At 63.8% G+C, this 60,948-nt stretch overlaps 1 protein-coding gene across 2 annotated transcripts; it reads right to left on the bottom strand.

The window, feature by feature from the left end:
* Positions 1-563: 563 nt before the first annotated feature.
* Positions 564-34,582, bottom strand: PTP4A3 (protein tyrosine phosphatase 4A3). 2 transcript variants are annotated; one of them, XM_060035320.1, is made up of 6 exons: positions 34,526-34,582; positions 6,675-7,607; positions 4,567-4,659; positions 3,220-3,350; positions 2,524-2,598; positions 564-814 (listed from the first exon to the last, which is right to left on the bottom strand). In XM_060035320.1, the coding sequence occupies exons 2-6, from the start codon at positions 6,777-6,779 to the stop codon at positions 697-699; spliced, it is 522 nt and encodes a 173-aa protein (XP_059891303.1). In that variant the 5' UTR covers positions 6,780-7,607; positions 34,526-34,582; the 3' UTR covers positions 564-696. The 2 variants fall into 2 exon arrangements, with proteins under 2 accessions (XP_059891303.1, XP_059891304.1); XM_060035321.1 differs by lacking the exon at positions 34,526-34,582 and adding an exon at positions 10,245-10,340.
* Between the last annotated feature and the right edge of the window lie 26,366 nt (positions 34,583-60,948).

The raw sequence follows: 60,948 nt of genomic DNA, 5'->3' as shown, positions 1-60,948 counted from the left end.
TCTGGGATGGCCCCTGCCCCTAAGCCAGGGAGCGCAAGGACCCGCCGTGGACGCCAGGGGGCGCCCCAGCACAGCCGGCCAGAGGGGCTGCCGGCCCCGTCCTGTTCAGGGGCCTTCCCGGGGCCCCGCCTGCCCACTCGAGGCCGCCTGGCCCCCACCAAACACACACAGCCACAGGGTCCGGTTTTATTGCCTTCGAGTGTCCAGAACATCTGACCGCCCCAGACCAAATAATTTAAGGTGCCTCACCTCAGGGTGAGGGGCTGCAGAGGAGGAGCCGGGCCCAGTGGGTAAAAACTACACCAGCCCCCAAACCAACGGGCCAAAGAGGAGAGCCGCCCAGGGGCAGGGGCAGGGCACTGGCAGGAGAGCCAGGGACACAGGGTGAGGGGGAGATTAGGGGGAATTAAGCCTCAGAGGAACAGAAGGAGCCGAGGGTGCAGACAGAGACACACGGGGCACGGAGGACGAGACAGACGCGGGCATGTAGACAAAAGGAAGGATGGGCCAGACAGTGGTGCGAGCACACACACACACCTGCACGCGCGTGCGGACAGAGACGCAGGGGGACGGTGACAGGAGACAGCAGAGGGCGCGTGGGGCGGGCCGGACCATTGGCGGCGGGTGTGCGAGGCGTCTGGAGAGGAGGGAGGCGGAGCCCCGCTGAGCCCGAGGCCAGGGCGCCGGGGTCCTGAGCTACATGACACAGCACTTGGTCTTGTGCGCGTGCGGGTCCTTGAACCGCAGTCTCTGCTTGGGCCGGTATTTTTCCAGGTAGGTGAGCTGTTTGCTGTTGATCGCTCCACGCCGCTTCCTGGGCAGACGGAACAGGGGGGATCAGGCGGGACCCGGGCTCGGCCACCTGCCCTGCCCCAGGGCCTCGAGGCACCAGAGTCCAGTGGGGCTGGAGCGGGTCCTCGTAGCCAGCAGAGCCCGTCCCGCCTCTAGGCCTTTCCCCGGGCTGCTCCTGCGGCCAGAATCACCCTTCCCCCATCACCTGCAGTCACCGCTGCGGGCCTTCGACTCACCTGGCTATCACCTCCTCCAGGCTGGCTCCCTGACCCCACCCACGAGGTCCCCGTGTCTACTTGGGTACCACCTCACCCCCAGGCCCTGGGACCCCAGAGGCCGCAGGGGTGGAGCCTGAGCATCCCGGCTGGCCGGGGTGGGGGGGGGCGGGAGTACAGGAGGGGGGAGGTGGACCTCAGGTGCCCAGGTGTGAGGGCACCTAGGGCTGCCCACCGGACGCTTCTGGAGGCCATCTGTCCCCACCCGCCCGTGACCTCAGACGTGGCCACAGACTTGCTCTGGCCAAGGAAACGTGAGCGGGGGAGGTGCAAGCCTGTGCTTCTGAGTCACCGGGCTGGGCCCAGCCCCCAGTCACGGGCCTCGGGCCTCAAGCTGGGGAACCACCAACGAGGTGGGTGCAGGAAGGGCTCCGGGGAAGGCCCGGCCCTCGCCCTGGTGCCCCTTGGATCTGCAGAGCTGCACACAGGCTCACGGAGAGAAACAGCGTGTGCCTGTGTGTGCGCGCGTGTGTGAAGGAGTGCCGGGCTCCCGAGGAGGCCTGAGCTCCCACGGGTGCACGCAGGCCTGGCTGTCTGGCTGGTAAACAAGCCTGCCTCTGGGAGAAAGGTGGCTGTGCCCTGGGAGCTGCCACTGGGGGAGCAGCACAAGAACACACACAGGCACAGAGCGTGCGTGTCTCACACACACACACGCGCACGCACACACGCACACGGCGGCTGGGCTGGGGCGGGGGCAGGCCCAGTGCAGGCCCAGGTCCTCCGCCATCCGCCCCACTGTCCCTGCTGATACCCCAAGACCCTGCACCACCAGGGCTCTTTTCCACCACCAGGAGCCCCCCACCCGAGGAGGGGGAGGGGGGGAGACCCCCATGGGGGCTGAGAAGCTGGGGCAGAGGCCCCAGGGGCCAGGGCTTCAGAAGGGCAGCTCTGAAAGACCGCTGTGCGTCAGTCGTCCCTGGGGTGTTGGGGAAGGTGGGCAGGTGCCACAGGAGGTTCCTTTCACAGAGGGGCTGGGCTGGATGGCTTCTGGGGGTCCTTCCTCTCCCAGGTAAGGAGAATGACACCCCTCATCAGGAGTGCTGGAGGCTTAAAGAGCTGTTTGCCGCAACTCCCTACACGGGCCTGCTCGTTACTCAGCGCAGCCCAGCCTGTCTGGACTGCCCCGCGCCCCAGGCTGAGGGAGCCGCAGGCCACGGAGGTGGGACCAGCCAGGCCCTCACTGAAGCCTCTCCTCACTCATACCTCCCAGCCAGGGGAGAAGGCCACACTCAGACACCAGTCATCAGTCAGGGCCAGGCGGCCTGAGCGGTACGTTGGTACCACAAAAGGAGGCTGCACTGGACCGGGGGATGCCTCAGAGGACACCCCGGGGCCAGGGGTCAGGAGTGCCCACTGGCAGGGCACTGGGCCCTGCGGGGCGGGGAGCACAGGATAAGGGCCCCCTCAACCCGGACCCCTGAGCGCTCACCACCGCCCTCCCCCACCGGCCACTCACTGTCGGATGAACTGGATGGCGTCCTCGTACTTCATCCCACTCTCGATGAGGGCCAGAGCCACGAGGACCGGAGCCCTAGAGCGGACGGCAGAACAAAATCACATCCGAGCCTCTACTCCCAAGCCCTCCCCTGACAGGCCACCTACTGAAGACACAGAGCAATGCCTTCCCCCTTGGGGCCTGAGGGCTGCCCAGACTCCCCCAGTGCCCTGCCCTCCCCTGTGGAGGGCACAGGCTCCTCCCGACCCTGCTGTGTGACCTCAGGTGAGCCAGGCAACCTCTCTGTGCCTCAGGCTCCTTGTGTGTAAATATGTTGGCGGGAGGGTTGAAGGAGGGAGAGTAAAGCGCTGGGCTTAGGTCTGGTTGTGGATAAGAGATTGACTCTTGGCTATCAACCCCACTCAGCCAGTCCCTCTGCAAACGGGGATTCCACCGCCTGGGTCCGTCAGTGAAACCCAGGCTATCTGCTGGGGGCTGGGCCTTTGTGCCTGGAGAGGGGCGGGGCTGGCAGCTCCTTCCTGCTCAAGTGCACAGTGCCAACCACAGCAGGAGGGAGCAGGGTCAGACTCTGGGAAGGACTTCCTCCCCGCCCAGGTCTGGGAACTTCCAAGGAAGGAGGTCAGCACCCACATCCGAGAGGGAGCCAGGCCACAGGGTCCCCGGGTTCAAGCCGGCTGCCCCGCCCCGCCAGCTCACCGTCCCAGGCCGGCCACGCAGTGCACAGCCACGCAGCTGCCGGGGTCGTCACAGAACTTGGTCTTCAGCAGGCTCAGCCAGTCCTCCACCACTCTGCCGGGCGGAGGCGCCCCGTCGTCAAACGGCCAGTCCTGCGGAAGGAAGCAGCCCGTGAGGGCCCTCCACACCTGAAGGTGGGGTGAGGGGCACAGGCTGGCCTGCCCACGGGCTCTCGGGAAGCACAGAGGATGTCGGGAGCCCACGAGGTGAGGGCCAGGGCACAGGGCCAGGAAGCTCCCCACTGCGAGGCTCCTCTTCATCCTCTCCGCTCCCTCAGCTGCCCTCTCCTCCAGGAAGCCTCCCCGGAACACCCTGCTCTTTTCTTCAAGGAGCCCCGGGAGCCCTACCCCCCTCCCCATCAGCCCACACTGCGATTCTGGGGTCAAAGCCTGACCCTCACCCAGCCTGAGAGGTTCTGGGTCAGGAGGCCCAAGGGGTCTGGCCCACAAACATGGTGACATGTGCCTGTCTGTGTCCCCAGCCCCCAGCACAGCTGTACAGAGCAGGCCGGGCCCAGTGAGGATGGAAGCACTTAAGTACCAGTGGAGCAGACTTAGTGCCGTTGAGTGCATCCACATGTGCCCACCAAGGCTAGGCCCCCGGGTCACCTAATCCTGTTGCCGGACTCCAGATTCAGCAACCCCTGGAGGAAACCGGTCTGCCTGGCGGCTGTAAGTCTAACTCAGATCCTTCCTGCTGCAGTGAGAGGGGTGTGAAAGGCTGCGGACTCCCTGCGCCACGGGTCGCTTTACCACGTTCACCTGGTGCCTTTCAAGCACCCGCGCTCTACAGGTGAGGAAACTGGGGTCACTCAGCAGGGAAGGGGCAGAGGCGGGACTCAGGCAGGCCCGTCTGACCCTGAGGCTCCGACCCTGCCACCACTCTCACCACGGTCGCCTGGCTCGGCGTCCTCCCCAGAGGGCTGGCCCCAGGGCTCTGGTCGAGGCACCAGGAAACCCGTGGCCCATCCCACAGGGCCTGCCGCCTAGACGCAGGTCCCCAGCACCGGGGACCAAGGAAACAGCCCCCAGGGTCCCTCCCCACTGCCTCGGTAGAGCCTCCCCAGGGGCCCGCCAGGTGCCCCCAGCCCACCCTCCCGGAGGCACCCACTGCCTGGCGACAGGGCCCCGAACGCCAGGCAGGGAGACAGAGGTGCGCCCCTGAGGCAGCCCAGACCCTTAGAGGTGAGGCCCGGGCACGAACACGGCGAGGGGGGCGCAGCAGGGTGCACGCGGAGAGGCCACGCGTGCCTGCTTCCCGGTGCGGCGCCCCAGCCCCCTGCAGCCCCGCCCCGCGCGGCAGCCTCACCACGACGGTGATGCCGTCCTTCTCCAGCGGGGCCTTGTCGTAGGTCACTTCGCACACACGCACCACGGTGGTGGCCCCGTACTTCTTCAGGTCCTGGCAGGGGAAGGAAGGCAGGGCTGAGCCGGGACTGCGGGGCTCAGGGCTGGGGACCCCCTGACTGGGCAGAAAGGTGACACCCAGCGTGAATCACCAGTGGCTCACTGACTTTCAGGCTCAGTGACTTGCCGAGGGTGGGACAGTCTTTCCTGATGCTCCTGGGGCAACTGTCCCTGGGCCCACCCAGCAGCAGGGAGGGTGTCCCCACCGACCCTCCTTGCCATCGTGGCTACCCAGCCAGGAGCCAGCTTCCTAGCACTACCTCCCTCCTCTCGGGTGCTCAGGGCCCCAGATCACATCAGCAATTTCCAGGCAAAGATCCTGGGTCCCCAGGCAGGGACAGGACACCACCAGCCCACACATGAGCCCCTGCACGGTCCCTGCGCTGGGCAGCCCTCCCAGCCAGGGTTGCAGGGACAAGTCCAGTCAAGGGGCACAGCCAGACCCCGAACCGGGGCTTTCAGAGTCTCGGCGGGGCAGGCCTCGGGGCGGGGAGGGCAGGCGCCTGCCCAGATGGCAGCCAGGAGGGAGCCAGGCCCTGCACACCAGCGGGGAAGCCCCGGGCTGCCAGGGAGAAGGTCACAGCCAGGCGTAGGGATATTTATACGCTGGGGCGGAGGGCTCCACTCCACGGGGTCCACGTGCCGGCGCTGCACCCACCCCGACCTGCTCCCAGCAGCTATTTTAGGAGCAGTGAGGAACCAGCTGCTGGACCTTGCTCATCATGCGACGGGGACACTGGACCCAGTGAGGACAGCACAGAGCTATTCTGAGAATGCGGGGAGCAGGGGGCGGTGGTGCAGGGCTCTGAGGCCAAAGGGGTACCTCAGATCCCTCTGTGCCTGCAGCCGAGGGTGCTTCCACCCAGCCCAGGGCTGAGCCCTGACCCTCATCAGACTGAGCGCTGCCCCCGGTCACACACTGAGCCCTGCCTCTAGTGACAGACTGAGCTCTGACCCTGCTCCCACACTGAGTCCTGACCCTCCAACACACACTGAGCCCTAATCCTGGTCACACCCAGCCCTGACCCTAATCACAGGCTATACGGGGGGCAGCCCTCCCCTACAGGGTCCCACCTCAACACCCAGGGTCCAGGTCCCCCAATGGCAGGGGGCCCACTGCCTCTCTCTACGGAGTTGCTGAAGTCCCCTCGTGCCCAGGCCCCTGTTCAACCATGACAAGAGCTCAAGGGAGCTTATCTCATGTTGCAGAGGGGATGGCTGGAGGTCTGAGGCCACAAAGGCCCTGCACACAGCCACAGGCTCTGCAAACAGGAAGGGGCACTACAGAGGCCAGTCTCCCGCAGGGGCCAGGTGGAGAGCCACAGGCTCTGCAGACACACCTGGCCCCATCTGCTGCGGCCACGAGCAGCGCACACCTCAACCTGCTGGCTCCCAGGGTCCGGCGGTCACTCTCTCCCGGGGCCACCTCAGACTCCCGCCCAGCCCCTCCTCACACAGATATCTGTGGCCTGAAGCCCGCAGCCGGCCTGTTCCAACCCAAGGACTCCCCCACCGCCACTCCCCACCCACCACTCCCCCACAGGTGGGCTTCCTGTGGCCTGGGCTGGCCGTGCAGCTGGCCTTCGTGCCCTGCGACCACCTGTGTCCAGGCTGTTGAAGCAGCCAGTCCTCACGTGGGGGACCTTCCCTCCTCCTTCGCTCAGCCTCCGCACAGAGGCCAAACGGCCAGCAAAGGCTCGGGACTGCGCCGGCCACAGGTGACGTCCCGAGGAGGCGAGGCCCGTTTCTCCTCCTGCCTCGGAACCTGCCTCTGTTCGTGCAGCGTGCACTCCCGCTGCCCACCCTGCAGGCCCCATTGGGCCCAGCGGATACCCCCGCAGTCCTCACACCAGCTCTGCGGGAAGGACACCCTCGGGTGCCCCCCGGGGACCCTGTAACCAGGCTGGCAGCTCCGCTCCCACGCGCAGTCCCTGGGCCGACAGCTTTGCGTCTCACCCTGCGGCCCTCGGGAGGCCCCCGGCCGCGCGGCCGGGCGTGCTGGACACTCACCGCGATGAAGCTGCTGAGGGTGGCGTTGGTGGGGTTGTGCGTGATGAGGAAGCGCATGTTCTTGTAGCTGACCTCCACGGGGGCCGGCCGGTTCATCCGCGCCATGGCTGCACCCCGAAGGCGGGGCGGCGCCCGGGACGGGGCTGCAGGCAGGGTCGGGGACGCGGGTGGGAGAAGGCCCCAGCAGCCCCCCAGAACCCAAGGAGAACGAGATCCCTGTGCTTGTCCAAGAGAGAGAAAATGCTTCTTTAAAAACCTGCCCCCCAACACCGCGCACAAATATTGTGCAAATACTTGGGAGGGGGGAGGATGCTGCCCGGATTAACGGGTGGATAATTAAAAAAGAAAACCCAAATCTTTAAAAAACGAAAGGAACGAAAGAGCCCCCGGAAGTAAAACGAACCAGTCCAAGCTCCTGTCTCTCGGAGCTGGATAATTACAAGGGGGCAAAAGCAAAAATAACGACAACCAAAAACAGTCAGCAAAGAAATCTTTAAAAAGCCCAAAGTGAGTCTGGCCGCTGCGGCCGTGGCCAGCGCTGTCCTGTCGCTGGGGACGCCCCGTCTGCATCCGTGGACAGGTCGACGGCCGCCTTCACTCAAAGGCCCCAAACCCCCAAGGACCAAAGGAAGAATGAACTCGAACTGAACCAACGGGGCGGCCTTGGGGTGGGAGCAGGCGGCTGTGACACGGGGCCTCCGTCACGTTACCCCATCGGGGTACGGCGAGTCCTGGAAGGGGGCAGGGGGCTCAGGCGGCAGAGCCGGCCCCGGGCCGGGCGGCGGGGGCCGTGGGCGGGCGAGGGCAATGGTGAGGGCCGGAGGCGTGGGGTCTCAGCAGCAGGCGCGGCAGCAATGCTGGCCGCAGCGGCGCTCAGAGTGGCCCTCTGAGGCTCTCTCCATAAATCCCAGGCTGGTCAGCGGCAGGCAGCGTCTGGGGAGGAGGGGAGAAGAAGAAATGAAAAGGGAAGGGGTCCCCGGGCGCCCCACCTCCCAGGAGGGGTCCCAGCCAGTGCTTCTCCCGGGCCCTGCTACAAGGCCGCGCCGAGCGAGCCACCCTCCCTGGGCCTTGGTTTCCCCATCTGGGAGCACAAGGAAGGACGGCTCCTGCTAGGGCTGACCCAGGGCCCTGAGGTGACAGGACAGCCACCAGGACAGGGCAGAGAGGGACAGAGGGAGGGACACACCCCTCCCCCGGGAGCGTGCTGAACCCCGACACACGGATTTCAGGGCAGTCTGTGGTAACAGAGGCCCAGCCCCCATCCCCTGAGCCCGGGCACCCCAGGATGTCCACCCCCGCCCCGGGACAGTCACCCCCTCCTCTGCAGAACGCCAGCCTCTGTGGCATTTCCAAGCCCACACTGCTCTGGGCCAGCCGGTCCTCCGGGAAAGGGGCTCAGGTGCAGAGGCCCAGGCGCCAGAGCACAGTGGGCTGAGGGTGTGGCAGCCTCACTCACAGCCATGCACCACCTTACGCATCTCTCAAGGGCTCCCCAGGGAAACCTCCGGCTCTGGTCAGCCTCTGCCCTGGGCCACCGTCCACCACTCGCCCACAGGGCTGGCCACGCACCGGAGGTAAACAAGCGGCTCTGCCCTCCAGCAGCTCGGAGAAGCGGGGACAGACCACAGGGGCCAAATGGCCAGGATCGGCCACCAGGTGCTTGCCAAGATGGTAACAGTGCAGGTGGCCAGGAGCGGGGTCCCGCTGTGACAGCGCCTCAAGGAGGGATGCTGCTGGGCCACAGAGACGGCCGTCAAGCACCTCATGCCTGTCTCTCACTCTCTAGGCCCCAAAGGGCCAGGGCCAGGGGCCTCAGCAGGAGCACCCAGCCAGCCTCACTCCCGCACAGACGGGCTGGGAGGACTTGGGCACATCACTGGCCTCAGTTTCCCCATCTGTACAGTGAGGGGCCAAACGAGATGCTGTCAAGGTCCCTCCGGCACAATCCAGTGGTCAGCAGACGCCCCTGGCCACGGGGCTTGGCCCAATCCCACCTGCTCACCCGGCAGGTCCTCCATCCCCCGCGGCAGACAACTCTTACCTCTGCCCCGCCCAGCACCCCGTTCCCCAGCTACCCACCAGGCCGGCTGGGCCCCTGGAACCTCAACCTGGGTGCAGACAGGGCCCGCAGCTGGGACCCAGACGCGGTGGAGGGCCTCCAGCGCCGCTCCCAGGCTCACACTCTGCTCCGTGCCTTGTCTAGGAGGGTTATGCGGGCATCCCCGGGGAGGGGGCAAAAGACAGGGAGAAGGGATCCCGCACCCCCCCAGAGCGAGCTTCGCTCCCAGTACAGGCAAGGAAGGAGCCAGCCGCGGGCGCCCTGAGCAGCACACAAACACCTGCCCCTCCTGGGCCGCGGGCTGTTCCTGTGTGCGTGCGTGTTTACCAGGAAGCCACAGGACTACAGGCCTCTCCAAGGGCCTGACCCGCCACCTCACCGCGCATAGCTGCTGGACACCTGGGGAGACCCCGGGGGCAAGGGCACATGGCCTGGCTCTTCTGCCAGTGTCCCTGGACGGCCCTCAGAGCTGAGGGCCCAGAGCCACACCACACTGCTGCCCACGTGAGCCTCAAGGGTCACCCGTCCGCAGGGGTCGGGGGCCCGGCCCTAGCTAGAACGGGGTCAGGGTCTGGGCCGAGGCTGAACCAAGACCACTGCCCAGGCCGGGTCGGGCTCTAGCCACACACCCCACTTGTCTCCTCCATGTCTAGGGCCCACACCCCCAGGTGAGAGCAAAGCAGTGAAAGCCCCCTTTCCTGCCCCAGGCAGCCAGGCCTGCGGCTCAACCAGGCCTGCGGCCTCCCCCCAGGGAGGGGCCCTCCCTCCTAACCACACCCCCTCGGTGAGGTCACTGAGCAGGCCCCCAGGCAGGGCTGACCCAAGTCCACCAGCCACTGCTCCTGGCCGCCACCCACCATGATGCGGGAGCCCTTCTGGGAGCCCAAGGCCCCTCCCTCTGGCCTTCCTACCACCGGCCCCACGTCACTGCTGGGCTGGGACCCCAGCGGCCTCCACCCGGGCCGGCTCTGAGCCCTCTGCTATTTCCAGGCCCGTTAGGGGAGGCCCCATCCTGGCCCCTGTTTGCAGATGAATAAACCAGCCAGGGAGAGCTGGAGGGCCTTCTCTGGGCCCTGACCAAGCCAGGCCCCGGGAAGTGCTCCCCGCAGGCGTTCTCAATCGCAAGTCCAGGAGGCTCACTCGCGGTGGCACAGCTGGTTGAGAAGCTGGAGCTTGCAGAGGGCTTCAGAGAGCGCCAGCCTCTCTGCACCCCGGACCCTGTATGATCTTGGGGGGAGGCTGGAGGACCACGGCTCAGTGGGGTCCCAGGAGAGCTAAGGAGAGGGGGGGTTATGGGAGCACCGTGGGCGGGGCTGGGACCAGTGGGCTGGCGCCCTGGGCGCAGGCATCCTGTCCCGCGGTGTTCGAGCAGCAGGGCGAGGGGGCGGGGGGGGGGGGGGGGGGGGGGGAAGACGGGCAGGGGAGGCTGGTTCCGAGGGATACGGCCCCCTCCCCGGGGCGGGGCTGGGGTCCTCCCGGCAGGGCCCCCGCCCTAGCGCGCCCCGGCTCACCGGCGCGCAGGCGTCCCGCCTCCACCGCCTCCATTCGCGCGAGGCCGGGCAGGGCCAGGACGCGGTGGGTGAGACCCAGTGCGCGGGGCGCGCCGGCCTCCCCACGGATGCTCCGCGGCCAGGCTGCCGGGGGGCTATTTATAGCGCCCAGGCATCACGTGGGCGGCGTGGCCGGTGACCGGCGAGCGACCCGGCTTGTAGTGGCTCCCACACCTGCCGCCTAAATATAACCACGACCCGGCCCCGCGCAGGGGCAAACAAAGGGGCGGCGGAGGGCCGAGCCGGGAGAGGAAACGCCGCGGAGGAAAGGGAAACGCAAGGGCGGAGGCGCTGCTCGCGCACCCCGCCTTCCTCCCGCCGGGCTCGGCGCCCTCCTGAACCCTCTGGGGCTCCCCATGGCCTTCCTTCTCCAAGGAAGGATTCGCTCTGCGGAGAGGGGGCGGCGCCAGGTCGTGAGGAGCTCAGCATGGAGCCAGGCTCCTGGCGGGACCGCAGCACAGGCCAAGGCCCAGAGGGCGAGCTCCCTACGTTGCAAATGGGAAGGAGGGTGCCTGTGGCCCAGGTGGGTTCCCGAGGGTGACACCCACAGGATGGTGGCCCACCACCTGGTCTGGCCCTGAAGCCCTCCTGCTCCAGCCTCAGACCCGGGGACCCCTCCACTGTGTGCCCCCTTCGTGGCCCTGGCAGCTCCTGCCAGACGCTGCTGTCCCTCACTGAATCCTCACCACATCCCTGGGCGGGCGCTGGCACCCCGCCCCCCCGCCCCCCCCCCCGCGTAGGCAGGTGAGGAAACCGAAGCACCCGGACACACAGGGAGCGGTCTCCACATCCCGGCTCATCCTCCAATGCTCAGTGCAGACGCCCCCTCCCCAGGAGGCCCTCTGTGATGGGAAGCCCTCCCTGGGTCTGGGCCTGCCCCGCCCAGCAGGGTCCTGGCTTCACCTCCTGGAAGCACCATGTCAGGAACACGAATGCTCCCCAGCCTGTGAGCCCCGAGAGTGCAGCCTGGCGCCTCAGTCAACCCTGTACCTGCCCCGGCCCCGGCAGAGGCCCTCGGAAGGGGGTGGAGCAGGGTGGGGAGAGCCCCCAGCACACAGGGTCCCCAGAGGCCTTGCCTCGCTGGGAACCCGGCTCTGAGCCCAGCTCCCAGACAGCCAGCCTGGCCCCTGCAATCATCGGTCAGCACCGCAGGGGCGGGGTGGGAGGAACTGGCCAGGGGCCCAGCCCAGAGCACGGCCCCCTCCCAGGCTCTCCCCACACACATACCCAGAGAGTGTCAGCTATGCCGGGACCCGCACTCTTCCCACCCTCAGCCGGGCAAGCAGGCAGAGGAGGTGAGGATAGGACAGCTGTGTACGGGGCAGGAAGGCCCGCCGGAGCCCCTCCCAGCCTAGCCAGGTGGCCTGCCCACCGGCTCACAGCAAGGGCTCCTCCACCCGGAACCAAGGTGGGCTCGGGCCAGAACTCCCAGTCCAGTGCTCTTAGGTCCCCACTTCCAGCAGCCTCTTCCTAAAGACCAGCTGTGGGAGCTCAGGGCCCCACCACTCTCCCACCTGGACCACTTTCTGAGAGTCTGTCCCCTCAGACACCATGCTGGACACTGCATCCCATGAACAAGACACGTCGGCCACACTGTATTAATAAAACAGCAGCTCAGAGGGTTCGAGGGGCTTTGCCCAAGGAAACAGAAGAACCAAAGCTGGACTGTTTTGCTGGGCCCCAGAGACCCTGCTCATCCTGACCCTGGCCCTCTGGGAGAGAGGAGCCCCGGGCAAGCTGCTTCTGCCGCCCCACACTGCATCCTCGTCCGTGCAAGGTGAGAGGTCCCACCGAGCTCTGTGACACTGCACCCAGGACCCAGAGCCCACCGTGCTGCCGAGGCTGCAAACCTGTCCACCCTCGCCTGGGGCACCTGCTGCAGCTGGCACCGTCCCAAGCCCTTCAGAGAAGTCTATTTTTATCAAGGCAGGAGCCGTTCCTGGAACCCTCCCAGATGAGCCCAAGTCCACAGGCTGCTCGGGGGCCGGGAGGGGAGACCCCACAGGCCGAGTCCATGCTGATCCCCCAAGAAACCTTGCCAGAACCCTCCTGCCTCTGGACCCGTGGCACCGAGGGTCCAGCCCTATCACTGACCAAGCTCCACCGCCTCCTCTCCCACCCACCCCGCCTCCCTGCAGCCACACGCCCTTCGGAGCAGAGAGTCCTGGCCCCAGGGTAGGTGTGTCCTGAAGGAGGAGGGGTTCAGAGGCTGTCCACTCCACCCACCTCCAGCACAGGGCCTGGCACCAGGAGGGCTCCCCACTTGTTGTGGAAGGAACAAGTGACCCAACGTTCTGGGCAGAGGTCCAGATCCGGGAGCCATCCAGAACCCATCACAGGATCCGAGCCCCTGAAGTCCAGAGGAAACTCAAAGGTCACTACGCCATCTGGTCGCCAGCCTGCACACCTCCGGTGACAGGGTGCTCACTGCTCCTGGGCAGCACCTTCCACCCTCGGGCAGCTCCCCGAGTTATGAATCCCTCCCTCCAGGGCCTCCTCAGTGCCCCCTGCTGGGATGGGGACCAGCGGCAGGAAAGTTTTGGGGCCGAACAAGCCAGCACAGCAGGCACTGTGAAGGGCAGAACTGGAGGATCAGGTGGTCAGGGAAGGCTTCCTGGAGGAGCTGGCCGGCGAGGGGAACAGGCATGCTCCTCGTGTCTGGAACCTCATCATCAGGGCTTGACCAGCTGCCCTGACTCCCTGTGTAACCTGGGGCCAATGCTTGCTCTCTCTGGGGCTTGAGGCCTCCTGTATAAATGGTGACACTGCCAGGAAGGGAAGACACCTTCCGATGGGGCCCGCTCCAAGCCGGTCATGGGGCGCCCAGGCCGTGACCTGGAAGCAGAGCTGTTGGGAGCAGGCTTGAGTTTCCACCCGGGGAAGGCACCTGCTCTACCCTCCGGGATCTGGAGATGGGCAAGAGGGCTGTGAACACACTCCCTGGAGCTCCACCACTGCCCTTGGGCGCTGCATGGGCCGCCCTCACCACACCGTGGCTTTGATGGTGCCTCGTGGGGCGTGGTACCCACTTGCCAACCCAAGTGGCCCGCCCGCACGTGCCATCAGCCGCCAGCACTGACCGGGCCGGCCGCAGCTCCAGTGCAGACCCAGGAGCCAGAACTGCCCCTCCGTGGTCAGTCGTGAGTGTGGCCAAGGCCGCTGTGCTCCACCCTGGCTGCCATCAGGCACCCTGGGTCTCCTGAACCCCATGGGCATGCCAAGCCCGCCAGGCCCACGCTAAGCATCCCCGGCCTCGATGGTACCCACCTGGCCGGCACCGACGTGGTGAAGGCTGCCTGCTACCACTCTGCAGGCTGCCCTTGCCCCAGTCCTGGCGAGGGCTTGGGCCTCCCCGCCTTGGCCTCAGCTGGCCTGGCCACACCCTGCTGGGCCTGGACACTCCCCTGAAGGGACCTGGCACGAGAGGAAAGGAGTAGGGCCAGAGGAGGGGGGCTGAGCAGAGGAGTGACAGGAGGACAAGGGCCGATCTGCCTGCAGAGCTCTGGGCTCGTGGGTCTGGGGTTGAACCCAAAGCTGTCTGTGACCACCTGCCCCTCGGAGCCCCGGCTCCTCACCAAAAGGTATGACAAGCCTTGCCTTGCTGGGGTGTCGAGGGGACAAAGGGACAGGCACTGACGGCTGGAAAACGGGGCCTCTGTGGCCACCATGCAGCCGCTCAGACGAGGAAACTGAGGTGCAACAGGGAAAGCAGGACTGCCAGGTGCCCTGCAGGTGCCCCTTCCTCCACCCCGCTGGGGGGAGGTCCCCCGCCTGGGTGTCAGAGACAGCACCCCTCCCTCCCAGACCCAGCTTCCTGCCGGGGGCTTACAGCTGGGGTCACAGATGGCTTGGAAGGTGTGGCTACTGCTGGCCAGGCCGCCTGTGACATCACACGGGGACACACTGGCCGCAGCTCACGCAGGTGTCCAGGTACATGGGGGACTGCACCCCTGGGGCTGCCTCTGCTTGAAGCTCCACTGTGCACCCATCACTGCCCAAGACGCCCCCCTCCCACACTCCCCCCTACCCAGGCCTCAGCACTGGCTCTGGGCCCATTCTGCCACCGGGGTCCTCCCTGCGGCCTCCCCTGCTCCCGGCCCAGAGCTCAGGACTCCCTCCAAGGGGGACAGAGGAGCCAGCATCCGTTCGTTCATTCATTCATTCATCCAACTTACGAATGTTCATTGAGCATCTTCCAGTGCCGGGTGCTGGGCTAAGCTTGGGGGACACAGGGGAAGAGGTCACCGGAACAGGCATAACGCCGGCCCACCCCCAAACGGGACTGCTGACCGCCCTCCACCCACCCCCACCCTGAGAAGCCACCTCCCACGGGCATGCGCGGGCCGGCTAATTACAACACTGCGGCTGCCCCAGGAGGGGGTGGAGGTGCCCCCCATGCAGGCAGCATTACTGAGCCAGGGGTCACCTCGCCCCTGGAGCCAAGCCCCTTGGGTTCCTCGCAGAGACCTCCCTCCACCCTGTGCCTCAGCTTCCCGCGCTGTCACTCACAGGGTTAGAACGGAGCATTTTCGCAGCGCCACCTGTCGCTGGGCTACCCAGGTCCCACCTGGGCCACACCTGCCAGCGGCCCAGCCTCCCCTCCCCTGGCTCCTGCAGGGGGAGCATCGCCCCCATGGAATTCCAGGCACTTGACCGCAAGCCTCTTTCCCTGGGACCACGCCGGGTTCCCCTGCAGCACCCCTCCCCCAGCTCCAGATCAAACACCATCTCCTCCAAGAATCTTTACTGACCAGGTGACCTCCGCGGTTACTCTCTGTTTCTCAGTTTCCTCATCTGCAAAGAGGGAAACGACCGCAACTGCCTGACAAGGGCTGGCACGGAGCACCACCACAGCCCGGCCGTCAGCACTGCCTGCGGTACCCTCACCCCGGAGCGCAGACGCTGCCCCCTCCTCCAGTCTCAGCATGGCCACCCGCCTCCGCCTCCTCCAAGGCTGGACGCAGAGCCCTTGACCCCGTCCCCCATGTCAGGGCCTTGCCTCCCCGGGTCCCTCCCCCGTGCTGCTATGCCCCTTCCACCCCAGCACCCCCAGGCAGCTCAGGACCCCACCTGAGACCCAAACTCGGGACACAGAGCTGTCCTCAAAGGAGGCCCGCCCACCCTGCCCCCCATCAGGGGAGGGGAATCGCAGGGACCTCCAGCCCCCCACCCCTCCCTTCTCTCTCTTCCACCTCCATCCAACCAGCTGGCCCACCCTCCCCACCAGGGTGGGTAGCAAGAGACACGTGTGTTCTTATCTCAGAGGAAGGCTCAACACAGGTTTGATGAGGTCTCCAGCCCCAGACTAGACCCGGGGTCAAGGCCCCATGTCATTCCCCCACCCCCACCCCCACCCCCAGTGAGTGGTCGCCACAGCGAGGCCTGGCCTGGGGCTGGAGATGGTATGGTGGCGCCCACCCTGCTGCTGGCCACACAGCATCTATGGCTCCCTATAGCCGAGGAAACTAAGTGCTGAATTTTCAGCCCCGCCCCTCTACCCTCAGTAGGGGGAGGGAAGGAGGGCGCTATAGGATTCATGCCTCCAATCTCCCTTTTCTTTCTGGGACCCAAAATGCCCCCAGACACTCCTCACCCACAAGACCGGGTGAAGGTGCCCTCCTCCTCCAGGAAGCCCTCGGTGCCCTCCAGGCCTGGGTTTTCATTCCTATGTGTACCCACCCAGCATCCGTGTGGGCACTGGGGGTCAGGGGTAAGTGAACCCTCACGACCCTACCCTCAGGGCAGGGTGGGGGGCGGTGGGGGGACACACAACCAGGCGGTGGATTGAGGTCGACAGAAAGGACATTGACTGGGGGGTAAGGGGGTAGACGTGGAGGCCTCTCTGAGGAGGGGGCTTCTGGGCAGAGACTCAGGACCCACACCCACGGCAGGGGCCCCCGAGCGGGGACACATCAGACTCCCCGTGAGCTCCGCGAGAACAGCGTGCCCCGTCTAGCACTGCGCGCCAGCGCAGGACCCCTTCCACCCCCGCTGTCTCCGTCACCTTCACTGCTACACACACCCCCATCAGAGGCCAAAGACTTATGAGCCCCGTTCCACACGGAAGCCAGACAGAGAGGCGGAGCGGAGCCACCGAAACCCGGTTTTCCGGTTCGAAGCCCAGGGTTCCTTCTCTTCCCCCCAATGAATCAATGCAAACGTCATCCATTCAGAGCCCGGGGCCCGGGGGAGTGTTAATACAGACAAGGCCTTCAGAGCAGCGGGAACGGATGCCAGGAGGCCCAGCCACAAGCATCCGCCACCAGGCTCCCGGCCCTCAGCTCAGAGCCCAGCGCCTCTTGCTTCGACCTAGAAAGCGGGATACTTCCAACCCCCTCAGGGGGTTATTAAAACCCAAGACAACAATGGATGACAATCTAGGCTACCACTTATTAACAATAAATATTAATGGCGGCAGTTACCACCTGTCGAGAACCTGCTTTCTGACACAGCCTAAAGACTGTTAGGGTCAAACAGATGGTGAGTCCTCTGTTCGTCGGCCGGGCTTCTGCGTCCCTGGAAGCTCCACGGATTCATTTTGTACGAGGGGACTTAACGCGGCCGACAGGTCGCTGTGAGGTTCAAACTCCGAATCTGCTTTGATGGCCACACGAACCACAGACTGCCTGGGGGCTGGGCCCTCTCCAGCCCCCGCAGCACCTCCAAGGGCACCTGCTGGCCAGGTGGCCCCGGCTCCCTTCACGCCAGCTGGCGAGGAGTGGTTATTCACAGCACCTCCTCCTTTCACTCCCCAACGTGATGATACGTGATCACCCGTGTGGTCACTGCATCATGACCCTCGTTTAACACGAGGACACGGGTGCAGAGGAGGCTTGGTCACTACCCAAGGGGCAGAAGAACCAGGCTGGACCCCGGCGGGGCCTGAGTCCCTTCTCTGCACTGTGACCCCGTCCCACCTCTGACCGTGTGACCAGGACCGCTGGTCACCCTCCCCCTGTACCCCGAGGCACAGGGCACCAGAACTCGGAGGCCCGGGCTGCACAACGTCACAGAGCCTGGGAGGAGGGTGTACATTCCCACGTGGGCCAGTCTGGGCTCTGGAAGGAAAAGGACCCCTCGCCCCATTTGACGGAGGAAACCACTGAGGCTCCCAGCTGAGCTGCGAGCATGAACAGGAAAGCCTGGGGACCCCCAGGCCCCGCCCTCTCTTGGGGTCTGCCCACTTCCCGGTCCCCACCCCACCCGAGCCTGCCACGAGCCCGCGGACACTCACCCTCCGTCCTCAGTCCTGGAGTCCGCAGAGGCCGGCCCCCAGCCCAGCTTTATCCCTGGCCTGGCCTCCCTCCCAGCCTCCGGGCCTCCCGCCCTCCCCACGTCAAAGGCCCTGGAACCACCCGCCTGCCCGGGAGGCGGGGGCTCAGGCAGGGGCAGCCCCGGAAGGATCCCGTCTCCCAGGGCAGCCCCGGCAGCTGAGCAGGGGGGCTGGGGCACAAGTCTGTGGTCACGGCGGGCACCCTGGTCCCGGGAAGAGGGCAGGAGAGCCCCCCTCCCCTGCTGGGCCGGGCTCTGGGGCCCACAGGGGGCAGGACAGTCCCCAGGGCCCTGTAACTGCTGGCAGCCAGAGCTGACGGGGGCAGCAGGGGCAGGCGGGGCCAGCTCAGAGATAGCGGGGAGGGGTCAGAGGCACCAGAGCCCAGGCCCTGCAGCTGGGAGGGTGGGGGACCGGAGCGACAGCCTGGAGGCTTCCCGGGTCTCTGGCGCGTCTCCGCACTGCCTGCTGTGGGCTGGAAAGGGGGTCCAGGGCCCTTCCCTCGCGGGGATGGGGAGCCCACCGCACCCCCATCCACCCCCAGAGAAACAGCCCCGCCCTCTGCAGCCCGCCCTCAACCTAAGCAGCCCCCTGGTGCCCTCCCCAGCCTGCTCAGGGGGGCAGCCAGGTTTGCCCAGAGCCCCACTGAGCCCGGCGCTCAATTCCTCCTGTTTCCTCCGCAAGGAAGCCAGCGAAGAAGCGAGTTAGCCCACCCGGCCCAGGCCTGGGATCCTCAGCCCTACAAAAGCACTGAGGAAGTGGGAACCCCACCATGGGGGAGGGGCTGTTCCTGCTTCCCAGATCAGGGTCACGTGCCCCTCCCCCACCAGGATGCTGCCTCAGTCACGGTGACATCAGGAGGGGTGGAGCCCATGGGGGGGGGTATCTCAGGCCCACCCAGCCCCCAGGGCTGTACTTCTAGGGGGCAGAGGGAGGCCACCAAGAAGTCCACGCTATGCCTGCTCCCTGCCAGGTGAGCAATGGGGGCATTTCCTAGCTGTAGGAGGGGCCTCCACCCCATGCCACCCAGACGGCTACCCCATAACCTCCCCACGTCCTGCCACATCCACAGGTCCCCACTGGTTCCCACCGGCTGCCACCCCCAGACGGAGGCCCCTCCTAAGGGCCCATCACCCAGGCTCAGCCTGTCATGGCTACCCGGTGCCTCGGCCAGTCCCCAAAGCCCTCCCCAGCCACCCAGCCCTCCAGCCTCACAATACCAGGGACCTCAACACAGAGACGGGTTGCCCACCTTTCTGAGGCCCAGGCCTCACCACCCCCTTCGGGGCCCTGGCATCTGTATTCACACGCGCAGCTGGGCTGACCCGGGCAGTTGGGAGCAGTGTTCTGTAGGCCCTGCGGCGCCCCCGGCTCCCTGCTTGTAGAGCCCCCAGTCCCAGGGGTCTGGTTGTCTGAGATGCAGAGCCCATCACTCTGCAGTGTGGGGCGCTGGGTTGGGATTCTAGCCAGGGGGAGCAGAGCTCTGACCTGCCCCGCCCTCGGACTTGGACCGGCGCCCACAGTCCCCGGCGCGTTCCTCCTGGGCCCCGTGGGGCTGGTACCAACTCCTGGCCCCATGCCGCCCCGTCTCCGAGGCCCCTAAAGGCCGGTGTCCAGAACGGGCGTGGCGTCCCAGCAGGGCATGGAGTTTCACAGATCCACTTGAAGCTAATGGCCCCTGTGAGGCGCTCGCACCCCCAGGCCCCCCTGCTCAAGTGAAGGCCCCCAGGAGGCCCAGAGGAGGCCCCCGATCCTGGCCTCCCCGAGAGCTAAGTGCTCCCCAGGCAGAGCCCCAACCCCGCTTGTTCCACGAGCGCATACACGGGACCCTCAACAGGCAGAGGGAACCCCGGGCTTAAACCGGGCTCCCGGGCTGGGGCCTCAGAGAACAGGGGGCGGTGGCTGCCGGGGCCCTCACAGAGGGTCCGTGTGGCCTAACAGGCCTTCTCACTGGCCGGGAGGAGGCTGCCCACCAAATCTTCACCCACCAGGATCAGCTGGAGAGCTGGCAAGGGGACAAGGCCCGCAAGGAGCACTGGGATGCCCACGGCGGCTGAGAAAGTCCTCCCCGGCTGCTGTGTGCCCTGGGCCCATCGCCTCACCTCTCTGGGCCTTCTGAGTCACCAGCGCAAAGCAGGAGTAACAGGCCCGTTGAAAGATAAGAAAACAGAACTGTACCCCGTAGGGGCCCACGGAGTTTTCACGTGGCCTGCAGGGCAGCAGGTGGGGTGCACACGCAGGTTCCAGTGAAGCCCACCTTGCAGAATGAAGCCTGATCAAACTGGGCCACGGCCCCAAAGCCCTCTTCACGGAGGAGTGGCTATGGCTAACTCCTTGGGACCCCTGGCCGGGGCGGGGACGGCTCCCCGAGGGCGGGGAGGGACAGAGGAGGAGAAGGGCTGTGAGCCGCAGCCAGCACCCCGCAAGTGATGCGGCCCCTGCCCGCCGCTCCTGGGCACCCCAATCCCAACGGGGAGCAGGGTCGGCTCCCACCCCAGCACCCTCGGCGGGGAGGTTCTGCCCCCAGACAGGGCAGCCAGTCCCCTGTGCCCACCCAAACACTCTGCACCCACCAGGGAGGTGGGAAGCAGAACTGGCCTGTCCTCCACGGCTGGACCCTGTTAGCACGGTGCCCGGGGAGCTTGTGGGCCCCAGGAGCGAGTGGACCTTGCAGCATCAGGATGTGGTGGCCACTTCTGCTCACCACCATGCCCAGGAGCCTGGCCAGAGCAGGAGAGAAGCACAGTCTGCCCAGGTCACAAGAGAGGAGGCTGCAGCCCAGCTGAAGCCAGGCCCACGGGCCACCCAGCAGCCTCAAGACACACGCAGCCACCGCCCAGCTCAGCCCTCCTCTTACCTCCCATGTAGGTCCCGTCCCTGGGCCCAGCGTCCAGCCCCCTGAAGTGGGAGAAGGCCCAAGGACCCCTCCGTGCAATGGCTCTGCGCCGTGCCCTCATCACAGGCCGCTCCCCACATCCATCCCCAAAGCCGCACTGGAAGACACCCACCGCCCCATTCTACGGATGAGGAAACCAAGGCTCAGACCACGCAATCAGTGACTTGCCTGAGGCCCCAAGCCAGGATTCCCAGCCAGCCCAGGGGGGGCACTTTCTGTGTACATTCTCCTTCAAACAGCCCCTGGAGGGAAACTGAGGCCCAGCCTCCCACAGATGTCAGGGCTCCAGGAGGCGGCCCTATCACCCGGCGCCTGCACCAGTCCCCGGGGCCCCCCTCCCCTGCTGCGCCCAGAGCACAGGGCCACTGATGGTCAGGCGGGCAGGAAGGGGGCACGAGATCACAGAGGTGGCCGGGGCCGCTGGCCAAGGCCCTGGTGGATGCACGTCAGAGGGGCCTGCAGGAGCCGCGGGAAAGAGCTCTGACCTGGCCTCGGCAGGCCACGTCCAAAATAACCAGCCCCACCGCCCTGCAAGGACTCAGCCGGGCGCACGTAGGCCTCTCGGCCCCAGACGCTGCCAAGCTGGGCGCGGAAGGTCACAGCTATTTCTGGGCCAGCCTGGCAGCAAGACGCAGCCCCCCAGCGCCCCAAAGAGCCGGCGCAAGAGGGGCGGTCGAGGCAGGCCCCAGCCCCAGGACGCGGGGTCTCTACCTGTGGCCGAGGGTCTGCTGGGGGACCCCACGCTGCTGCCTGTTCTCTCTGAGCTGGCTCCCTTCCAAAAAGCCCATTGGGGGCTTCCCTAGTGGTGCAGTGGTTGAGAGTCCGCCTGCCGATGCAGGGGACACAGGTTCGTGCTCCGGTCCGGGAAGATCCCACATGCCGCGGAGCGGCTGGGCCCGTGAGTCATGGCCGCTGAGCCTGCGTGTCCAGAGCCTGTGCTCCGCGACGGGAGAGGCCACAGCAGTGAGAGGCCCGCGTACCGAAAAAAAAAAAAAAAAAAGCCCATCGGCACCATTAGTGTGTCAGGGTCACGTGGGTCCCACTGGCAGTTAAGGGCCTTCTCGGCCACCAAGCTCTGTGCTGGGCCCTTGGCCGGACAGAGAACCACATCCGACCCCTGAAACAAGCAGGGGCTCTGCTCTCCGCTCTCCACTGGCTCTGACCCTAAGCGCACAGGGCCGCAGGAGGCTTTGACCGTGGCAGGGACCCCCCGTGCCCACACGGGCACCCCCTGCCCTGCCGGGCCACACCCCCGGAGATGCCAGCACTGCACCCTACCACACACAGCCTCCAGCCTGGGGCTCCTCCTGCCCCATGTGGGTCACCACCACCCCCATAACTTTGTGGGCACCAATGACCATGTGGCCCATGGGAACCTCTGGCCTCTGGGCCAATGAGGCCCAGAGACAGCAGAAGACCCTGAGGTGCAGCCCCACTCACACCGCCGGGCCAGGCAGGTTCTCTGGGGGCCGAGGGGGAGGGGACAGTCCCCTCTTGTCACCCCAGGCCCAGGCTTCTGCCCCACAGCCTCGTTCAAGCTGTCCCTGCCCACAGAGTCTGCCCTTCCCAGCAGATCACGAGCTCGGGAGCCTGGCCTGGCTCCCATCCTGGCTCCCCCCTGCCAGCCATGTGACGCCGGGCACACCCCTCAACTTCCCTGTGCCTCAGTTTGCTCATCAGTAAAACAGGTTCGCTGGAAGCTCATCCTTCGCGGAGCTGCCGTTGGCTCTTCTCCCGGGTCTAGAAGGACCCTCCCCTCCCAAGCGGCCTTGCCTGCGTCCCCCGAATGTTCCCACCGTGCTGGACACCCACGGGGGCTCTGACAGGACTCTGGGACCCCCAGGAGGGTCCACGTTCAGGTTCATGGTTGTCCCAGTGGGTTCCTTGGGACACTCAAGGGGACCTCTTGCCCGCAGGCTGTCCCTACAGACACGGGGACCTGAAGACCTGAAGGGCAGCCGGCGGCGCGTTTCCAGAATGCGGGGGGTTTTTTGGGCTGCACCACACAGCAGGTGGGATCTTAGTTCCCTGACCAGGGCTCGAACCCATGCCCTCTGCAGTGGAAGCGCGGAGCCCTAACCACTGGACCGCCAGGGAAGTCCCTCCAGAATGTTTTTGAAGCCAGGCCCTAGCAATGAGGCACCTCACAGAACCCTACTTGGGCAACGCCAGGCTAGGGCACCCTGGGCCCCAGCCTCCCAGCTGTGAGGGTCGGAGAGCCTCCTGGCCTGGCCCCCCGACTCCTGCTCGCCTGTGTGTCTGGGACCATCTCTCTGAGCCTGGGTGCCATCTGTGAAGAGGGACCATGAAGGCTCCCGGCTGTGAGGAGTGTTGCAGGCGGGCCATGCTGGTGGTCACTGTGTGAACGTCACAGCAGGGGTGGGGGCAGACCACACCCCTCCCTGCTTCCCCTGTGTCCCCACCTTGGCCATGCCGTGGCGACAATGACCTGAGGGTGGCAGGATTAGCTCCTGGATGCAGGCATCCCCTGCCCTGAGAACGGCCGAGGCTGGATGCCCAGCCCAAGCGGGCAGTGGGAAGGGCCCAGCCACAGGGAGCCCAGTGCCCGCCAAGCGCCCAGCCATGCCACCCTCCCCACGGCCCCTGCCGCCCCCTCAGCAGCCCCGCCAATGCCAGCAGAGCTGCCTTCCCAGACAGAAGGCAGCAGAGGGCCGGGCACAGCGCGTCCTGGGGAGCTGGGCATCAGGACCCGGGCTGCCTACACCACCCGCCTTAAGCACCTGCCCAGCTCCCAGGGGAGGAAGCAGGGAACCATCAGACTGGATGAGCCGAGGGAAACCCCTCCTCTCCCGGGCCTGAGCTTTGTGAGGGGCTGAGGCGCCTTCCAGCCTGGGGTCTGCACTGGCCCTGGCTCCCTGGGAGGCTCTGGGCATTGCTGCGGGCCAGAGGGCAGACCTGCGCCAGCCCCTCCACCCCTCCCTGCCCGGGCGCCAACCTCAGCGCCTCTCCCTGGGCTGCACAGCACAGCACGACAGCCTCCCGGGAGGGGCTGCGGGCTGAGGGCTGGATGAGCTGGCCTGAGGGTGGCCCCCAGGGCACAGGAAAGGCTCCACCTGGCAGCATCACGCGGGCCATTCCCACGGTCAGGACACAGCAGCTCGCAGGCCTCCTCCAGCAGAGCTGGGCCAGGACTCCGGGGGGCAGGCGCGGGTCAGCCCCTCGGGGACCAGGAGGCCCCTGGCTGCACCTTCAGACTGGGCAGAAACGCCCAGAGCCGAACAACAAGGTCCTGCTGCAGAGCACAGGGAACTGCTGTCAACATCCTGTGATAAGCCGTAATGGAAAAGAACATGAAAAGCAATGTCTGCGTGTATATACACACGCACGTATACATACATGAATCACTTTGCTGCACAGCAGAAATTAACACCGTAAATCAATTATACTTCAATTGAAAAAAAAAAAAAAATGCCCATAGCCAGGTGGGTGCACAGGCCCGGCAGCCCTACTCGCCAGGCCCAGCAAGGCCAACATAAAAAGAAACGTATGCAGGGACAGAACGGGTTGCGGGGCACACTTCAGAGGCGACCAAGCGGGCGCCCTCTTGGCTTCATCTGACCCCTCGGTGATTCTGTGAGCTCCGCACAGGGCACGGACCTGGGGTGCAGAGCAGGGCAGGGGCTGCTCTGTGCCCGCACCCCCAGGTGCACCCTGCTGCCCGGGCTCAGGGGATTGAAGCAGGGGAGAGACCGGAGACAGATCCCAGACAAAGAAGAACACAGGCCCCACGCATAAGGGTGATGAGGGTCACGGGGCAGGGGAGGGCGGGGACTTTGCACACAGACGTCTACCTGCCCCTAAGCCTCACTCCTCCATTCACTCAGCAAAACTCAGGCCAGGGAGGAAGGATGGCCCACCTGTCCTCCCACACCCGCGGAGCACCCCACGTCCCAAGCAGCGAACAGGGGCTGCTTCACTTTCTCTTGCAAGCGAACCAGGCCCCTGCCTGCTCGAACCCTGGGACAGAGCTGGGTTACACCCTATTTTGCAGACTGACTGTGAGCCTGCTCAAGCCAGGCTGTGTGGGGCAGGGGGGCCGTTGACATTTTTTTTTACTGGAGATAAAATTCACCTAACGTGACGTTCGCCATTTTGCTATTTCAAAGTGTGCACTTCGGTGTTTTTTTAGTACATTCACAGTGTCGTGTAATCATCACCACCACCAATTCCAGAACACTTCCATCGCCCCCTAAAGAAACCCACAACTGTTAGCAGTCACTCCCCAACCCCCAGCCCAGCCCCTGGCCACCGGGAACCTGCTCTCTGTCTCTGTGGATTTGCCTGTCCTGGACACTTTCCACAAATGGAGTCACCACTGTGTGGTCTTTGCGTCCGGCGCCCTTCAGGATAATCCTTCCCAGCGTCACCCGTGCTGTAGGGTAGATCAGGACGCTGACCGCTAGTCCGCTGTGTGGAGAGACCGCACTTGCGTTACCTGCTCTTCAGCGGACGGACGTTTGGGTCGTTTCCAGGTCTGTTTTTATTTCACCCACAGGGACTGAGCTGCAGCACGTACCAGGGGAGCGATGCTGGACAGGGGGATCCAGGTGACACAGGGTGGGGTGGGCAGAGAGGATCCAGGTCCACACCTGGGGGCACCTGGTCAGCCCCTTCCCAGCCCGTCAGGGCTGCACCAGGCTGCCGAGGGCACTGGGCATGTCTGGAAGGGACAGAGGCCCCAGCAGCCAGACAGAGGGGGAGGGGCCCTCCAGGGTTCCAGGCGGGACACTGCTGGCCTTCAAGGATGGGAAAGGTTTGTCAAAGCCTTTTTAGAAGTTAAAAACACAACTATCACACGTAAAGTGAGCACGAGTCTGAGGTCTAGTCAATCATCTGTGATGGAGCTGGCGGGGGGCAACGCTGGCTCAGAGAATTCACGGCACTGAGTGCTTTCAGCCCGCGGATTCTGAGCACTAAAATGCGAGAGGGGAGAAGAGACCAGCGGTGTTCAATGGGGCCCCAGGGAGGCAACCTCCTCCACCAGACAAAACCGCACATTCATGCGACCCCCCCGAATCCAGGCCCCACTCAATCAGAAGCAGGTACGGACATCCCCTCGAGAGCTGCATTGCCCAGGCGGCCTGCTGGACGGCACCCAGTAGTCACAGAAGGACACGCCGCCCCCCTTTTGCCTTAAAAGATCCAACTGGGTGAATGGGGTAGGTGTCTGGGTGGAGGGCACGGCCTGAGCAAAGGCCACAAGGCAGGAAAGGGCAGGGAGCAGAAAGGTGACCCAGCCTTCAGGGGAACCACAGGGAGCTGGTCCCCAGGGCAGGCGGGCTTGCGGGGCACCGGTCCTCAGAGTCCCAAATCCAGGCGTGTCACAGAATCAGGCTCAAGGTAGGGAAGTGGGAACTTCCCACAATCCTCAGCGGGGGGCAAGACGGCTGCCATGGGTGGTGAGACAGCAACACCTGGGCCCAGAAGCCTGGAGCCACCTGGGGTGACCAGGAACCTGAGGAGCATCGGCCCAGAACCAGGCCCCCGCTGGCATCGCAGGTCCCCCCAACCCTGCCCCCCACTCCCTACGTGGTGACAGCTGAGTCCATCCTGTCCTCCTCAGCTGAAACCCTCCCATGGCACCCACATGGCAAAGAAGGAAAGCCTGTGCTTGTCCTTAGGCCTGAAAGAAGGCCCTGCCCCCCGACCTCCTCCCCCCACTCCCTTCCTCGGCTCCAGCCTCACCTGCCGTCCTGCTGTTCCTGAAACTTGCCTCTGGGATCCTGCCTCCGGCCCTTTGCACGTACTGTGCCCTCCGCCAGCTCTCTGCCCTGCACCATCCCACACAGCCACCAGGCCTTTGCCTATGGGCGCCACCTACCCAGGACTCCCTCCTGGCTCTCCTGTGCCTGTCCAGACCCCACCTCCTTGGAGGCCGGCTCGCCAGACCACAAACACTTACTGAGCACCTCCTGAATGCCCTGGCTATGCTCTAGGTCCAAAGGAGCTCTCCGGAAGAAAAGCTCAGTTCCTAGCAAGACGGCCAATCTGGCCATGGCAGCCAGGTGGTGACCCTGAGGGCCAGGTGCCCCCAGACCACAGCCCAGCAGCAGCAAGAGAAGAAGAGAGGCCCTGGGCTGCCGAGGAGCCCCTGCCCCGGCTGGACTCCCGACGCACTGAGAAGCTCCCATCTCAACCGACTTTCCACCCAGACGCCCTGGCAGAAGGGGAGGGGCGTGGAGAGCACTGTCTTGTCACGTACCATCAACGAAGCACGCAGCGCCCAGGAAGAAATGGTCTGAGGGCTGAGGCTAGCCACCATCCCTCGGCCAGTCTCCTCCCCAGCCTCCCCAGATTCTGGGCTCTCGGCGCAGGGCTCCCCTAACACCCCCCAAGGCTTCTCCCATTTCAGCAGCATCCCAGCAAGCGCCAGGGAGCCCAGCCTCAGCCTCCTGCTGCCTCCCCCACTCCCGCTCACGCACACAGCCAGCGTCTCCTAAGAGAGCACCCTTCCCTCTGCTTCCACATTTCGCTGGACTTAGCATTTCATTACAAGGCAGCAGAGCGAGGCCGACACTTCTCAGACCTGGGGTCAGCTGCCCTCTACCACCAGGAGGCAGCCGATCCCCCACAACCCACGGCGGGTGAGGCTGGGTCACTGCAAGCAGCACAAGCAGCAGGCTTGGGAAGGTCACTGACCCTCCCGGGACAGGCTCACGGGTGTCTGTCCTCGGCCCATGGATGCCCCTGGACCATCCAGTCTCACCCAGGACTGGCCGGTGGACACGCCTCCCGGCAGCATGCTCCTGAATCTCGGATCCGCCCGAAGCCCTGGTTCTCACACTCACTTCCCCGGGGTGGGGTACCGTAAACTCACCCTGGCCCCGAAACCCCAGCACACTCTCTGGGAGGCTTTGCCCATAAGAACCTGCGCCAGAGCCTTCCAAAGGGAGGGGGGGAGGAGGGGGGGAGGGGGGAGGGGGAGGGAGGGGAGGGAGGAGGGGGAGGGAGGGGAGGGAGGGGAGGGAGGAGGGGAGGGAGGGGAGGGAGGAGGGGGAGGGGGAGGGAAGGGGAGGAGGGGGAGGGAGGGGAGGGAGGAGGGGGAGGGGGAGGGGAGGAGGGGGGAGGGGGAGGGGTGGGGAGGAGGGGGAAGGGGAGGGAGGAGGAGGGGGAGGGGAGAAGGGGGAGGGGGACGGAGGGGAGGAAACCAAGGTGGGGCGCTCCTTGGCCTCCCCAGGGCTGGCTGGGCAGGGCTGTCTGACCCCTGAGCCCACCAGGCTCCTTCTGAAGACAGGAGGCCCAGGCAGGCACAAGGCAGCCAAGTAGACAGGACGTGAGGCCCTGAGGGGTCAGCGTCCCTCCTAGCGCTGGGCAGGCCCAGCTGGCAGTGTCTGTGGGAACAGTCCCCAGGCCTGGCTGGCCACACGCAGGCCAGTCAGTGGGCATCGGGGCTGCAGCAAATGCCGGGGCAGCTGGGCACGTCCCGAGGGGCGGAAGCCCAGGCCCTGACCCTGCTCCAACCACGCCGAGACCTGCAGGCTGATCTGGGGGTCTCGTGGGGGTCCTGGGGGAGGGGCGGGAGGGCTGGGGGAGGGGAGGAGAGAAAGAGGTCTGTGGGGCATGATGACCCCTACCGTCACCATCCACGCCCCCAGACCCCGCCCACCTCCAACGCCCCAGAGGCTGCCCCCTTCCACCTGCAGCGCTCTCCCCCCAGCCCTTCCCCTAGACGCCTCCTCCTTGACCCTCAGCTTCCTCTGACCCCTCCCCGGGGGCTGGGGCTCCTCCCCCGGCTCCCTGGACCCCACACCTCCCCTGATGTCACACAGTCCACCCAGGGCCGAGGCTGCGGTGGCCTCACTGCTGTCTGCAGACCGTGACTTCGTGGGCTGTGGCCATGCTGGGCCTCATCGGGGGCCTGTGGGGGGCAGGGGCAGCTGACGAGGTGGACGGACAGACGGACACCCTTGATGAATGGTTCAATCTACACTCCAGCCCACACGCCCAGCGGGCTCTGCCTGGCCCTGTCCTCCACGTTCCCTGCCCCCTACGCTCCACCCCGGGACCCCCAGCCTCTGGCTGTCCTCACAGGCCTGGGGGCCCCTCGGGACGGCCCTTCCGGTGACTTCCTGCCAGGGAAGCTGGGAGGAGGGGTAAACAAGGCCTCCAGATGGCTTCCTGCGGCTGCCCGGCGACCGTGGGAACGGCCCAGCCCTCGAGGCCACGGAGGATGGAACAGGAGCAGGGAAGGGCTGCACCCTCAGCAGACCACCTTCTGCTCACCGCGCGGTGCCCCCTTTTACACCTCCCAACATGCCCACGAAAGGGGTGCACACCTCCATTTACAGAGGGGGAAACCGAGGCACGGACCGGCACGTTAACGCCAGGCCAGAAGCAGGGCCTCCCGCTCACCAGGTGCCCCCTCCTTATCAGACTGCCACCCACCGTGCAGGCAGGTCCTCCCAGCCCCGTGTGAGAAACAGGGAAAGCTGAGGCCAGAGAGGGGAGGGTCTCCCGGGCCAGATGAGCCGGTGGCTGTACTGGGGTGAGGTCCACTCCACCCCGGTCCCACACACACCTGAAGGCCCCTCATCTGTAAACGAGGGGACGACAGTCTGGCTCCAGGCCGTTCTACAAGGACCGCATAGCCCCGACTCAAGGGGCACCAGCCAGACACGCCTGCCACCCTGGGCAGGGTACGTGGCCTGGGAGATGGGGCAGTGACAGCCACTGCCGCACAGCTGGCCATGAGGATGAATGCCGTGCCCTGGACCAGCTCCACTCCGGCCTAGAGTGAGACCACGCCAGCGCCCCTGAGGGGTGCTCTTAACTCAGGCCCCGAGCTCCCCGGAGCTGCCTCCGCCCAGCTCTCCCTTCCTGGAGCCCCTCCCGCCAGCTCCTGTGATGCCCACATCCTTCAAGCCCCAGCCAGACACCACCTCCTCTCAGAAGGCTACCTTGACTTCCTGCTCCAACACGACCGCAAAATCTTGGGGACACACGCTCCAGGAAGGTGACAGTCGTCTCCTGCAGGTCCTGTTCACCCACGATCCCTCCCGGGGTCAGGACCACCTTCCTCCGCCCTCTCCCATCCCCCGCAGGGGCCAGTGCAGGCCTGGCGGCCCCTCAAGGGGCACAGGAAGGCAGGAGCCAGGCCAAGCCAGTAGGCTGCCTCCCCAGCCCCGCTACACAGCGGCCAAGCTGGTGGTGATGGGGGCGAGAGGGAGGCAGGGCCCTGTTTAGGAGCGGCTGTCACGAGGGTACTGATTCATAAACAGGGTCCATCCAGACCCGGGCCCCGGGCCCCCAAGCGCCATTAGGAGAGAGGCCCACAGTCAGCGGTGAGGGAAATTTCAAGTGAGATACATCAGGCTGCACGTGGGCAGCCTGTCCCCGTGAGATCCAGCATGTGCCCCGCAGCCCAGAGCCCAGAGCAGCTGTGAATTTCCGGGGCTGTCTGACTGTCATCACTGAATCTGTACTGAGCAACACGGAGCACTGTTTGGATGGTCCCCGGCCCCAACGTGAGTTCCTGCGCCCAGGAGGTACCGTCACAGCAGGGCCCCAGGCCCTCTCTGCCCACTCCCTGCACAGGGTCTGGCCCAAGAGCACAACTTGACAGACAGGGGAACTGAGACACCCACGGACGGCCCTTCCCGAGGTTGCAGGCTTCAGAGACTGTAAACGGCAAGTCTGCCGGGCCGGTCACAATGGGCAGACGCAGGGCTGCAAGCAGGTCGCCTGGCCCAGGTGGCTTGGGCTTAACCGCCAAAACTACCAGCTTTGTCCTGACCCCCCACCCAGTCTGCTGTGGGGCCCAAGGTCTGCTCCAAGCTCTCCATTCTCTAGACGAGAAAACTGAGGCCCAGTAAGAGCAGGGGCCAGCCCAGGGTCACCCAGAGAGGCCTGGCAGAGCTGGGGCCACGGCTCTGGGCTCCCTAGGGCTATGCGGAGGGGACTGCGAAGTCACCATGGGGAGCCCCGGGCACCCCCGGGCACCCCCTGAGCTCCGCATGGCAATTCCCAGCAGATGGGCCGCTGGGCAGCCAGCCAGAGAGGAGTGAAGGCCAGGAGAGGGCCCAGCGCTGAGTCCATGGGGAGATGAAAGGGGAGGAAATGTTTGGCTTGGCAGGGCCTGGTCCAGGCAAAGGAGGAGGAGGGGCCTGTCCCAGCATCAACAGACGATGCCCGGAGGGTGCCAGCGGAAGTAGCAGGAAGGGGCGCCCGCTGGGGGCAGGCACAGAGCAGACAGCACGTGGAGCCCACCATAGGTAGCGGTGGGGCGGTGACGGGACACACAGGCGGTCGCTGCGGGAACTCTGGGTGGGGTGGCGGGGAATCCTCGTCGCTCTCCCGCGCCTCTTCCAGGAAGCCTGAGTCACAAGGGGGGCCCCGGGGCCAGGAGAGGGGCCGGGAGCACCACTCCCATGGGAAGGGGACAGGGCAGGGCTGCCTGCCCGCCCGCCTCCTCCAGCTGGGCCAGCCCTTGCTTCGGGGTCTTTGTGGCGAGTGAGGCCATGGGAACGGGCTCCTGCAGCTCCCAGGAGGGACTGGGGGGAAGGAGGAGCTGGTGACAGCAGGTCAGAGCCCCCCTTCTGCAGAAGGGGAAACTGAGACCCCAGAGGAGAAAAGCTGGCCCAAAGGCAGACGGCTAATGGCCTTTCATTGCCTAAGGGGGCTCTGGGCAGCCAGGCCGGGATCTGGGGAGACCCACAGCGGCACCCACGGACGTCCTGGCTGTGTCCTCTTCCAGCACATCAGCCCCCAGCCACGCACCAGAGACCACCCCTCCACCCTGCTCTAGAACACTCCATGGCTCCTGCCGCCCCTTCCCTCAGAATCTGAGTCAGGAAACAGAACCGCGGCACGACAGTCTGCGGCTCCCAACCTTCCATCTGCCCACATCAGCCATGGGTGCTTCCTTCCCGGGGGCATCAGAATCTCCTGGGGGACGTGTGGGCGCACCTCAGAAAGCACCAAGCATCTGGGAGCACCTCCCCCATTGACAGCCTTGGGTCTGATCCAGCCCCTCATTTGCTGGTGCAGAGTGGAGACCCAGGGTGGTGACACCCACCCCGGACCCATCCAGGACTCAGCCAGGCTCTGGCCAGGCACACAGTAGGTGCACAATAAAGGTGGCGGCCGGGAATATCCAGGATAGAGGGCATTCGTGGCACAGAGGCCTGAGAAGCTGGGGCAGCGGGAGGAGCCGCGCGGGGCTCAGGTCTCATTGCCGGACCAGTTTCTCCTCAACTCCCTTCTGGCAGTGATGGCCGAGGACAGCGGAACCCCACTCCAGCCATCCTGGGGGATCGTCACCTTCTAGAGATGAGAACACTGGTCTCCACAAGGCTCAAGCCACCACCTTGCCCTCTGAGACCCTCGGGCACTGAGGCTTAGGTCCTCACATCCAAATGTACACACCAGGGACTTCACGGGTGGTCCAGCAGTTAAGACTCCACGCTCCCAATGCAGGGGGCCCGGGTTCAATCGCTGGTGGGGGAACTAGATCCCGCATGCCGCAACTAAGAGCCTGCATGCCGCAACTAAAAGATCCTGGACGCAGCAACGAAGATCCTGCATGCCACAGCTAAGACCCAGCACAGCCAAATAAATAAACAAATATTAAAAAAAACCAAAAAACAAAAAACCACCTGCCTTGCGACGGCTCGCAGAGGACACACACTCCCAACTGAGGCCTGGGCGGAGGAGGGGACAGACCCCAGGCAGCAGAACGGTCACTGTGGCGGGAACTGGGCCTGGCTGGGGCTTCCACACACCCCTGACCTGGGCGGCCTTCCAGAGTCCCAACAGGAACAATTCCCAGCCCGCCCGGGGGACTCGGGGCACTGGGCCAGAGGCGGGGTGGGACAGAGGGGCCTCCTCCCTGAGCCGTCACTGCCCAGAGCCCCCGTGACCTCGGGAAGTGAGGAGCCTCACTGAACTTTGGCCTCTCGCTGCAGGACAGGTAGACAATGACCCCAGTTGCTGGGGGACAGACCAGGATGGGGGAGGGGCCCGGCACCCAGCAGGCACCCAGCACACCTGGTGGCTACCTTCTCTGAGCCTCGGCTTCCCCACCTGGAAGGGAAGCCACCACCCCTCTCCCAGAGCCCCAGCGGCAGGAGACGCTGTGACCCTGGGGACGTGGACAGAGCCCTGCTCCACACGAACGGACCTGCCCTCGTTCCCTCCAGCCTGCAGAGTCCCTCCAGGCCCGGCTTCCTGGCCAGGAAAACGGCAGGGTGCATTGGCCAAGCCCTGGGCCCTCCGGCCAGCCCGGCAGCCCACCTCCCCACCCGCCAGAACCCCCAGCACTGAAGGCAGGGTCCAGGAGAGCAGGGTCACACCTGTTCTGTTCCCTGGTCCTCAGTGCCCGGAGCCCCACCTGGCAGAGTGGACCCTGGCCACATGCATCAGTGGGCACACACAGCCCCACCCGTCACACGGCGTCACCGTCCCAAGTGAGAGAAGGGTGTTGTGAGGTTCGGCGGGGACACGCCCAAGACGGCACAGCCACCTGTGTGTGTGGACGCCTCCACCTGACTGCCATCTCCCAGGGCCAGGGCCCAGGTCAGCCTCGATAACAGCTTATCAGGGCCTGGCACACAGTAGGTGCTCAAGTTTTGGTGACTCAGTGAGAAAGGAATGCCTGACGGGCTGCTCAGAGCCAGACTGCTCAGGGAGGACCGCCACCCGGACGACAAAGACTCGAGGAGGCATAGCGCCACGGCCTGAGGCGGGACCTGCCATCGTCCACCCCTCAGTCCAGCACCGGGCCTGGCACACAGTGCGTGGCAAGCACTATGGGGGTGTTGTGGGGTGGCCAGCTCCCCAGGGGGACATCTGGGGGGCAGCCTCTTCTCCTGAATACCTGCAGCAAGGGAGGCCTGGGTGGCCGTGGGGAGACCCCCCCGTGCCTGCCTCAGGGCCCATTTACTCCTCACAGCAGCCTGCCAGGAAGGTCAACCAGCACCCACTTCACAGGTGGGAAAACCAAGGCTCTGGTGAGGTCTGCAGGCTGAGGGGCTGGACATGACTCCACCTCTCTGGGCCTCAGTCTCCTCATCTGAGAAGTGGGGTTAAGAACTTCATGGGAGGATTTGAGGTCAGTGAGGCAAGGCGCCTGCACAGAGCTGCAAAGGGGTCTCCATTTGGGCAAGGCCATAGGCACCCTGTGTCCGCTGACCCTCTCTGGTCCACAGCCCCACACTGCTCCGGCCTAGGAGCAGGCCCCCCGGAGTCCACACACGTCTGGTGCCCAGCTCCCAGGCACCCACCATCACATGCAGGGCTGGCCAGCCAGGAGAGGAGGCACACCGCATGCCCACCTGCCAGGGCCGGAGTGCCCGGCACACTGTGACCAGCTGGCCTGGACTCTACCCATCCTCAGACCCACTGTCAGGGTCCGGCCTGTGGGGTCACCATGCTCCACCCAGGAAGGCCAGACCAGGGCGACAGCTGCTCTACTGGCCTGGAGCTGACACGCCACCCACCCCAACTCAACCGGCCACCAGCTAGCTGCCCGGGAGAACACAGGAGCGCATCACGAGCCGCCTGGGACAAGGCTGGGACCTGCTCTAAGCTGGGGGACTGCTTGGACAAATGAGGCACCGCCGGGCTCCCAGCCCCAGAGTGGTCTGAAAGCCGGGGCGCGGACCTGTACCGGGACTTGGAGCTCAACCTCGTTGACGTTCGCCGGCACCCCCCGCCATCACGACGCAGGGAATCCGGTGGGGTTGTGGCGGGCAGGAGCGCTAGGGACCAACTCCCCCCAAACTGTGCGGAGGAGGAAACTGAGCCAGGGGATGGGAGGCAGCACCCGACACCCTACCGGCCCTTGGGGAAGAGGTATTCGGGGGCGGGGGGAGGGGGTCACGCCTCCCAGCCCGGGCGTCCCGTCGCCGCAGGGGGAAGCGGCGGGCGGAGTCCCGAGCCGGCCCCCCGGGCTGAGAGTTGCACGTGGCAGCCTCCAGGCCCGCGCTCGCGCCGCAGCGGCCGCCGGGAGCAGGGTCCCTGGACTTGGGTAGTCGGCCCGCCCTCGGCCCGCGCGCGCCCCGCCACGCGCCCGCACCACGCGCGCGCCCCCGCCCGAGCGGGCACGAGGAAACTGACCTGGCGGTCCGGACGCCGGCTCCACAGGCGGAGGGCTCGGGGCGCATGCGCGTGCACGCGGGCCCGGGGCGCGTGCGCGGCCCCGCTCCGGGCGCGCGGGCAGGGCCCGCCGCGTCACGTGGACGGCGCGGCCCAATGGGAGCGCTCTCCACACCGGAGAGACGCGGGCGCGCGCGCGCGCACCGGAGCCCCGCCCAGGTGGGAAGGGGCGTGTCCGTGGGCTCTGACTGTGGTCCAGTATCCCTCGCAAGGCGGCTGCTGCGGGAAGCCGGGGCGGTTGGGGGGCGGCTTGACCCCGAATGCGGGTGAAGAGGGCAGGGTGCTCCGAGGCTGAGGGATGGTGTCCGGGGTCCAGGGATTTCAGGAAACTTTTGGAGTCCTGGACTTCATCTTGTGTCGACTGGGGCTGAGCCCCACGCGCACGGCGCGTTGCCGTGAGGATGGGTTACGGAAAGCAGACACCTGTCCCGGTGCTTGGGGTCAGACCGGGCCTCGAGGCCCCCAGGCCGCCCATGATACATGGGGCGGAAGGTGGCTTTCGGGGAGCGGATGCTGGGGCCCTGGGAGATCTTAAGGTGCCCCCTTGGGGACTGGTGAGGAGGGCCCCTTACGGATCAGCCCATCCTAGGGAGCTCATGGCTCGGCCAGTGGTGACATATGGAGGAAACCCAGGACAGAGGGCGCATGGAGCCTGGCCAGGGTGTCCCGGGCGCCTCACTCACCCTACCCTGTCCCCCACACCAGTCCGTGGACCCCCAGCCCAGCCAAGTGCCCAGCCTCTCCTTCCAGACTCTGGACCTGCCTCCATTTTTCGGAGAGGATGCCCTCCGACCACCCACCCACCTGGACCCCTGGAAGGCAAGAGTGAGCCCATCCTCCTCTGTGCGGAATCCTGCAGGGCCCCACCTCACTGTCCCCAGGCCACCTGAGCAGGCCCAGGCTCACTCCTCCAGGTGCCCTCCACCTGCCACCTCACTGCCACTGTCTCATGCACCTGCGTGCAGTTCCTCCAATAGTCAGGGTCCATCCCACCTAAGGGCCTTTGCACTTACTGTTCCTTCTGCCTAGAAAGTCTTGCCCCAGACTATCCCTGTGGTGCCGTCCTTCACGTGTGGTCCCTCTCAGTTGTTGTCTCCTCTGAGAACTCAATCTCCGCTAACCATCCCCTCACTCAGCCCCAGAGCTGTGCACCAAGTTCTGCCAGAAAGTCACAGGCAGTGACACATAACACCGATCGTGGTCTGGGTGAGGACCTCACCCGTATCCCCATCTGTGTCTCCAGCGCACAGACCTACATCTGGCACACCAAAAGTACACTCAGTCATGGATGGGGGGGTGGGGGTGGTCGGATGGTCCCCAGAGACCCCCGATTCCTCCCTAAGAGGCATCAGGGGCTCAGAGGGCAGAGCCTTGCCGATCTGGGTTCAAATCTCAGTTCGCCAGCTCATTTAATGCCTGCACAGCCCCATGAGGTAAGGACAATTGTTCTCTCTATCTTGTAGATGAAGACACAGAGAGATTAAGCAACTTCCAAAGATCACACTTCAAGTTGGGAGTAGAGCTGGTCCAGGCCTCCCTCGCTGAACCACAAAGCTGGGCTTCCCTGTCCTCCGTGCCTTCAAGCAGGGACGAGTGGGAAGGCTGTGCTGTTGGAAGAGGCAACATCTGGCATGCATTCCAGCTTTGAGGGCCTAGGACGCCTCCACTGAAATGGGAGCTGGGCACCCACTGAGGCAGCCCATTTCCAGGTCCTTTTTTTTTTTAACTTTTTTTTTATATATATACATGTATTTATTTTTCGCCATGTTGGGTCTTTGTTACTGCGCGCAGGCTTTCTCTAGTTGCGGTGCGCGGGCTTCTCTTTGCGGTGGCTTCTCTTGTTGCGCAGCATGGGCTGTAGGTGCGCGGGCTTCAATAGTTGTGGCTCGTGGGCTCTAGAGCGCAGGCTCGGTAGTTGTGGCTCACGGGCTTAGTTGCTCTGCAGCATGTGCAGTCTTCCTGGACCAGGGCTCGAACCAGTGTTCCCTGCACTGGCAGGTGGATTCTTAACCACCGTACCACCAGGGAAGTCCCGGGTCCATTTTAATTACCGATCTTTATTTTTTCAATGTTGAGCTTGACCTCGAAGAACAGCACCTGCCTCCCTAATTTTCATACTCTTCCTCCTCGCCTGCCCCAAATCTTGGAGAGGTTTCCCCCATGGATGTGGCCTTCCTCATGGGCTGCGGTCCCTTTCACCTCCACATTCTTGGCATCAGTATGGGGACCCGAGGAGGAGGGTCCAAGAGTTCCACTCCCTAAACATTCACTGAACTCCAGCCTCGTACCAGACACTTACACCCACTGTCCCACCAAGTCTGCACTGTGCCCTGCAGAGGAGGGGCCACCACCCCCATTTTGCAGATAAGGAAGCTGAGGCTCAGTTAAGGCAGAGCTGGGATTCGAACCGAGGTCTGGGGAGGCCAGAGCTGGCACCCCTGCTGTGAGTGGAATGGGCGGGGCAAGAAGGGGTGAGCTGAGTGGTGATCTCATAGCAGGAAGGGTTGGCTCAGAACTTATCTCCTTTACCCGGGAAACGGGGCCACAGAGCTGATGGCTGAGTGAGGGAAGGACAGTCAGGATCCAGACCTGAATTCCAGATGCCCAGATCCTCCCTGGGGTTGAGAGCCCCACCCAATCTACCCCCAGTCACTGGACCTGCCCACCACCCCCCAGCATGGCTGAGAGGAGGCCCCCAGCTGGAGAAGAGGGCCTGCAGGGGGAGGTGGGTTAGGAGGACCGGACTGGGGAGCGCCCGCCGGTGTGACAGGATTAGCAGATTAGCTCCAAGGAGGACAAAGGCGAGGTCAGTGCTAAGTGGATTTCCAGAAAGCGGCCTGGGCCAGCGGCGGCAAGACCACAGGTGGGGGCCAGAGCCAGCCGCGGCCAGCGGGCAGCTGCACGCCTTCACCTCTCCCTGCCTCAGTCTCGTCATCCATAACGGGGTCAGGGTGACAGCTCCAGCCTTGGGAGATGAGACTTGACACCGGCTTTGTTCCACCTGTCGCTGAACAGGTGCCCAGCAGACGTTCTTAGGACTTTCCTTCCAGAATCATCCTCAGGTCCCAGCGTCATACATGAGCAAAGGGAAAAAGAACTTCTGGTTGTCTTTTGGGGTTTTTTTTGGCTGTGTCGCGCGGCATGTGGGATCTTAGTTCCCTGACCAGGGGTCAAACCCATGCCCCCTGCAGTGGAAGTTCAGAGTCCCAACCACTGGACCACCAGTGAATTCCCAAAGAGCTTCTGGTTGAACGTTAAGTCAGGTAAACGCAAAAGCTGGGTGCGAGGTATAGGACGAGAAGAGGAACCTCGGGGACTGACTCCTGGTGGCCACGTCACACCCATCTCAGCTGCAGAAGCAAAGGTCCGTCCTGAGCCCGGTGGGACCCTCCCCCCCCCGACAGTGCCCCACCCCCAGGGTGCACCGGGCCCCGAATGTGTGAACCAGGACAGCCCTCACCTGTGTACCCACCCAGCCTCCCTCCTGCAGACAGAGGGTGTCTGGAACACCTCCAGAGGCCCTGGAAGCATCGAGAGATCTCCACAATGCCCCCGTGTGTTGGCTTTCCCACCCTCACCTGGGATCACCTGAGTAAACCCCCTGCACCCAAGTCCCGATCTCAGGCTCTGCTATCGGGGAGCCGAACACACAACTGTGTTCCAAATATGAAGAGGAAACTGGACTTGGAGAACAAGGCCTTGGGGGCTCATCACTCTCATTCCCGAATTTCCAATAACACAGTCAAGTTGCTTAAACGAGGATTTTATGTGCGCTCGCTATGCTGCGAAACAGTCACCTCAAACTTAGTACCTTGAAACAGCAATGACCATCTGTCCTCTCCGGGCACCTGTGGGGCAGGAGTTCCGACGCTTAGCTGGGCAGTTCTGGCTCAGGCTCTCGTGGCAGCTGCAGTGGTGGCCTGGCTGCATCATCTGAAGGCCCACCTGGGGCGGGAGGACCCGCTCCAAGCTGGCTCACCGCCCCAGCTGGTCAGTTGTGCAGGCTGTTGGCCGAGGCCCATCCCTCCTCTTGAGAGCAGGTCTCCCGGGGGGACGTCCTCACCAGACAGCGACTGGCGTCCCCCAAGTCAGCGACCGCAGAGAGAAGCTGCCATGCATTTGTAACCCAGCCTCAGGGGTCGCTCGTGCCCCTCCCCACCATTGTCCATCCATCACAGGCCAGCCGTGCAGTCAGTGTGGGAAGGACAGGGCCCGTTCATGGGCCTGCAATCTGTTCAGGAGGCAAAGGCAGCAACAGAATGAGCTCTGGTCCCCGCAGGGGAGGCGGGGGTCCTCCCTCCCAGTGCCAGCATGGAGGAGGGGCGGTTCTTTTTATTTTTTTATTTATTTACTTATTTTATTTATATATTTGGCTGCATTGGGTCTTCATTGCTGCGCTCAGGCTTTCTCTAGTTGCGGCGAGCAGGGGCTACTCTTCGTTGCGGTGAGCAGGCTTCTCATTGCATTGGCTTCTCTCAGGCTTCAGTAGTTGTGGCACACGGGCTTAGTTGCTCCGTGGCATGTGGGATCTTTCTGGACCAGGGCTTGAACCCGTGTCCTCTGCATCGGCAGGCAGATTCTTAACCACTGCACCGCCAGGGAAGTCCGGAGGGGCAGTTCTTAAGCCCAGACTTCTGAGACTGCCAATGGGGTGGGTGTGGGAGCCCTGGGGGCCATTGGAGCTGGAGAACCAGTGGAGCGGAGGGTCCCCAGCTAAGCCTGGAAGTTCCAGCCCTTTCACCGATTGCTGGCTCTGACAACCACGTGTTGAGTGCTGTGCCAGGCTGTCCTGGGGATGCTGCAGACTGGTGTGGGAGAGCCCACCCAGGCAGCTCCCCAGTTACAGTGGTCAGGAGCACGTGGGGAGGCTGCTGGGCCTGGGAATTGAGAGGGTGCGTTCCAGGCATCAGCACATGCGGCGGGCCTGCAGGCCAGGCAGCCATTAGGCAAGCAGCTCAGGAAGAGTGCTCCAGTGTGCGCCAAGGCCTCCCTGAGGACGGCCATGGCCGGCTGTGTCCCCCACCCAGCCCTGCTGACCCCTGGGTCCATCTACACCCAGTGCTGCTCTTGGCGACCTCCAGCTCCATCCCTGGAGCCCCCAGGGCGTCAGATCAAGCCCACGTCCTGGCCTTTGCACAAGCTGTGCCGTCCACCCGGGATGCTGCAGCAGAGAACTAGCAGCCAGAGGACCCACCAGTGAGGAGGCCTGGACACCGACGCAGCCTGCATTCCCGACACCTCCTGGGATGGTTAGGACCAGAAGGCTTGAGGTGGACACCTCCAGGCGCCAGCCCGGAACAGGCATCGGGCACGCTTCGCGAGCGCCGCCTCGTGGTGACTGTGAGAAGGGCCAGCTGCTCGGGAGTGAGACCTGGGCGGTCACAGGCCTGAAGTCAGCCACGGGCGCGATGCTCTAGTGTCCCCATCGGGCAGCGCTTATGAAACAGGCGGCCCACGGTTTGGCTTCACGCTGGGCCCAGGAATTAACGTAGCCGGTCCTGCCTGGCCCTCCACCCAGCCCCAGTGACCTGGGTTGCCAGGGAGATGGCAACAGGGAAGTGTGGGAGTTGGAGCCCCAACACTCAGTTCAGAATGAGGCGCAGGGGGGCGAGCCACACATCCAGGGGATGGCCCGCAGCCCCTCCAGAGACCACCCGGGGAAGGGAGAAAGGAAGGGACTGCGACGGGAAGAGCAGGGCGTGCCACCGCCGCCAGAGCCCGCTGGCAGCCCCGCTGCGCTTCTGCACAGCCCTGGCGTAGGTCTCTTATCTCAGCCCTCTGGGGTCCCCAGTATATCTGAGTCTGTCCCCACCTCCTGGGCCCATGGAGGACGGGGTCCCTCCTGCTCGGTCTCCTCGGTATAGGCACTGGGGACAGGGGCCGAAACTGTGCCCCAGGAGCAGGGTCTTGGGGCTCCAGGGCCGGGGTTGCCCAAAAGGGGCAGCAGGAGGCTCAGGTTCTCACGGAACCACCCGCAGCCACCCTGGTACTTCCACCCACCGAGACTGTGGTCCTGCACGAGGCCTCTGAGTGTCAGAACCCCTGCCCCACAAAGCCCCAGAAGAGGGTCTGTCCTTTCACCCCGACACCACGAGGAGAGCTTGTTTCAGTGCATTGCCCCCCTCAGCAACCGAGGCCCAGAGCAGATAAAGCTGGGAGCCCTCCCGGGTGCAGTCCACGGTCAGGGGGCCTCGGCGGGCACCAAAAGGGTCATTGCGCCCCTCACAGAAGTTTGCACCCAGGAGACGGGGGTACGGTACTTGCGGAAGGCCGGAGGGCAGTCTCTCCTGGGACTAGGCCAGGAGGCTTCCTGGGGGAGGAAACACCCCCACTGGGCCCTGCAGTGGGAGCGGGGTTAGGGTTTGTCCCGTTCGGGATGGGGGATTCAAAGGCCCAGGGGAAGGAGGGACAGCAGGACACCAGCAAGACGGGAGTGACAGGTGAGGGTCCTGCAGCAGGACCACCAGCCGTGTCTCAGCAAGTTCACGCCCAGTGTAGGTGCCCCCCAGTCCCCTGCCTTCAGCACGGGGCTCAAAGGTGGGAGCTGCTGACGGTCTGGGGAACAGCAGGGCTGACTGCTCGGGAGGGTGGGATGGTACAGAGAGGGTCCAAGGAGACCCCAGTAGACCCAGCAGACGGCAGGGGCAGCTGGCTGGCCATCCAGGCATCCGGGATTGGGTAAGAGCTGGCCCCAGGGCAGTGGGGGCTGTCCAGCCAGGTCTCCCCAAGTCTGGCATGTTCTGACCCTGCATAGTGAGTCCCCTCTTGGGGAGCCTGTAGGGGACAGAGGGCAGCCTCGGAACAGGTGACCCCATGCCAAGGTCATGGGGCCACCAACAGTGACACTTCCCAGGAGATAGCAGGTCCAGGCCAAGCAAACCTGATGGGTCTGAGCGTCCCTAACCCTCCCATCCGCAGGACAAGGCGCACGTGGATCCAGGGACTGTGCGAGGCTACCGTCAGGCCTCCCCGAGCCTGAAGATGCCACGTCCTCCACACTTATGTATGTGTCTGTCTTCTCCAGGGGTCTGTGATCCACTTGCTGCCTTGTCCCCTGCCTCCTCAGTGGCGGGCACTCAAGGACAGGAGCCCTGTGGACAGGAGAGCTTCGGCCCCTGTGAACCGCAGCCACCAGGGGGCAGCACAACTCTGTAGCCTGAGCTCCCTGCCGGAGAGCCCCAGGAGGTGGTGGGAGAGAGACCCCACGACTCATCACACACACCATCTCGGGCTGCTGACCACCGCACGGGAGACTTTGTGGGGAGACTGAGCCCTCGTTCCCAGGAAGCTGCCAGTGCTGAAAATATGGCCTAACGATGTAGTGAGCTCCCTATCACAGGAGTGTCCGAATACAGACCAGGTGCTGAACCTCTACAATGCTCTGAGCTAGAGGGTGCAAACTGCAGAGCACATTGGAGCTGCCCATGGCTCAAGAGTCTGCACCCCACAGAGAGACAAATATCATACAATGTCTCTTATATGTGGAATCTTAAAAAAAGCGTACAAATGAACTTATTTACAAAACACAAATAGAGTCACGGATGTAGAAAACAAATTTATAGTTACCGGGAGGGAAAGGGGGAGGGATAAATTAGGAGATTGGGATTGACATATACACACTACTATATATAAAATAGATAACTAACAAGAACCTACCGTATAGCCCAGGGAACTCTACTCAACACTCTGTAATGGGCTATATGCAAAAAGAATCCAGAAAAGAGTGGTTTATGTATATGTATAACTGATGTACTTTGCTGTACACCTGAAACTAACAACACTGTAAAGCAACGATACTCCAATAAAAAATTTTTAAAAAGGAACTTTCCCTGGTGGCACAGTGGTTAAGAATCCGCCTGCCAATGCAGGGGACACGGGTTTGAGCCCTGGTCCAGGAAGACCCCACATTCTGTGGAGCAGCTAAGCCCGTGTGCCACAACTGCTGAGCCCGCGCACCTAGACCCCGTGCTCCACAACAAGAGAAGCCACCACAATGAGAAGCCCACGCATCGCAATGAAGAGTAGCCCCCGCTCGCCGCAACTAGAGAAAGCCCACGCGCAGCAATGAAGACCCAACGCAGCCAAAAATTATTTAACTAATTAATTTAAAAAAGAAAAAGAGTTTGCACCCGGTACCATCACTTACCAGGGTACTGGCTACGGGTCCCTGGGCTGAAGGAGTGGCCGCCCTCGGCTGGGGCCCCAGTCTGTACCCCCGCCCCACCATCTGCAGGTTCTGCGGGTGATGCCATAGGCCCTGCCCTCCAGGGGCAGCAGACAGACGTTCACGGTCTGGGTGACATTAGGAGGATGCTGCAGGCCCCCGGGGTGGGCGGGGCAGCACAGGCAGAGGAATGGCACACGCAAAGGCGCAGAGGTGCAGGAGCACGTGGCAGGTTGGCAGCACGAAGGCAGCTGGCAGCACCAGGACTGGGGCACACGGTCAGGTGCGCCCAGACGGCAGAGGGTCTCAGATGCCACGCGACATGCCTGGGCTTTGCTCTGCGGAGCAGGACGTCCTTCCTGGGCTCGGCCGGGGCTCAGTAGGCATGGTTAGGGCTGCAGCTGGCATCTAGCGAGTACTCTTCACGTGCCAGGCCCTGGCCAAGCACGTTTCCTGCTGCATCTGCTTCTCCCCATTTAACAGAGGAGAAAACCAAGCCTCAGAGAACAGCAGGAGTGCGTGCAGCAGTGGAGGAGGCAAGGCAACCCAGACCCCCACTGCCGATGCTCTCAGCCACCCACCTGCTGAAGACACACTTGGGTGTTGAAGACAAACTGGGGGGGGGGGGCACCCTGTGAGAGATGGGAGAGAGAGCTAGGGCAATGGCCCAAGGCAGTGAGGAACAGAATGGGTTCATAACAGGATGCTGGGCTGGGGAGACTCACACGTTCCTCTAGGACTTAGACAAGAACAGTCAAAAGTGGACCCCACGCTTGGCGAGGCACTGAGGTGACCCACTGGAGGCTCCTCCAGCAGCAGATGGGGGAGGAGACGCCCCCAGTTGGGGGGGAGACCAGCCTGCTGTCCCGGGCACAGCAGCATCTGAAACTCCTTTCGGGGAATTTTCTTCAGAGCAATTTATGAGGCACAGGAGGGACCAGGCGCCACCCAGCCCCACCTCGCCTGTGCCCAAACACGGCGTTTGGCAGTGGGCGCCCTCACTTGGCTCTTGGCCCAGGAGGCGGGGCTGCCCGCCAGTAGATGGACCCCACCCCCAGCCCGGGTGCTGGGGGCGTCTGGGCGGCGATGGCAGAGGAAACAGACCAGTACAGTGTGGGGCTCATCACTTCTTTAGCAGCGGATTTCTTTTTGCAAACAAAACTCCCCAGGAAGCCCAAGTTATCGTTCTGAATTTATTCGTGATTCAACGAGCTTCAGTAGAACACCTGCTGCGTGCCAGGCCTGTGCCAGGAGGAGACAGCGACAGGAGAATGCCAGGCAGCTCGGTGGGCACGAGCGAGGGCGGTCCCCCCACGCAAAAAGCAAAACGCGTCTCGGCTCGGACACGCCCTGGGGAGGTGGGGATTGTGACCATCCCAAGGTCTCAGACAGGAAGTGACCACAGAGAAGAATCAGTGTGATGAAGGAACTCTGGAGTGACGCCCAGGTACGTGCCCCAAAGACCGAGCGCAGGGGCTCAGACCAAACCTGCTCGAGACTGTGCTGCGAGTCCGCTCAGGAAGCCAAAGGTGGAAGCCGCCCAGATGTTCATCATCTGGTCACAGGATGAGCACAGCTCGGTCCACCCTGCAGTGGAGTATTCTCCAGCCATAGGAAGGAGTGAGACCTGACACAGGCTACAATGGGCATGAACCTTGAAAACATCACGCTCAGTGAGAGAAGTCGGATACGAAGGACTACGTGCTCTGCGAGTCCTTTTACCTACCGTCTCCAGAACACTCAAAGCCACAGAGACAGACAGTACATGAGTGGTTGCCAGGGGCTGGGGCAGAGGAAGGGGAACATGAGTGGTTGCCAGGGGCTGGGGGGAGGAAGGGGAGTGACTGTTTAACAGGTTCAGGCCTTCCATGTGTAAACCTTTTGGTGGTGGAAACGTTCTGGAACTAGATAAAGGTGATGGTTGCACGACACTGTGAGTGTACCAAATACCACTGAACGGAATTGTACACTTTAACAGGGTTAATTTTATGTTATGTGAATTTTTCCTGAATAAACGCAGAGTGACAGGGTCTCTTGGGGAGACCAAGTGGCCTGGGAGCCCCGAGGCAGAGGTCACTGCTGTGCGTCTCCTCCCTCCCACGCTCGGGGGGTCACTGTCCCACCCCCTGATGTGAGGCGTGGCCATGCCACCGACGTCAGCCCTTGGGAACAGGAGCAAAGCCACAGGGGCACTTCCAGGCCAAAGCATCTAAGAGCCTCCAATGGCGGTGGGTCCTGAAGCCTCATGCTGGGACCGCAGAGGCTTTGTGTGATGGTGGAGTCTCTGTCACTAGGGTCCCCAGGCCACCAGGGAGCAGGAGCCCCACCCCCACTCCCCTGACCTGCAATGGACACGTGGTGTGAGTGAGAAACATATCTTCACTGTCTGGGTCCCTGGGAGTCAGGGCTGTGTGTTGCTATACTGACCTCTCACCCACTCTGGACAGGTGACATCTGAGCAGGGCCCTCAATGAGGCTATAGGGGTGAGACAGTGCGGGGAACCTGAGGGAACAACCATAGCAAAGGCCCTGAGGCAGATGGGTGCCCAGTGTGGTCAAGGACAGTCAGGGGTGGAGCCCAGAGGCCACAGTGGGAGGCCAGAGCCCGTGGGGCGTGGGGCCTTCGGGGCCTCCAGGAAGCATAGGCTGTCACTGTAAAGGGACGGGAGCCCCCAAGCCATTTTAAGCAGGGAATTACAAGGTTGGATTTAAGCTCTAGGAAGATGCTCTGGGCCCTGTGGAAATGGGCACTTTGAGCAACAAGTAATGGAAACCAGGACTACATGGCCTTCCCCAGGAAGGAAAGTTATCTCACATAACAGGAACCACAAAGGGAATGTGGGCTCTAGACACAGATCCGTCAGGCTCTGGCTGTGCTGCTCTGAGATTCTTCCCCACCTTCATTCTCGGGTGGGCTCCGTTCACGGTCACAAAAAGGCTGCCTGTTTATCCAGGGACAGAAGAAAGCACAGAACCCACGAGGCCGCTCCTGGTGACCTTTCACTGGCCTAAATCAGCCTAGACTTGCCCACCCCAGAACCAATCCCTGGCTAGGAGGGAGGGCAGATGATCTGTGATTGGTCAGAGGGTTGCACTGTAAAACCCTCAACCCAGCCACACAGAAAAGCCCTGGGAGCTCAGATCCACGCACTGTCTGGAAGCCTGGCCAGAGCCTCGAGAATCCATGCAGCTCTGGCACTGCCCAGCCACCTGCCACGGCTCCCCATCGCCTGCAGGGCAGAGCCCAAGCTCATGAGCGTGGCTCCCACCCGTGTTCCTAGATTATTGCTTCCCTACGATGACTCTGCAAAGTCCATACAACTATTCCCTTCCCTCTAGAGGTGAAGAAACTGAGGCACAGAGAGGTTAGGTAATGTGCCCAAGGCCACAGAGCAGGTAAGTAACTGGTGGAGGCAGGATTCACACCCAGGCAGCTGGCCCAGAGCTTCCCACCCTTCCCACACTGCCTGCTTTCTGGCCACGCCTCCCTTGGACGGCCACAGCCCAGCCTCCTGTCTCTGCTACTGATGCCTTCCCCTCCACCGCCTACCAGTGTGCCCCTCCTCAGTTTTCCCAGACAACCAATTCAGATGTCACCTCCTCCGAAAGCCTTCCTGGGCTCTACTTCTGAGAGAGTAGGGACCTGGTAGCCTGGGGCCAGGACTCAGGTGTGACTCGGGCCTGCTGGGTGAGTCTCTGAGGACTCACCTGTGAAGTGGGGATGGTGACAGAGCTAGGTCACTGTGTGGAGGGTGCCCTGAAGCCCCCTGCGGCCCCCGCCCTGTCTCCGACCAGAATAAGCTTGCGGCCTCCCTCCTGCACCTGGAGTTTCCGCTGACAGCCCCAGCGTAAACACAGGGAGGCCCGGGAGAAGAAGTGTCAGCCGGCCTTAAACAAACCTGCTCGGCAGACCGGAGACGAGGAGCAGGCCAGCCGGCGGCGGGGCCTTGATTTATAACAGGATCTGATTTATAAAAAGGAAAAAATAATTATCCACAAGGCCTCAGACACAGTCTGTTCCTGAATGGATGGACGGATGCAGGGATGGTGGGCGGGGGTGGGCGGGTGGATGGATGGATGGAAAGAGATCATACCTACCTGAGACTAACCTCAGGTAGTAACCATCAGGCAGGGTCTAGGCTGAAAACTGGGAGCTGAGAGGGCCGGCAGCCCAGCGTCCACTCTGACCAACATCTCAGTGTGCTGGCAGGAGCCAAGCTTGGCCCAGTGATAGTCACCCCTGGCTGCACACCAGAATCACTGGGGGAGCCTTTTCAAATACTGATGCCCAGGCTCCCACCCAGACCACTGAGGCCAGCCTCCCCAGGGCCTGGCCTGGGCCTCTGTATCGGATCCAGACCCCCAGGTGACTCTCAGCCCACACACTCAACCCTGCACGACCATGAGACGGACCCCAAAGCACATCTGTTATCTCATCTGCTGCTCTCACTCTAGTGCCAAACGCTGCTGTCCTCCTCGTGCAGATGGGGAAACTGAGGCACGGGCAGGCTCAGTGACTCAGGTAGGAGGCAGCAGGGCTAGGATGACAGCCTAAACGTGTCATCACAAAATGTCCCCATCACCTCAGCTGAGGACACATCCCAGTCTCTCCAACCTCCTGGGGAGAGAAATGAGCCCCAGAACGGGGTCCAGAGCGTCGGGGCAGAGGCCCCTCCCCAGCAGCTCCCCCAGCCTGTCCTGGCTCTGACCCTCCAACTCTCAGTGTGACCGCGGGGGCCGCCTCCCCCACTGCAGAGAGGGGCCGGACCACACCCCGGCTCCAACCCGTGCCCAACAAACTCCAGCTGCTGCCGCTCGGTCACCACCTTAACGGTCATCTTAATGCCGTTGCCATCATCACCATCACCGTCGTGTCCATCTGTGTCTGTGGCTCTGATGACCAGTGTCCCTGCCAGACCCAGTGCTCTCCCACCTCCCCACAGAGGAGAGCCTGAGGTGCAGGGCCTGGGACAAGTGCCCAGTATGGACACTGGGCTCATGGCCTGAGAGCAGGTGAGGGAGGGGCCCGAGCCCAGAGTCCCCCTCGTTGGAGGGAAAGCAGGCTGGGGCCCAAACATTCAGCCCCACCCTCATTCCCTCCACTGACTTGCCCAAGGTCACCCCGCTGGAGATGGGAACCAGATTCTCAGCCACCAGAAAACGCCCTTGACCATGGGCAGCCATCCTGACAGCCTGAAAACAGGCCTTGGCCCCCGCCCTGGCTCCCTCACTCCTACCCCAAATTTAACCCACGCCCAACCCCTCCCACCCATCTAAACACCTTCTAGGTCTGGCCTCTGTCCTCCTGACATGACTTGTAAGCAGGAAGTAGCCAGCAGGCCCTCCCAGGCGGATCCCAGACACCACCAGCTCCATCGGGAGAAAGAGGAAGGCTTGGGAAGGGCCTCCCATAGGACCCAGCAAGCGCCCCGATTCCCCATCAAAAGAGAGACCTCCCTGGGGCAGGGACAGGGCAGGGCACGGAGGCCACAGGGTCATTTGTAATGCGTGAAGACCTTTCTTTAGAGATGCCAGGGTCAGATGGTGGGATGGCATGTACCCAGGCTGGGTGCCCTACTACTGACCCCAGCCAGCAGATGAGCCCTGCTCCCACACTGAGCCCCGCCCCTGGTCCCACGCTGAGCCCCGACCCCTCGGCTGTGAGCTGGGAGGCGGAGGGCTCACTGGTCCTTGCTGCAGGTGAGCACGCTGAGGCTCGAGCCGTGAAGCCCCAGCCTTGGCTCCCGCAGCTGGACCCGAGCCCGGGCCTTGGACTCTGAGTCGGCACTGTCACCTCCCACCAAATAAAGCTCCTGAGGACATGACCAGGTCCCTGGGAGGGTCACATGCACTTCTCCTGGGCAAGTGCCCTGAGGCCAGGGGCAGAGCAGGTCTGTGCCCAGCCCAGCGCTGACAGAGGGCAAGACCCGGTGGGGCTGGGGGCCAAGCTCCCCCGGAGGCCTCTGAGAAGACAGCACAGGACAGAAGAGTCCGATCTGGGGGGAAGGTGCTTCCTTAGTGGGAGATGACCTCACACCGCACCCCATCAGCAAAGCCAGGTGTCAGCTCTGGCAGGGAGCAGACATCCCAGCCCCAGCGTAGACCCCACCCACCCGGGGTCAGCTCTCTGTAAAATGGAGGAGGCTGGCAGACACACAGCTGCCCCTGTGAACCTTCCGGGGCTGCATGCGTTTCTGGTTCCAACTTGAGAAAGACACTAAACGTATACACTGTCTATTACACGTTGCCCCAGTGGGGTCCGGGGCTGCCCCTTCCACCAAACACCGATCGTTCTGCAGCGGGAAGTATCAAGTTCACTCTGAGCGGAACCCATAAGATCCCAATACCCTCTGGCTGGTTACGGCCGAGGGGGTTTGAGCCCCTTCAGCTGTACCTCACCTGCTGCTTTCCCATCTCAGAGCAGTTTGGTCTTCCGGACTTTGAGTGGGGACTCTGGGGACTATGCAGCCTGCACCTCTGTGTGGCTGTCCGTTGGCCGGTGCCTGCCCACTCCCTGGTGCCCCACCCCAGTGCCCTCCCTACCCACCAACCCAGAGAACTGGCACCAGCTTTCCAGAAAGCCACTGTCCTAGCCAAAAGAAACAGCAGCCTTCCTCCCGTTCCCACCAGCTGCCCGCTCCTCAGGGCAGTGGGCAGGGGGTGGGGCTCCATGGACAGGGACCCGGACATCCTCCCAGCACCCTGATCTGGGCTTTGCCCCTGCTGCCCAGATGGACAGACCAAGTCAGGGAGGAGACAGGCTGGGACGTGTCCAGGGCACCCTCGGGAGGCAGGGGCCAACCCAGGCTCCCGCCACCCACCGCACCCCATCAGCTGGAGAAACGTGGGGATCACATCCCCAAGTGCCTGTTTCGAATCCTCGCTCCGCTGCCCGTTAGCTGCGTGGCCTCGGGCCCCTGCCGTCTCTGAGTCTGTTTCCTTGCCTGTAAGAGGGAGGGGTAGCACTGATGCTGCATGCCACCCACCCCGTCCCCTTCACCAACAAGAGGTGGCTGCCTGGCCCCCGGAGGAGAGGGCAGGGTGAGCGGCCCTACAACTCAGCAAGCATGAGAGGAAGCTGCAGCAGGAGCGGAGGAGGTCGGCCACCAGGAAGAGCGACCTGTTTGTGAGAGGGGTAGAGCCTGGGGAGAGCCTGTCCCAGAAGCTTTAACCCCAGACTCTTAGAAGTGACAACATCTTAGCAGTTTGGAATCGCAGAATCCCAGAATCAGTGATGTTTAGAGTCTGGGGTCTCTGCGTCCCACTCCTCAGAGGTCATCAGTCTTCCTGGCCGCCCAATGCTGATACCCACTCAGCAGCTCTGGAATGTGCCCATCCGGGCTCTATTTTGGCCACTTACAGTGACGGGGAACTCACCGTCTTCTGGGAGGGAAGGTAGACAGGGCTGTGTAGAGAACAGCGGCTGCTGCGACAGTGTCCCTGCGTGGCCGCTGCCCCCTTGCCGGTCCCACTCTCACTCCAGGGTCAGCAAATAGAGCCCAGGCGTCCGGAGCCACCCGCCAAGTCCTGCTGAGCAGACAGAGACAGACAGAGCTATTCCGGTCCCATGGTGCCTTGCAGAGGCCAGGAAAGGCTAAAATAGAAAGCAGGTCCCCAGGAAGGCCCTGCAGGGGATGTGGCAGCCCGTGACCTGAGTGGGCCAGTCTGGCGCTGCCAAGGGAGTCACAGCCCAGGCCAGGCTGGGGCAGCTCTTGGCGGCCGGCCTGGGCCTCCAGGGCTTGGGCACAAGGCTGCCTGCGGACAGGGCCCTCGACCTGGGAGAGGCCTGGAACCAGCACTCCCCGCCCCGGGTGCGGGGCTTCCAGGATGTGGGGAGCTCTCCACCGTGCCTGGCGGATGGGTTCCTGAAATTTCCTCAGAGGAAGCAGACCCGCTCAGCAGGGCAGTTTCAGTGCTCTGCAGGCCCCGCGCTGCTGCCTGGGTTCAACCCCCAACTCCGCCCCTTCCCAGCTGCGTGACCTCTGGCCTTGCTTCCCCTCCATCAGACCACAATGGTTACAAGGGTGCCCCCATAGAGGGCCGTGTGGAGAACACCGAAGTGCACCCCTGCCCGACCTGGCCAGTCACAGGTGAGCCGTCGGGGGAGCACCTGCCCAGACCTTGGGGAGGTCAGAGGGGGCTGAGCAGCAGCTGAGTTTGGAGAGCCGAGCCCCACTCCTGGCCTCAGTTCGCTTACCTGTAAGAGGTCGGGCCACCTGGGCAGGTGGGCTCCACAGCCAAGCTGGGCAGAGCCGGTGCGAATCCCGGGAGGGCCGGTGGGAGCGGTGACAGGCTCCTGTCCCTCAGCCAGGCCAGGCTGGGATGTCTGACACAGGGAAGACGGTGCCACCAAGCGAGCTCTTCCTGTTTGGAAATTCCTCCTCCGGCCGCCACAGCCCAGCCGGGATACATGCGAGGGGGTTGCACACACGCCTCCCAAGAGGACTTGACGCTAACCAGGAAGCTGGGGAGAGGCGTGTGTCATGCGTGTGCGTGCACGTCCGTGTGTGTGCGGGAGTGTACGTGAGTGTGCATCTTGTGCCCGTGTGTATACATGCAGGTGTGTGTGTGTGTGCATCGCAGTGTGCAGGGGTGTGTGTGTTGGTCTGCGTGCATGCATCTGTGTGTGTCGTGCAGGCATACGTGTGCACACACACAAGTGCATATAAAAGCACGTAAGGGCCGGAGCAGGGCCGGCCTCAGGGTCTGTGTGTGCCGTAGGGATGGGGTGAAAGCGGACACTTGTATTTCAGGGCTGGGATGTGCAGAAAATGTGCTGTGGGGTTGAGAGGTCAGCCAGCTCCTCTCCGGCTGGGGACTTGGTCAGTGGCCTAGCTCTGGGCGGCAATCCCCACATCTGTAAAGTGGGATCATAACTGCACCTGCCTTTCAGGGCTGTTGTGAAAATGAGGTGATGCACATGGAAGCCCTGAAACAGCCCCTGGCGGGGGGTAGAGCAAGAGCTCAGGGTGAGACCCTGCTGGGGCCACAGTTCCCTCTGTGAATGATTCTCTGACTTTCTTTCCCTGAGACCTGCTGCCTGGAACCATGGCTCCTCCAGGCCTGCAAAGGCTGCTGACAAGGCCTCCTCCTCCTGCAAGCCCTCCTGGGTTGGACCCACCCTTCAAAGACCTAGGGCTTCCCTCGACTTCCTCAGGGATGAGCCCAGCCCCGCCCCCGTACCTCCCTGCCATTCCCACAGGGGCCCCTCCCCTCACTCCGTGGGGCCTCGGGACCTCTGCCAAGTCCCCAGGCCCCCCTTCAGCAGCACCAAAAGCCCCCCTCCATCTCACCCTGGGCTCACCCAGGGTCAGGTCCACAGTCTCAGCAGACCCATGAGGACGGCTGCTCTCACAGTCCCAGACGCTGCGTTGAACGAATGATTAAACAACCCTGCTCCAGTCACTCAGGCAGCCCAAAAGTTAGGAAGCCCAGGCCTGGTTCCCGCCAGCCTCTGCAGCGATCCATTTGCTGTGTGGCTTTAAGCAGGTCTCTGTCCGTCTCTGGGCCTCAAATTCTCCGCCTGTAAAAGTTGAAGGTGGCACAAGATGAGCTCTGAGGGGCTTCTGGGTAACAAATGAGACCTGGAAGAGTGGCTCAGGGAACTGAGGAGACGAAGCCCAGGGGTGGTGGTCCCGCGAGCTTCAGAGCAAGCTCCCACCATAACTGTGCTCCAGGCCCATCCTCAGTGCCCTGGGCATTTCCCCACAATGCACGTTTCAGCTCTAGCTGGCCCGCCCAAACAAGCTCCGTGCATTTAAGGACACGGGGGTGGGGGAAGGGTGGGCATCTGTGCCCCACCTCAGCCTCATTCACCCTCCAGAGAGCCGGCCCAGTTTCTCCAGCTCTCCCACCGGCGGCTGTGCACCTAGGGTGAGTCCCCACCTGCGGCCCGTTTCCCCACATCTGCTGGGGATGAGCGTTCCTGTGAAACGTCCCACGTGCAGTGGCAGGACTCGGTGCTTCCTGAGAGGAGAGGGACTTGGCCTTTCACCGGCCACGCTGTCCCCACTTTATGGGGAGACGCTGAGGGTCAGAGCACACGAGCGAGGGGTCCAACCGGGCTCGAACACAGGGCTGCCCAAGGGCCCCCCAACCCAGACACACAACACACTCACATGGTACCCCGACAGCCTACCCGGGCCTCCCCTGTGGCTGCCGGGCCCTTCCAGGGGGTCCAGAGCACAGGAGGGGGTGCATGGCCATTGAGCCACCCACCCAGCCCCGCTACCACCTGTCTTGCCGGGATCACCCCTTCTGGGGGCGAGTCTTCCCCCACCACCCAGCTGGCCTGCGTCCCCTCCCCCGCAGCGCCCCTCGCCCCGCCTCACCCGGGGCAGACTGTGTGGCCTGGGTCCCAGCGCTGTTTACATCCCCCGGCAGCACCGGGATGAGGGAGGGTGGATGAGGTCTGGCGCTGCAGGCAGCAGGGTGGTGAGAGCAGCGGCCTGGCTGCTGCCGCGCGTCCCCCGCCTGCCCTCGGGCCCCCGGGCTGCTCTGCTGCTTCTGTGGCTTAGTCCCTCAGGGTGGCGGGCCGCAGGGGAGGGGCGTCCCGAGACACGACTGTGGAGCCTCACAGCCCAGCCGTGAGCGTGGGGGGCTTCTGCAGCTCAGCGGGCTCTCTGCCAGGCTGGCTCCAGGAGGGGCAGCCCCACCCTAAACTGCTCACGTCAGACCCACCAGAAGGGGTCTGACCCCTGAGCCAGCCAACATCTGACCCCTGACCCCAGACACAGACAGCCTGGCCCGACCCAGCCTGTGGACGTGACAAGGCTGAGACTGTCCCGGTGCCCCTGTCTCCGCTGAGGGCCGCTGTTGGGGTTGGTCACCCCGAGCCTTGTGGGCTCCGGCACCCACCCCAGACCCCCTCGGTCCTACAGAGAAGAGCGCCCTAGAGTGAGAGGTGCTCCCCGGCAGTACACGGCATCTGCTGCGTTCCAGAGAACCTCCCCGAGGTTTCTTTGGGAACCAGCCTTCCTGTGCCAGCCCAGAGCCCCGCGGCCCTCAGAGAGAGTACGAGGCCTGGCAGGCCCTGCCAGTGACTCAGCGGCCGCGGGCTGCCTCCAGCTCATAAAACCTGACCCTCAGACGGCTCAGCCCTCCGGCACCTCCCACGTCTTGGCTGCCTCCAGTCTGCCCCTACCCCTGCCCCGCACACAAACAACGGTGGATCCACACTCCCCCAGCAAGACCCTGGCTGCCCCTGCCTTGCCAGACAGGAGCCAGTGCCAGCCCGGGTCAGGGACCTGGATGGGCCAGGGGCTCCTGCACCACTCTGGGCCTCAGTTTCCCCTTCTGGGACAGATACGACAGCGTTCTAAGGAGACAACGGCAGCCTGTGGGCTCAGCCCTGCATTAGTAGGGAGCCCGTTGAGGGGGGCAGCGAGGTTGCTGCAAGGACCACCCTCCCCCAGAATCTTCAATGGCTCCCCACTGCCCTCGGGTCAAGTGTCCCATTCTGGTCCCCACAGGGGCAGCTATAACTCCGTGTGGAAGTGCCCTGCTCATTCCTGCCTTCCACTCACGGGGACCCTGGCATGCAGTTCCCGCTGCCCGAGGACCTCCCCTCCCTCAGCCCACCAAGGCTGCCTACCTCCTGTCACCCCTGCCTCTGCCCGGCTGTGCTGCCCTCCTGGCCAGCGCCCTGCGGCACCCCGCTCCCTCTCGCTGGTGCACTGAAGCCGTGTCCCCCACCAGACTCAGAGCGTGGCGGCCAGGGGCCTGTCTCTGGCCTGTGTCCTCAGTGCCCAGCCCCAGGCCAGTAGGTGCTTCGTCGGGGGGTCTAGGGTGGTTCAACCGCATGAGTGGGCAGGAGCACAGAGACAGGAGAGCAGAGGTGGCACTCAGGCGCAGGAAGCGGCATGTCACAGACTTGGCCCTGAGCCCTGCCTGACCTCGACCCCAAAACCCTGACCCCCCAGCCTGGCCACAAGCCACCACCCTGGTCAGGGTGTCTGTCTGGGGAGGGATGTCCCTCTCAGCCGCTACGTGTTCCCACAGAGCCACCAGCACTCACAGAGGTTATGCTGGGTCACACGTGGCGCCAGGCCGGTGCACGGCGTCAGGCATGCGTGTGCCCCTGTGAGGCCACATCTGCCCCAGGGACACACACGAGTGGACGCAGAGACCCAGACAACACACGTTCGAGACCTTGGTCACGGGCACAGACACCCCAGGGCCAGAACAGGCAAACGGAACTGGAGAGCAGCGCGGCAACCCAGACCTGCATGGGGCAGCCAGGATGGCCAGAGGCAGCCCGGGATGCCTTTGTCCCCTCCCAGGCAGAAAACCGATCTGCGTGTGTCCCCAGCTCCTAGAGCACACGTGAGTGCCAGCTGAGCTCTCCAGGCCCAGGGAGCCTTCCCAGAGAGGACACTGTGGGGGACAGAGAGCCAGGCTGGAGCCGCTGTACCCCTTCCCCTTCCTGGGTGGTGCAGCTTCGGCTCTGCCCTCCGTGCCTCAGTTTCCTCCTCTGCCTGGCCGGGCCTGTGGACTCCGCTGCCCCAGGCTCCCTCCCCCAGGGCCCTGAACCACGCTCCTCAGGGGGCCGGCGGGGGCGGGGAAGACGCCCGCCCCGCCCCACCCCGCCCCCGCCCCGCTGCCTTTGCCCAAAAGGAGCCCCGAGCGCGGGCCTGACGTCAGCCCCCAGGAAGGCGAGGTCCGTAGGGAAGCAGCAGTAAGTGGCCCACAGAGCCACAGCCGCGGCCGTCTCCTCTCCACGCGGGCGAAGGTGAGGTGAGTCCCCCTCGGGCCGGCCGGGCCTCCCCTCTCTGAGATGAGATGGTGGGTGCCGGGGTCCTCACGCCCCGTGCAGGCAGGCAGGCAGGCAGGCAGGGGGCAGGGGCAGAGAAAGACCCGGGCTGGAGAGAACTCAGAGCCCAAATGTGGCTTTGCGGTCCCACCCTGCAGGGGGCCATTGTACAGATGGGAAAACTGAGGGCGAGGATGAGGGCAGCTGCAGCTGACCAGGCCAAGTGAGGGATAGGGGAGGGAGAGCTCCCCAGGGCTCGCGGGGACATCCCTGCTGTGCCCAGCCCCACCTGTGCTGCAGGGCTCCCAAGCCCCCTCCTCTGGACTTCCTTCCTTCCTTCATTCATTCAGCACTCTCACTGGTCATCTGCTGGGTGCCTCGATTTCCCCGTCTGGGCGGCCCCAGAGGTCAGGGAAAGGGTTGCGGTACCCGAGAGGCACTTGAGCTCTGGGACCTTGGCCACCACCATCCCCCAGGCTGGGGCAGGGCCAGGGGGTGAGGGATTTGTGGGGACAGGCTCCGACCAGGGCACGCCTCCTGACATCCCACATCTCAGGTCCTAGGCCCCAGCCCGGCCCTTCCCCACCCTTGTAGGGTCGGAGAAACTGAGGCCCAGGGCCCACCCAGCCCCCTACGTAGACCTCGCGGCTGGCACTGCCCCCGCCTGGCTCTCTGGTGGTGCCGGTCCTGAGAAGGCAGCAGGAACAGGGTCCCGAGGGGGGGACGGCCAGTTGGGAACTGGCCTGTGGCCAGGGTGCTGGGCAGGGCAGACGAGGAGCAGCTGTGCGTCCTGGGGCAGGACTGGGAACGGAAGGGACTGGAGGCATGGTGGCAGCAGCTCACAGCCCTCGGACAGGCGGCTGGCCCTACCAGTGGCCCCCATATTCTTCTGCCAACCTATGGTCGCTCCCAGCCAGAGGGTTACCAGGGCACCACCTCCCCTCATGGCTGTGTGGCCATGGACAAGTTGCTGCGTGTCTCTGAGCCTCAGAAAAAGCAAAGTCTGCTGCTTCTACAGCCCTGGCGTGTGGGAGAGGGGATTGGACGTTTCCTGGGCACCTCCTGGGAGCCTGCAGGCTGGTCTCCTTTTGTCCTGCGGTAACCTGATGTGATGAGGTGGGTCTCAGCACACCCACTTTATAGGTGAGGAAACTAAGGCTTGAAGAGGCCAGAGGGGGCTCTCAAAATCATTCATTTGTTCATTTAGCCACAGCCCAGGCCTTGGCCCTCACGGCACTGCCAGTCCAGTAGGGGAAAAACAAGAAACAAATAAATACGAAGCTGTCAGGTGGTGGGAGGGCTGCAAGGCAAAAAAAGCAGGTGGAGGTGAAGGTGTGCGGGGAGCTGGGTGATCCGGGAGGGCCTCCCAGAGGAGGCAGCCCTCGGGCCTGAAGAGCACTGGTGGACCCCAACCCTGCTCTGCCCTGCTGGCTATCACCACACCCAGGCTGCCCCTCAGACCCCTCACGGTGCTCTGAACACAGAAGCCAGTTCCCACCTCAGGACCTTTGCACTTGCTGTGCTCGTCCCACTGCCTGGAGCACTGTTCCCCCAGGTCCTCCTGAGGCCCCTCCTGCTCCTGAGCGGCCAAAGTGGTCCCCCCAGCCACTTTCTAGCCCACTCCCCCCACCCTGCCCCTGACTGCGAGCTCCACAAGCTAGAGCCAGATCTGCCTGAGACCCTCTGTGCCCCCAGCACCGGCCTCAAGGCCAGGTCTGCTGCCGCCAAAGCATATGGGGTCCTCATCGTTCCTCTGACCTTGCCACTGGGCTGCGTGCCCTGGACCTCTGAGTCCTCCCCTGTACGGTGGGACGTGGTAAACTTTCACTGGCATGGTACAGGCAGGAGGGTCCACAGAGCAGGGTTCAAATCCCAGCTCCTCCGCCCCCAGCTGGGTGACCCCAGACAGGCCACTTAACCTCTCTGTACCTCAGTTTCCTCACAGGCAGCACCAATGTGGGGCATCTTGGGAGGGGTCATGAGACCCTGGGAGGGGTCATCTCGGATGCAAGCTATGAAGTGTGGGATTAGGGCTCTGCCCCAGTGGAGGGGTGTCCAGGCGCCCAGGGAGGACTGTGGGCGTGGGCACTGTTGGTGCTGGGGGCCTTCAGCAGGTGACGCAGGCAGAAGTGACATGCCGGGCCGAGGGAACGGGCAGAGACCTGGCAGGGGCAGCCGCAGATCCATGACCTGTGCCCCTGGGGAGGCTGGGTCAGGGAAACGGTCAGGTGCTGCAGCAGCTGCAACCATCAGGACGAGGTGAGGGATGAGCCAGGGTGGCAGGGAGGGCTGTCTGACCCCCGGCAGGACCCCCAGGTGCGGCGACGCCTGAGGCGGCCCCTCCCAGAGGAGCCTGCATTTCCATCAGAGCCCAGATCTCAGCAAGCGCTCTCAGACAGTGGAAGGGGAGCCCAGGTCCCCGGCACTCCACCCACACCCACGAGTGACCCCTCTCCCTGAGCTGGGAGGGCGCCCTGGCCAGGATGGGGAGCTTGATGCCAGCTGGCGCCACCTGGGACCTGCTGGGTGACCACGGGCCAGACCGGCCCCCTTGGGGGCCTCAGTAAGGGCCCAGCTGTCCCTGGATGGAACAAGCAGAGACTCAGACTAGCCAAAAACAGCAGGCAATGTTCTAAAGCAGATGCCATGGAACCACGAATAATCAGGAAAATAATCAGGCAGATGGTCCCCCGATAATGGCTATTTTGGCCTTGGAAGGCTGTGAGGGTCACCCCAACAGGGGCACAGGCACATGCAGGTATGCTGTGTACCCAGAATCTGATTGCCCACAAACCCCAGGGCCAGAGATGCTCACCCCTCCCTGGTCCCACCCCTGCCTGGGCCAGGAGCCAGTGGACCTAGGTTTGAGTCCCGGCTCCGTCAATTTCACTCTGTGTGTCCTAGGGCCTGTCACTCCCCCTTCTGGACCTCCACTTCCTTGTCTATAAAACCCACGACTGCCGTGTGGACGCAGAGTGTCTGGCATGGCGGCTGGTTCACAGCAGACGCTCCAGGCACCTTGGTCAGGAAAAAGGCTGGGCCTGTCCTCCATGCCTGTCCCTCCCGGCTCCCAATGCAAGCAGAACATGGGATCTCGGGCCACACTTCCAGGCAGGTACCTGTTGCCCGGGGCTGAGGCCAGGCCCCCTGGCTGCCCCGGTCCTGTACACGGCAGGACAGGAGGCAGCCAGGCTGCGGGCTTGGGGTCTGCTAGGCAGCTGCGCGGACACAGAGGACACACAGGGATAGCAAGGTGGTTTCAAGAGAAGCCAAGGAGAGGTCAGGATGCACCCCCCACCTGCCGAGGAGGGGAGGTCAGTGTGGCCCGGGTCCCCCTCGCAGCCTGTGGGCAGGTGCTGGCACCCTGAGCCTCTGGGTCTTGGCCTGTGTCTCTGGGCACACAAGGACCCGAAAGCTGTAGGTGGAGGCAGCGGGGCATGATCCCCCATCGGTGTTCAGTGGGGAGCTGGTGCGGCCCTCAGGCTGGATGGAGAGGGAGCCCAGGAGGGGACAGGGTCAAGTGACTAGGGGAAAGATGCTCATTCCCCGGGTTTGAGAGCTTCACAAAGGCTCTGAGAAGTCCTGCACTGAGCACCCGGTGTGACCCGGGCCTCTCCCCAAAATGGGCAGGGGGGCCCAGGCAGGCCTCCGTTCAGGTGGGAAAACAGGGGTCTCTAGCACTGCTGCTGTTGTCATTATACACCTTCTTTGGGGGGGCACCTGCGGCCGTTTGGACACCCAATACCCCCAACTGTCCTGCCGATTTCACTTGTTGGTTTGCTCACTTGTCCATTCAACAAATAGCAATCGCAGCATCACAGGTGAAGGAACTGAGGCTCTGAGACTTGAACCAAACACCTCTGCTGAGCACCAAGGGGAGGGGGAGGGGGAGGACAATGGGGACCGAGGGACCCCCGACGATGGTCAGGGTGACCGGGTGGGTTTCCTGGAGGAGGTGTTAAACCTGCTCAGCTGGAAAGACCGGTGGGTAGTGAGGGTGGAGCCGAGGGCGGGGGCCCTGGGACACTGGGTGGGCTGTAGAGGGGCTGGGCCAGGCGGGGAGGGCACCGGATGCCTGGGTGAGAAACGGGCCTCGCCCTGCAGGCCCTGCCGGGCTCGCTCAGCGGTTCACTCAGCCAAAGAGAAAGATGGGTGCTGCTCTGCGCCCGGCTGTTCTGGGTGTGCTGGAGGAGCAGACAGGAGCACTGCCCCAGCCCCGAAGCCGCCAGGCCCACCCCGAGGTGCTCACGGTCCAACGGGGAGGCACCGTGGGACAGTGCTGGGCTGGCCGGTGCTGGGGCAGGAGCATCCGGGAGAGGTACTGGGCCAGCCATGGTGGAAAGACAAGGCTTCCTGAGGAGCTGAGGTCAAGAGGAAGCCCTGAAAGCGGGCAGGAATACTGCAGTGCGGGACGAGAAGCAGCTTGGGCAAAGGCACGGAGGTTGGAGGGTGCCTGGGGCGTTGTCATTCAGTTGGGGCGCGAGGAGACTGGGGAGGGGGCTCCCCTAGCCTTGCTCAGAACCTGAGGCTTTTCCCGGGGAGGACCCCTGCCCAGCAATCCCAGCTCCGAAGCCTGGTTGTGACCAGATGCCTGTGAGGAGAGCATATTGGGGGGGGAAGACATCCTTCACCCCCCATATGCCTCCCCTAGAGGGTCTTGGAGCTCCAGGTCTGCAGATCTGGGGGGGCAAGGGGAGACGTGCCCCCCTTACCAGGCACCAGGTGGCAGCAGTGCACTCCCACCGCACTCTCCGGCACCGCTCCACACCTGCACCAGGTGCTCTGAATCAGCTGAGGCCCAGCATCCCGGAGGAGCAGTGTAACACAGCTGTGCCAGCCCCACTCCACACAAGTGGAGACTGAGGCTCAGCGAGAACCCCTGCAGGGTCAGAACCCTCACTCCAAGGTCAGGTGGGGCAATGGGAGGGAGGCCCACAAGGTTACCTATGGCCAGAAGCCCCAGGGCCCAGCTGGGGGACCCCAGGCTAGTTGCTGAAGCTCCCTGTCTCTGCATCCTGCATCCTCATTGACAAAACATGGGTTGTGCCCCCTCCACGATGATAGGAGGAATCCAGATGTCTCTCGCCAGGGCCCCATGGGTAGGGGGCAGAGAAAGCAGACGTATTTCTAGGGAGGCCAGGGGCTGTAGGCTTGGGTCAGAGAAAGTTAATTTATGCTACAATATAGAAAGACCTTTCTTATTTTCAGAGAGTTTTGCATTACAGTGGGCTAACCTGGTAGGTAGTGAGTTCCCCGTCCTCGGAGGAGTGCAAGCTGAGCTTTTTTTTTTTTTCGCTGTGTTGGGTCTTTGTTGCTGTGCACGGGCTCTCTCTAGTTGTGGCGAGTGGAGGCTACTCTTCGTTGCAGTGCACAGGCTTCCCACTGGGGTGGCTTCTCTTGTTGTGGAGCATGGGCTCTAGGCACACGGGCTTCAGTAGTTGTGGCACGTGGGCTCAGTATTTGTGGCTC

The sequence above is a fragment of the Delphinus delphis genome, chromosome 17 (assembly GCF_949987515.2).
Source record: "Delphinus delphis chromosome 17, mDelDel1.2, whole genome shotgun sequence".
Taxonomy (NCBI): Eukaryota; Metazoa; Chordata; class Mammalia; order Artiodactyla; family Delphinidae; genus Delphinus; species Delphinus delphis.
Note: the sequence above shows the minus strand (reverse complement) of the source record. Positions and strands in the feature narration are given on the sequence as shown.

Excerpts from the sequence above, each read along its gene's own strand:
- PTP4A3 (XM_060035320.1), bottom strand. The coding sequence starts at position 6,779 with ATGGCGCGGATGAACCGGCCGGCCCCCGTGGAGGTCAGCTACAAGAAC. Across the intron at positions 2,599-3,219 it reads TGCGTGGCCGGCCTGGGACG|GGCTCCGGTCCTCGTGGCTC; the intron begins GTGAGCTGGCGG and ends CGTCCGCTCTAG. Across the intron at positions 815-2,523 it reads GCCATCCAGTTCATCCGACA|GAAGCGGCGTGGAGCGATCA; the intron begins GTGAGTGGCCGG and ends CCGTCTGCCCAG.